The sequence below is a fragment of the Trichosurus vulpecula genome, chromosome X (genome assembly GCF_011100635.1).
Source record: "Trichosurus vulpecula isolate mTriVul1 chromosome X, mTriVul1.pri, whole genome shotgun sequence".
NCBI classification, from domain to species: Eukaryota; Metazoa; Chordata; class Mammalia; order Diprotodontia; family Phalangeridae; genus Trichosurus; species Trichosurus vulpecula.
In genome coordinates, this window is record NC_050582.1 from 32,270,290 (window position 1) to 32,342,378 (window position 72,089).

General features: G+C 39.7%; 1 protein-coding gene across 1 annotated transcript; it reads right to left on the reverse strand.

Moving 5' to 3' along the window:
* Nucleotides 1-1,433: 1,433 nt before the first annotated feature.
* Nucleotides 1,434-32,959, reverse strand: LOC118832576 (ribonucleoprotein RB97D-like). Its single transcript, XM_036739868.1, has 4 exons — nucleotides 32,808-32,959; nucleotides 17,152-17,220; nucleotides 16,566-16,767; nucleotides 1,434-3,942 (listed from the first exon to the last, which is right to left on the reverse strand). Exon 4 carries the CDS (start codon nucleotides 3,837-3,839, stop codon nucleotides 2,331-2,333), a length of 1,509 nt encoding a protein of 502 aa, XP_036595763.1. The 5' UTR covers nucleotides 3,840-3,942; nucleotides 16,566-16,767; nucleotides 17,152-17,220; nucleotides 32,808-32,959; the 3' UTR covers nucleotides 1,434-2,330.
* Between the last annotated feature and the right edge of the window lie 39,130 nt (nucleotides 32,960-72,089).

Sequence of the window (72,089 nt, forward strand, 5' to 3'; positions counted from 1 at the left end):
GACTATAAATAGGACCTGGCCTAACTCTCACAGATCTTACACTTGAGTGGTAGAGATTATCTTAGAGATTTTATGGTCTAAAAAATGTTAATTAACATTGTACAGACATCTATCCCTGAGAAATGCGAGGAAGTGTGCTATCATTTAAAAACGAGTTGAGATCGTATGCATACTCTGTACAAGAGAAAATTCACATTTCTTTATTCATGTATTCACACACACATACATGAATATACAAATAGAATATATTAAGTGCATGAGAGAAATCCAAAGTGCTAGGAAGCATCTGAGGCAGGAGAGATCATTTCTGCAGGGCACATAGGAAGTTTTCTGTGGCATGGCTATCACCCAAAGGTAATAGGTGACAGAAGTGTATTGTCTAAGAATGTATTTTTAAAGGAAGCCAAATCTTAAATGTATCATAGAGATAAATGGTGCTTGTCAATTAGTTGGAAACCCCACTTGTCGTAAGTTCATCCATTGTAGGGAGAATAGGATCTGACTTCTGCCTGCTTATGGAGGCACAGAAGGTGAGAGGGTGAGAAGGGAAGAGTGTAGTCCAATGGAAATTGACTTTGGAGATGGGGAACCTAGGTTTAGATCCTGCCATTGGGTGAGTCCCTTCATCTCTCTTGGCCTCAGTTTCTACCTCTGTAAAATGAATCATGATCCTGTGAAATGTAGTAAGATTGGGGGAAAGTGTGCTTAGAAGAGAAAAGGTGATAGAAAAGAGATAGACCATGGGTCACAAGTGGAGATGAGGCCTGAGTGTCACCTCCATGTGTCAGTGGGAGATGGCTAACGGTCTGTGATATTTTTAGAGGTGCTGGCAGACTGGAATAGGCTTTGGAATGTGTCCTGAGTCCCTTGGTTAGATCATTGGATCATAGATTTAGAGTTGGGAGGGACTTTTAAGGTCATCTAGTCAAACAGGTTAGAAAACTGCTTCATACACTCTACGCTCCAGCCAAAGTGGTCCTCTTGCTGTTCCTTGTCCACTTGGCTGTTACATGGTGTTTGATCCCCCTCTCTGTGTCTCTGCCCAGGCTGTCATCAATGCCAGGTATGCACTCCCTCCTCACAAGATTCACCAAAAGGGTCACCTTCTACGTAAAGCCTGTTTGTGTCTTCTCCCCAATTGCTTGTTCTCTAATCTCCATCTTTGCCCTCCCAGTTATTTTGTATTTACTTTATTTACAGTTGCTCCACACTGATAGAATGTAAGCTCCTTGAAGGAAGCACCTATTGTTATTTTTGTTGTTGTCTTTTCTGTGTCCCCAGAATCTATCACAGTACCTGGAATAGAGTTCAGTGGTTAGTGTATTCAGATATTTTCTCAAAGTAATAGTAAGTCTTTGTTTAGTCTTCAAAGAATTCCAATGATGAAGGTATGAAGAAAACTATTTTGAATGAATAAGTGGAGGCAGGGAGATCAGAGGAAAAATTTATTGGAAAAAATCCAAGCAAGGGTTAATAAGAAACTAAAGTTGGGGCATGGTAGTGGGACTAGAACAGGAGAAAACAATGTATGTGAGAAATATCATAGAGGTAAATAGGACTTGACAATTAATTAAGGTGTGGTGTGAGAGGAAAGAATTCAGAATGATTGTGAAGTTTAGAGCCAGAATGTGTGGAGAAATGTGGTCATTGGCAAGAACGAGGAAGCCCAGAGAAGGGGTTGGCTTGGACAGGGAGATATGATGAATTTCATTTTCGATATGTTAAATCTGCAGCTCTGGAGGCCAATCTGGATGAAGCTGTAAAGGGTGTTTGGAGATGCAGGGTCGAGTTGAACTGTGTGATACAAAACAGGATATCATAGTCGGGTATCAGAATTGCAGAGCATCAAGAACCTTACTGCTCTTGACTGTTTACCTTGTTTCGATCCACTGCCTTGTGTGTGTCCTCCAATTCTGAGTATTATCTGGTGTAAGGCCCTAAACTCAACATTTTCATCCAACTTTGAGGCATTTCCCAGGCTCTAAGTAGATCTCCCATCTCCACAGTGTTTCTTTGGCTCCCTTGGGTCAGGCCTTTCTTGTTTCCACACTCCCTCAGCACCCATACTCACAATCTCCAGAAGACAACTAATTCAATTCTGTGATCTCTTGTTTGTTTTGTGATGCTTTCAGGATATCTCTTCTTTTTCTTTTGAAGACTACAACAGAGAAATTTATTAAGGGGGCAGTCTATCTTAATGGGGAGGGGCAAGAGCAGGTGACTTCAGAGAACACCAGATCAGCAAAGGGTCAAAAGAAATAGGAGGGGCCCCAAAAGGTGGATTCGGAAGGCACTGCTAATCCCTCCAGCTAGTTAACAAAAAAATCTTCCTAGTTGCCCCCAGAGCCAGTGGCCCCACCTCTGTGGGCACCTCTGGAAGATCCTCCCCCATTTTTCCAACCACCCCAACGCCTCTCCATAGGGTCAAAGGCTGCTTGGTACTGCCTGTGGCTGCTGCTGGTCTGGCTCTCGCTCCCTCCACTGTGGATGCCATTTCCATCACGGCCACTCTGATCACGGTTGCCTTGGCTTAGGATATGATGGCGGGGGCCACTCTCCTGGCCAAGGCTCAGGTTTGGCCTTGGACTGGGGCCAGGGAGACCTGGCTTTGGGCTTGGGCTGGGGCTAAGGAGACCCGAGTTTGGGTTTGGGTTTGGGCTTGGGCCAGGGCCAGATATGGGGATAAAACCTCGGTTAAGGCTTTGGCCCTGTTTGGGGTCAAGGCCTGAATTGGGGTTAGGCTCAGGTTTGGGGCCAGGCTCAGGTTTGGGGCCATAACCTGTGTTAACATCAGGGCTGATATCGGCACCTAGACCTGGGCTGAGGCTACACACAAACTTGGAGGTGAGCACTGGGTTGGATGCAGGGTCAGTGCCAGGCTTGGCTTCAGGGGCCAAGGACTCCCCAGCAGGTTTGGGGTTGGGTTCCCCTACAGGTATAGGGTCAGGGCTCCCCACAGGTTTGAGATTTGGGCCCTCCATAGGTATAGGATCAGGGTTGGCACCCCAATCTAATTTGGGACTGGGGATGCAGCCAGGTTTGGGGCTAAGGATCCAGGCTGGTTTGAGGCAGGGCACCCAGGCAAGTGTGGGGATGAAACTTCCATCAAATTTGGCATCAGAGTCTCCATCAGGTTTGAGGTCAGCATCCTCTGAAGGCTTGGCGTCAGGGTCCCCTGCATAAGCTTGGTTGGAAGGTCTCTGGTTACAGCTGCTCCCTGCGTCGAGGCTCCGCAAGTCCTGGTCCTTCTTGGGAAAAGCTTTCTTGATCTCCACTCGGTGGCCTTGGATAGGCTGGAACCTGACCACGGCGGCCTTGTCTGCAGTGTCATGGTCAACGAAGTGGACAAAGCCAAAGCCCCGCCTTTTGCCTGACTGCTTGTTGATGATGATCTCAGCCCTCTCCACAGGTCCAAACTGTGAGAAGTGTCTCACCAGGTCGCTCTCGTCCACATCATCTTTGAGGCCACCCACGAAGATCTTCTTCACTCGGGCATGGGCCCCTGGCTTATTAGAGTCCTCCCAGGGCACTGCTCGCTTCAACTCTACTTGGCTGCCATCCACTGAATGGGGTGAGGCGGCCATGGCTCTATCAGCCTCATTCATGCTGGAGAAAGAGACGAAGCCAAAACAGCGGGAACGACCGGTTTTGGGGTTTATCACCACTACACAGTCTGTGAGACTGCCGAAGGCCTCAAAATGTTTCCGGAGGCCAAACTTGTCAGTGTTCGGGTTGAGCCTCCCAACGAACAGCTTACGAAGCTGTGCATTCTCCAGCACCGAAGAACTTGGGCTGCAGTCTGGTTCCATGGGGGCCTGTGAATCTGGAGGAGTAGCCATCCTTGAGGATAGCAGAAGTCTCCACGGAGAAGGAGGGGCCGCGAGAAAGGGAGCAAGTGGACCCAGGAATGCCGCAGGAACGAGAGAATCCAGGAGATCTCTTCTAAAGAGTAATGAGGCATATTTGTAAACTCTTTTTAAAGGATAGTTAATTTTCAATTTTATTATCTTGTTAGAAAAAAATAAAATGTTTTCTGACTTTGAATGGCTTCTCTTATTTTCTGTGATAGTGTCCCAAAAGTCTAAGTGGAGTTTTAAGCTTTAATAGTTTAAATATCTATTAATTTATAGTTTAAATGTCTACTAAACCTTAAAACTACACTCAGACTTTTGGGACACTCTACATTAGGATATTTTAAGATTATTAAATCTGAAGAGGAATGTTGGGGTCCTTTGCCAGGATACTTCTTTGCAGAAGAGTTAGGCATGTTAGACAATGCTAAGTCCTTTTGGTTAACAAGTCTCCAGGACAGCCACATGACTTAACTAGAGATACCCAAGGCAACAGGCTGGAGGGGGCAGAGAAAGGAGAGAGGTAACAGTGGAAAGGTAATAGGGAAACATCTCGTCTTACACTGAGGTGGCATCTGATACCTCCAAACTAGAACATTTCATCTGAACTCTCTGAACTGGGACTGGATTGATATTTCCAAAGAGGGATTAGGAAAGTCAGTCAAGGGGTACAGCTAGGGATGCCTTAAGGGAGCCTCAGGTAGGGTGGTCTTTAGGGCCCTGGCAGGAGGAAGGAAGAGAGTGTTCCAAGGACTTGTCATGGTTACACAAAGCTCTTGTTGGGATTCCCAGGTCCATCATCACTTCATATGTCTGACCTCAAAATCAGGGAGACTTTAATGAGAAAGGAAACTGGAAGAGCCATACATGGGAATTTTAGAGAAAGAATAGTACAAAAGGGAAGGGGGGGGTGTACCATGCATCAGGAAGGGACATGACTGGGGCAGCTAGGTGGCGCAGTGAGTAGAGCACTGGCCCTGGAGTCAGGAGGACCTGAGTTCAAATCCGGCCTAAGACACTTGACACATGTACTAGCTGTGTGACCTTGGGCAACTCACTTAACCCCAATTGCACTGCCAAAAATCAAAGACAAAAAAAAGGAAGGGACATGACTGGTGAACAGTCACTTTATTGGATGGAGAAAGGCTAGGTCTTAAAGATCAGGTTCCTATTATTAAAAAAAAACCCAAAGAAAGAGATAAACTTTAGCTTGCGCCATTTGTGTGTGTGTGTGTGTGTGTGTGTGTGTGTGTGTGTGTGTGTAGCCCATGACTGACTGAATTCTGTAGGAAACAATTAGCTTTATTAAAAAATTATTCTGAATTAGGCCAAATAACTGCTTTGTTATATTCTCCCCAACTTATCCTTGAACTTCTTCCCTAATTTTATTATGTAAACCAAAATAGGAAGACAAAAAATGCTTTGGACCCAGAAGTATTTTGAAATTTTGAAACAACTATTCTGTTTAAGGAATTCATTGAGGTGGAGGATGAGGTGGGAATCATCTGTCCTGTTGTAGTCAGTGCTTGAGAAATTGGAGCACCTGTTTCTGAAGAAATCAGATAAATGTTAGGCCATCGGGCCATCAGATGATAGTTTTTGTTCCAGGCCCAGTTGGCCCAGACTTGGAACAGGAGGTAATATACTACACATATGCTTCCCATTCTTTCAAGCCTTCATATACTTGGTTTTTCTCCCTGACTCTATGACAGAGTCAGAATACATTGTACTTTTAATGAAAGTGCAGAAAATGGATGTATCTTGCCACTGATTCTATGCAGCAAACTCTTATTGAAATCAAGGAGTGCGGCCATATTTCTTCATGAACAAAATTTGGCATGTAGACATGTAACCTGTCACATGCCCTATTTCCATCCAAAGAGGGTGTTTGCCAAAGAACTAAAAACCATATGGAAATGTACATGTGTCTTGATCTTCTCCCAACACTTTATGAAGGAGAATAATTTTTACCCTTTCATAGTCACTTCTTTCAACCAATGCAGCCAAAATCTGGGCTAACTAAAACTCAGAGTTCCCACATTTAAGTGCCAGATTGGCATTGTGGATTAAACAAAGGCAAAATGTCATGAGCATAAATAAGAAAGAATTAATTAGGTACCGGGATTTCTAAAGATGGCCTCCAACAGCAAGAATTAGTAACACACTTGTTTGATATTTAAATCTGTTGGAAAATTTAGTTGCTTGATTTGAGGAAGTAAAGTCTCAGGCACTGGGAGTTACATCAATTTCACATAAACATTTGAATTATGATTCATTTATCTAAACCAAATCCAGACGTGAAATCTCTTAAAATAGTTACTTAATGTGCAGAAAGTATGGTTCCTGGAGTGCAGAAATGATTGCCATTAATGATTTACACAGTACAGTGAGCTTCGTTCTTAAACTTGCTAGTCTGAAGACTGCACTTGTATAAATCTTCCTAGGGAAGCCACAGAGGAATATAATTTGTATCTGTTTGCCATAGGTGTGAAATGAGTCTCCCTAATTGTGTTCTCTTCTTGACCTGGATGAAAGTTGCCCCAAGGGTGTCATGAACATGGGAGAGGAATAGGTAGAAAAGTTTTCTTCCTGTGCAGGGAGGAGTTAAGCAGAAAATTATAGCTCTTGTAGAGAGAGTCAGCTTTGGTTCAGATGAAGCAAGCAGAGACATAGCTAGGAATTTTTTTTTTCACCTGGGGTGAAAACAGTTTGGGAAGATAGTCTGATGGTAAAGTAGCTAGTCTGATTGGCAGTTGCATTTGTGCTGGGAGACAGAGTGGTCCATCCTTGGGAGCCATGGGGTTGGAGCATAGCGGAAAGGGATGGAGGGCCCTGAGCCCTTTTCCAACAGTAATGCCTGGGCAAGTAGAGACTGTGATGTCAGGTTTCGGAATGTTGCTAGCCACCAGGAAGAAGCATGCCCCCTGAAGAAGTATGTCCCCTAGATGTTGGCACTCTGGGGTCAAAGTTCTCTTTACCTTGTGAGAGTTCTGTTACAAGATAAGTACTTACATGGGTAACTGCTCAAATAGAAACTGCTCACTTGGGGAGGGGAGTGGCAGGAATTGTTTCAGTTCCTTCAGGCCACTAGGGAGAGCATTTACCAGATTACATCTACTAGGGTGCTGAATAAATGTCCTTGTAGCCTCTAAAAATATCTCCTATTTCTTCTTTCTTGTTCTTATTCTTTTCCTTCTCTTCCTCCTCCTCCTCTCTCCTTTCCTCCTTTTTCTTCCTCCCTCCTCCTCTTATTTGTGCTTTTCTACCCAGTATCCTGAATGCCAGGTACCCACTGGGTTATGTAAGTTACGCATACTATGGAATGGGATGTATGTGACATCTTGAGCATTTCTCTTCTGCCTTGAACCCAATCCCCTCCCCTTAGAGTCAGCCACTGCTTGCTCCTGATTCTCTGGTGGATAGAATCACAGCAATGTGTAGAAGACATCTAGATGGATCAGCTAGCGCCACATCTCTCTTACATAAATGTCACATAAACATGTCCTCTTCTCTCTACTCACACAGCTACCATGCTAGTTAATGACTTCATCGCCTCCTGCCTGAACTGTCACAGCTATCCTTTAATTGGTCTCCCTCCTTCACATCTCTCCTCTGCTCCAATTCATTTTTCACTGAACTGCAGGTGGGATTTTCCTAAAGCATACAACTGACCATGTCATACCCCCTCCCCCCATAATCAATAAACTCTAATGGCTCCCGAACTCCAGGATCACATATAAAGTCCTCTCTTTGACATTTAAGCCCTTTACAACCTAGTCTTATACTTTTCTGCCTCCTGTGTCCACTGGGACCCAGCTACACAGGCCTTCCTTTACCCAATGTTCCATCTCCTGACTCTGGGCCTTTTCACGGGCTATCTCCCATTATTGGAATGTGGGGTAGCTACTCTCCTCCTGACTTCCATAGCTCAGTCCCATCTTCTGCAGAAGACCTTTCCCTGTCCACTCTGCCACCCCACTCCTCTTCCTTGATACTTTCCCTCGAAGGTTATTTTCCGTGTGTACTGTATTTATCCTATTTATGTATACATATTTTTTTGTATGTTGCCATTCTCCTCCTGACCTTGGTCCTCTTTCCCAGACTTCTAAATATACTATCTCTTTCTAGAATTTCCCCCAGTGCCTAGGGCCTCTTTAATGCGGAATATACACTCACTTCTTCTGCTTTCATAAACTGAAATGTTCATCTGTTCCTGAAGCATCCTCCATTTTGTGTATGTGTAGGGGCAGGTTGGGACTCATCCCCCTCCTGACCCTATCCCTGGCTTCTAGACTTCAAAACCCTGGCCCTGTGCCAGGCACCTCCCCTTCTCCTTCATTCCTTCCTTTGATTGCCAGCTTTTGTCTGTGTGCTGTTTTTCTCTATGAGAGTATAAGTTTTTGGGGGGCAGGTTATGCCTTTATTTTTGTTTATTTTTCTATCACTAGCATTTAGAACAGTGCCTGACACACAGTAAAAGCTTAATACTTTTTGTTGACTAACTACATGTTTTTATAGATAGAGGCATAGGCCTGTCACCAGTGGGAGTGGTATTCTCCAGTCATTAAGATGGTGACTTGGCTCTACCTGGCTCGCTTACCTTTGCCATGTAGAGACGAGTTGATATTTTCACAGTTATAGAAACTGAGATAGAGGACACTAGGCTAATTGTCTCAGAGACATAGTTAGTGACTTAATTGGTATGTATTAGGAAAACTCACTGCCCTTGGAGTTAGTTGCTTAGCCTGTTGGTCAAGTCTGCATTTCTCAAAGGTAATATTCTTCATCATGTTAAGGTCATGCCTCTGGGTTTCAGAAATCCACTCAAATAATTAGCAAGGCTGAGGCATAAAATACAATTGCACCATTGAGCGCTTGACCTGCGTTACCTAGTTTGTGTGATCATAAGCTTTTTACAAGTTGTTTTACTGAACACAGCCCCTATTGTTTACATACTGAAATGAAAGTATCATTTTTCATGGCGGACCAAAAAGATATTAGGTGTGTGTGGCATTAGGTGTGTATACATGCATACATGTGCTTTTCTTTCTCTGCCCACTTTCCAGTGATAGTATTATTTGATCCTTATGTTATAATGATTACTCTTGGGGCAGTGATCAACACTGTTGATTTTTAGACTTTGATGCTTCAGAAACTCAGTGCTTTTGTCATTCCAAATGAATTCCAAGTCAAGCTGTGATTTTTACCATATAGAATCCCCTGTTACTGGTGAATGAAATATCATTTGCTTTTGTGGTTGAAAAAGCTGGCCTAATAATGGACACGTACAAGCTAGAATGAGTATGACTTTACTTTCCTAAATGTGGTCAATTCAAATGATATTGTGTTTTAATAAAAAATTCTTGTCATTCCAAGGAATCCTCTCTTCAAAATATAAGAAAGTATGCCCTAATCCAGGGGTGGGGAGCGTGCAGCCTCGAGGCCACACGTGGCCCTCTAGGTCCTCAAATGTGGCCTTTGACTGGGGCCACACTTGAGGACCTTGAGGGCCACGTGTGGCCTCGAGGCTGCACATTCCCCACCCCTGCAATCCATTATGCTTTCTTTTAAGTTCTATTGCTCGGTGGATAGAATGCTCATTGGGCCTGAAGTTAAGAAGACCTGATTTCAAATCTGGCGTCAGACACTTAACAGTTCTGTGACTCTGGGTGAGTCACTTAACCTCTTTTTGTCTTAGTTTCCTCATTTGTAAAATGAGGATGATAATGATAGCACCTATCTCCCAGGATTGTTGTGAGGATCAAGTGAGATAATAATTGTAAACCACTAAGCACAGCGCCTGGCACATAGTAAGCGCTATATAAATGTTAGCTATTATTTTTATTATTGATTTACTAGCAGTTTCATTATAGAAGAATGCTGGCCTTTGCTAGCTATGTAATGATTCTAAGCTAGTATTTCTATTACTGGCAACGTAACTTTAAAATTTAGCATTGGGACAGAAAAAGTAGTTAATGTGGCTGGTTTGCATCAGATACATACTGAAGGATGTTGTGCCAGAAGCAAGATGATTTAAAAGGCACTTGTGGATTGGTTTTCAAGATCTCAAAGATGGGAAGATTCCCTTAAAATGGAAAAGATATCAGACAGCATTTTTGACAGTGGAGAAGACGTCAGCAACTACCAACTTTATGAGACTACCTTTTCACTTGTATATATGTTTTATGAGAATTGTCTCTGCATGCATGAATGATATCTTTAATACAATCAGGAGATGGGAATAGGCAGGGTTCTGCAGAAATTTTTTTTAACAGCAGACAACTTATTTTGCAGTCACATACTTGACTGAATAGTGTAAAGAATACAAAATATTAGAAGATATGTCCTATTGTTTGTTGCCTTTAAAAAACATTTGAGTCAATAGAACAAAATTCCAACTTTGACATGTCTTTTTAACTGCAATTTCTCTCGTGTATACATATGTTAAAATTATATAAGACTCAATAGTACAAGCCATTGCAAAGAAAAATTTGTTCAGTGATGTGCTGAACATTGATATCAAACAAGGGGTAAAGGCACTGTCTTGAAGGTTTTTTTTTAAAAATACAAATTCCAAATGAAAAAGATTCCTTCTTGATATTGGGGCTCTCCAAATGATTCTATTTATTAACCACCTTGTACATTGCGCTCTAGAATACCACAAACATTTCTCAGTGAAATCTACAGTAATTCACAATAAAGTAGTCTAACAAAAGATCTAGAAAATCAAGGGAAATGATGAAAAGAAATAGGGACAAAGAGGGAATAGCACTTCCAGGTCTCAAACTATATCATAAAGCAGCAATCATCAAAACTATCAGATATTGGGGCAGCTAGGTGGCGCAGTGAGTAGAGCACCGGCCCTGGAGTCAGGAGGACCTAAGTTCAAATCTGGCCTCAGACACTTGACACATTTACTAGCTGTGTGACCTTGGGCAAGTCACTTAACCTCAATTGCCCTGCCAAAACAAACAAAGAAAATTATCAGATACTAGCTAAAGAGTAGAGAGTGAAATTGATGAAGCAGACCAGACAAGTGAGAATCAGAAACAAAAGAAACATAACAATCCAGTGTTAGATAAAGTGGAAGACAAAAATTACCTAGGAAAGAACTCCCTATTTGATAAAAAAAAAACTCCTGAGGAAAACTGGAAAGCAGTCTGGCAGAAAATTAGGATTAGACCAACATCTTACAACATCTTCTATAATACATTTTAAATGGATACACAGCCTTAATATTAAAGAACAGGCTATGAAAAAATTAGAAGAGAAACAGATCATATGCCTCTCACAGTTATGGATAGGAGATGTATTCTTAACTGAACTAGAAATGGGGCAATTGTAAAGGATAGAATAGATTACTTTGATTACATGAAATTGAAAAGCTTTTGTACAAACATTATTAATGCATCTAGGATATGAATGAAAGTGGTTATATATATGTATGTATATATGTATATGTATATATGTAATCATCAGCCATTCTCCAATAAATAAGCGGTCAAAGAGTATGAACAGTTTTCAAAAGAAGAAATGCAAAGTATTCTCGACCCCTTGAAAGAATGCTCTAAATCGTTAATAATATGGGAAATGCAAATAAATCAAATCTGAGGTTCTGCCTAATACTCTGCAAATTGGCAAAGATGACAAAAATGGTAATAGTCAATGTTGGAAGGGTTGTGGGATGATAGACACACTAACACATCATGGGTGGAGCTGTGAATTGGTATAATATGTTGGAAAGCAATTTGGAATTATGCAAATAAAGTGACTAAAATGCCCATACCCTTTGATCTAGAGACTTATTACTAGCCTTATACACTAAGAAAATCATTGATAAAAGGAAAGTCTCATAGATATAAAAATATTTATGGCCACATTTTTTATGATAGCAAAAAATTAAAAACAAAATATATGCACATAGATTGGGGAGTGGCTAAACAAATTGAGGTAAATGAAAGCAGTGGAATATTACTATACAATAAGAAATGACATGTATGATGAATACAGAGAAGCGTGGAAAGATCTATATGAACTGATGCAGAGTGAAGTAAGCAGAGTAAAGAAAGCAATATACATGGTAACCATAGCAATGGAAATGGAAAGAATAACTACACATGCAAAAATAAAAAAAAATGAATGTAGCTAAATTATAAAGATTAAGCATTATTCAAAAGAAGAGTGCCTACCCTCCCATAGCCTTTCCATTATTTGTAATATTTGCTTTAATTTTCATTTCCCAGAAAGCAGAAAGATGTGAAACAATTTTTACAGCAAGTGTTTCTGATAAAAGCCTTATTTCTCAAATATATAGAAAACTGAGTCAAATTTTTTAAGAATATGTCATTTCCCAATTGATAAATGGTCAAAGGATATGAAGAGGCAGGTTTGAGAACAAGAAATCAAAACTATCTATAGTCATATGAAAAAAATGCTGTAAACAACTATTGATTAGAGAAATGTAAATTAAAACAACTCTGAGGCACCACCTCACACCTATCAGAAATGACCAATGCTGGAGCAGATGAGGGAAAAATAAGTACACTAATGAATTGTTGGTAGAGTTGTCAACTGGTCCTACCATTCTGGAGAACAATTTGGAAGTAGATCCAAAAGGCTGTAAATCTGTACATACTCTTTGACCCAGTAACACCACTACTAGGTCTGTATCTTGAAGAGATGAAAGAAAAAGGAAAAGGAACTATATGTCCAAAATATTTATAACATCTCTTTTTGTGGTGGCAAAGAATTAGAAGTTGAGGGGATGTTCATCAATTGGGGAATGGCTGAACAAATTGTGGTGTGTAGTTGTAATGGAGTACTACTGTGCTATGAGAAATGACGAGGGGAGTGATTTCAGAAAAAGATGGTAAGACCTATGTGAACTGATGCAAAGTGAAGTGAGAAGAACTGGGAGATCATTGTGCACAGTAGCAGTAATGTTGTAATGATAATCAGCAGAGACTTGGTTACTCTGATCAATACAGTGATCCAAGACAGTTCCAAAGAACTCATGATGAAAAAATGCTATCCACCTCTACAGAGAAAACTGATGAACTCTGAGTGCAAATTGAAGTATAATTTTCTCACTTTATATTTCTTGATTTTTTGGAAATATGGCTAATAAGGAAATATGTTTTGCATGATTTCACATGTATAATTGACATCCTATTGCTTGCCTTCTCAGTGGGTTGTGGGAGGGTGTAAGAGAAAGGAGAATTTGGAATTCAAAATTTAAAAAGAATGTTTAAAGTAAATACATTTTTTAAAAAGATAAAAGGTCTAACCATGCATACTGGCAAAACAAAGTGGATGAAAAATGAATGTTGCCCAGACACGCATGAGCAGCTATTGAACAAGTCCATCTGTATGTCTATCTTAGAGAAATGTATCTGAAAAAAGGGTATGTGAGAGTGTGTATGAGTACTACCTTGTAGAGAATGATACAAGCTAGGGTCCTTTAATGGAAATCACTTATTTTTATTCCTTTCATGATAATCCCTTATGAATTCACAGGATGCTAAAGAAGTAAATTCAATGATGTTGTTAATATGAAGATGAAGCATTCAAATGCACACATCCTCTTTGACAGAAATTTCCCAACCCTTACTTTCCTTCTGGATATCATTTCCTTCAGGCATTCTGAAATTTATTCTGAAAGTATTTACCATTGGATAGGTATTTTTCCTGCTTTTCTCCACTTCTGTTCTTTCCTTTTGCTGGCTTTTTCTCCCTTACTGAAACTCAAATAAAAATTTTAAAACACCAATTGACGGAGAGGCTCTCAAAAATGAAGAATGTTGAAGTCAGTGGGTAGAATGTTAGAGCCAATACAGATCATTCTAGTATGAATTTCTGAGGCTTTGTCTTCATGATATCAAAATGACCAGTTAAAAAGAGAGAAAAATGTAGTCAACTTCGTTATTGGGTATTGAGTAATATTGAGGAGGATCAAGAGGAAGTGGTAAGGACTGTCTTGGCACAAAGCAAATAGCCAGGGTAGGGACACTTGGGTTTTGCTTATGGGTGCTGAATTTAAAGGGTACTTCCAACATTTGTAGATCCTCAGCAGCATACAAATAACAGATCTTAATACCTAGGTAGGAACTGTGTATTATATAAACTTCATATCTCCTTTAATGCATAGCACAGTGTTTGGCCCATAATAGTAAATGTTTATTTAATACATGAATAAATGAATGTCAGGATATCAACTTTTTAGTGTTGCTATATACTATATCTATCTAATATACATATATATGTATGCTATATAAAGACAGTACTATTATCTACAGAGAAAAATTATAGAAACCTCTCCAGTCTGTCATATTCTAATGGTAATTGCTTATGTTATAAATTAAAAGGTTGTTAAGTGAATCATTCTAACAACATAACTCTTTAGGTCTCAATAAATTCCCTGAGGCCAATGCTTTGCACATAGCTTGGCAACATTGGATGAGAAATCTTGTTTCTATAGGTTGGGATTTATAGATGAGCCTAAAAAATGGGAAGATAAAGATTAGTTGCTCATTTATAGAAAGCCAGCTCAGACTGAGTAAAGAGTGAATAGTTCTTGATGATCATTTATCTCCAACTATAAAAAAGTCATTACAAGCTTATCTGGAAGTTGGAGGAAGCTCCTTTGGATAAAAAATCCACATCATTCTAATGAAAAGGGCAAATGTAGTATTTTCTTTCTGATGCATGATAATAGAAAAAATCAAGTAAGAACCTTGAATGTTATTATATTTCTACCCATTTGACTCCTTTGGGGATAACTTGGAAAATGTACTTTGTCCATATCAATAGATATGAATTTCTCAGTGCAAGGGAATGAGTCAAAATTGAGATTACACTTTAAATAGTACCAAGGTGCTCATCATAGATATTTCTCAAGTTTGATAGTTATGTGATCTTGCTCACTTGGTTACTCCCTTCAGTGATACAGACCACAAAGCATTCATGCCTACATACCCTGTATGATTTTGTTGGATGTATGCCCACAGATCCTTCTCCTGAGACCCACCCAACCGGCTGAGCACCTTCGCCTAGTTCTCTTGGCATTGCTTTGAAACCAGCAAGGCAAATGGGTAGTTCGCTGGTTACCACAAACTCTCTCTGTATGACTGTCTCACCTTTTCTGATTGTATATCTCTCTAGTGATATCTTTCATATTGTTTCTCTGGCATAGTTCTTGGTTGGTATTGTGTTGCAGCCTACTGATATATACCATGTGACTCTTTATTGCCTTCTGGGTGACCTTTAACTTTAATTCTTTGGAAACTAGAATTCCCCACCTCCCAACCATACATAAAAAAATATTGTTGTTGAAAAGACAGGTGTGAAAAAAATCTTTGAGCTGTTTTGATTTGCATTTCTCTTATTTTTAGCAATTTGGAGTGGTCTGTCATATGGTTGTTAACAATTTGCAATTCTTCTTTTGAGAAGTCTTTGTTCATATCTTTTGACCACTTATTTGACTTGTGGTCACATTTCAGTTTGTTGTCTATATATATTGGCTGTCAGACTCCTTTCAAAGATTATTTGATAAAAAGATTTCTCATAGTCAGCTACTTCCTTTCTTATCCTCTTTGCATTGATTTTGTTCATATAAAAGCTTTTCAACTTAATGTGATCAAAATTTTCTGTTTTATCTTTTGTAATTGCCCCTGTCCCTTGCTTGGTTAAGAATTTAACCCCTAATCATAGCTGTGAAAAGTAACTGATCTAATTCTCTTCTAATATTTTTATGGTATGACCTTTAATATTTAGGTCATATATCCATTTTGAGTTTATTGTGGCATGCAAGATGTTGGTCTTTGACCCAGAGATTCCACTGCTCAGGATATATCCCAGGTAGGCCAATGACAAAAAGAAAAGTCCCCCCAAAATAAAAAAAAATATTTATAGCAATATTGTTTCATGGTAGCAAAGTACTAGGGACAAAGTTGATGCCTGTTGACTTGGAAATGGAAAATCTAATTGTATATAAATGTAATGCAACAATACTATACTGTAAGAAATGATGAATATGACAGATAGAAGCAGGAGACAACAAATGAACTGAAACAGAACCAGGAAAATAATATATACTATGACTATAACAATGTAAATGGAAAGAACAACCACCACAAAACAACTGAAACTGAGTACAGTAGAATCATAAGCTTGTTTTTCCCTACCTATTTGAGGAAGTATGTGTGTGTGTGTGTGAGCACGCATGTGCATGCATGCCACATGGATGGTATGAGTATGAGAAGCTGCATGTAATAGGATCATAGATTCAGAACTGAAAGGAACCTCAGAGACTATTGATGCCAGCCCCTTCATTCTACAGCAAAGGAAACTGAGACTTTGATTACTTACATAACTTGCCCAGCATCATGCAGCTGGTCAGTGTCTGAGGCAGAATTTGAACCTGTCTTCCTGACTCTAGTAGCAGTGCTCTATTCAAACTACATTGCTGCCTTCCAGTGTAATGGTAGACTTTTTTAATATCTCAATTAGTTTTGATGATCTGCTTTTTGAATTCTTTTTTTTCTTCTTTGTTAGAAAGGATGTATCTTTGGGAGGGAGAGGGGGAGAGATATGTAGGGAAATGTAAGTGATGAAAAAATGATGTCAGTAAACATTTATGAAATAAATATTTTAAAAGATGAGCTTTTGTTTTAGGGAGAAATCTAGAGTTGTTGAAATAAGGAGAAGAATACTCACCAAAGGCAGTCCCTATTGCACTGGACAGTGTTCACTGAAGAGTCCAAATGGAAGAGGGATTCTCTAGAGATAGTGAGGCCCTCCAGATGTTCTTATTGTGGATGTCTTTGTGCCGATTGCACAGAGCTCCTGTATATTGCAGAATCTTCTGATTTATGGGATTTATGCAATCCCGTAAAAAGGTTCGTCTTAACTTTCTGCCCTGGAAAAAAATACAATAGCTGTTATTTATATAGCATTTACTATGTTGTCAGAGGCCTTCAACAAGGATGAAAATGCTATCAAAGTCAGCTACTGCACTGATAGTAAATTACTTAACATGAAAAGGCTACAAGCCAAAACTAAAATGGAGGGAGTGTTGGTGCATGACTTTTTCTTCATAGATGATTATGCACTCAGTGCAGCCTCTGTGGCTGAGATGCAACAAAGTATGGATCAATTCTCTGCTGCTTGTGCTAATTTTGGCCTGATAATCAATACCAAGAAAACAGAGGTTCTCCATCAGCCAGCACTGCTCCACCCATAGGTGGAACCATTGGTTACAACAAATGGAGAAGTTTTGAATGCTATGGATAAGTTCACTTACCTTGGTGGCGTACTTTCCAGGGATGAACACAGTGATAACGAGGTTGACGCACACAGTGTTTGGGAGGCTCTAAAGGAAAGTGTGGGAGAAAAGAGGTATTAGACTGCCTACCAAAACTAAAGGTCTACAAAGCTGTTGTGTAGACCTCATTGTTGTATGCCCGTGAAATCTGGTCAGTATACCAGTGCCATGCCAGGAAAGTGAATCGCTTCCACTTGAAGTGTCTTAAGAAGATTCCGAAGAACACCTGGTAGAATAAGGTGTCAGACACCAAGGTCCTTTCTCAAGCTGAACTGCCAAGCATTCATTCTGTTGTAGAGAGTGCAATTCTGATCAGCTGGCCACATTGTTTGAATGCCAAATGTACTTTTGCCTAAAAGACTATTTTACAAAGAACTCATAGAAAGGCAAGCACTCACATGGAGGTCAGAAGAAACAATATAAGGACACAGTCAAGGTCTTTCTGAAGAACTTTGGAACTGATTATGAGACATGGGAGACAGTAGCATAAGACCATCCAAGATGGTGTGCCCACATCAAAGAAGACACTGTGCCCTATGGGCAAAGCAGAATTGCAGTAGCTCAGAAGAGCTGTAAGATGCACAAATTTAGAGACTTCTCCACTCCAAATGTCCTGTTTCTGCCCAGTCTGTGGTAAGAGCCTTCCGAGCTTGGATTGGTCTTATCAGCCACAGTCAGACACACTGTACGGGGATCCCAACATAGTGATGTCATTTTGGTCCCTTTTGAGAACAGAGGACAACAACCAACAAACCATGTACCAGATACTGTGCTAAGCACTTTGTAAATATTACCTCGGTTTATCTTCACAACAGCCCTTTGAGCTAGGTGCCATTCTTATCCTCATTTTACATTTAAGAAAACTGAGGGAAATAGAGGTAAAGTTATTTGCCCAAGGTCACAAAGCTTGTACGTATCCGAGGTCAGATTTGAACATTCCATCTGCTGCCCAAACGAGTGGATGCGGAATGTCTATAGTCTAGATTATGATATGTAGTTGGACGGACAACTTATAATTTTTGGTCATCGGTACATATATCATGGACACATCCATTAGAAGCAGCTGCTGGCACAGTGGCTAGAAATCTGGGCCCAAAATCAGGGAGACCTGAGTTCAAAATCAGCCTCAGACATTTACGAGCCATATGACTGGAAACTCACTTCACCTCTGTCTAGTTTTCCTCATCTGTAAAACAGATAATGATAGTGTTGTTGTGAGAATCAAATGAGACAGTTGTAAAATGTTTAGCATGGTACCTGGCACATAGTAGGTATTTCATAAATGCTTGTTTCTTTCCTTCCTTCTGTTCATGAACAGATATTGCAGATACACAGTGATCTGGACTCAGAATTATACCAGAAGAGAGAGGGCCTTTGGGAAACTGTCCAGTGCTTTTAATCACCCTAAGGTCACCAGGGACTGTTGTGTAAAATGGGAGGTGTTTCAGAAGAGACAAAAAATCCCTAACTGTGAATTTGTTTTTCCTATATATTCCCAGAGAGGCCCCAGTTGCTTGAGGAATTCTGGATAGTGTTGTGTTTCTTGGATCCCCTCCACTAATCCCACAAATCTCCCAAGACAGGTTTACATCTAACACCGGAGAACATCCACAGGCCACTCGGCATCCACTGAGCATGGGACACAAGTACAGTGAAAAAGATAGTTTCTTGGCTAAGTAGATTTTTTCCTTGGCTTCCACAGTTGGATGTCTTCTGTCTGACCTGTTTTACAAGATTGTATGGACAAAAAGAGATCACACAATTAAAGAAGCTTAGAGTTGGTAGGGATCTAGTGGCCTCTCTAGTCTAACCTATTCCTAACAAAGGATCTACTCTACAATATCCCTGAATATTGAGCACCCAGCCTTTGTTTAATCAACTCCAGTGACAGGGAACTCACTACCTATTGAGGCAACCTGTTCCACTTTTAGACACTTGTAATTGTTATGAAACTATTCTTTACATCAAGCCTAAATCTGCCTCCCTTTAACCTCCCCTCCATTGCTCCTGGTTCTGCCCTCTGGGACCAAGCAGAACAAATTTAATCCTACTTCAATATGATGACTCTTCAAATACTTTGACTATTTTCGTATTAGCCCAAATCTTCTCTTTGTCAGGTTAAACAGAGTCATTTCTTTCCATTTATCCTTATGTAGCATGGTATCTAATTTTCTCACCATCCTGTTCACCCTCATGTGGATGAAACCCAGCTTGTCTTTGTTCTTTTTTTAAATTATTGATCCATTTTGTTTATATTATGCTCATTTCTGAATATGTCCCTCCTCCCTTCCCAATGAAACTTTCCATGTAATGAACATTTTAAAAAGTTACATTTCCACAAAACTAACCAACACATTAACCATTTCTTACAGCACATGTAATAATTCACACTCATAGTTTCCCATCTCGTCAATGAAAGGAGAAAGAGGAATTTTTTCATCTCTTTTCCAGTCAAGCTTGGTCATTATAATCACACAAGCTTGATTTTAATTTTATTATATTCTTTCCAGTCACATTATTGTCATTCTATATATTGTTTTCCTGGTTTTGCTTCCTTCACTCTGCGTCACTTCATCATACAAGTCTTTCCATGTTTATCTGAATTACTCATATTTGTCCTTTCTTATAGCACAATAGTAACATATCATATTTGTGCATCATGTTTTGTTTGGTCACTCCCCAACTGATAAATACCTATGTTGTTTCTAGGCCTGTGCTACTACAGAGTGTTCTTAGAATTTTTTTTGTATTTATGGGACCTTCCTTTCTGTCTTCAACTTCCTCAGGGTGTATTTCCAGTACTTAGTCTCTGGGTCCACGAGTCTGGACATTTTGATAATTTTTCCTCATAATTCCAGATTATTTTCCAGAATTATTAGATCATTCACAGTTCTGTCAACAGTATATAAACCTTCCTATTTTCCCATAGGCCCTCCACTTTGACTGTTTCCATTTTTACCAGTTTGTAGGGCATAAAGTAAAACTTGAAAGATGAAAGGTGAATAAACCATTCAAGTCACCCCATCCCACTTAAAGTTAGTAATAAGATCCTAAGTCCTAATACATTTATCAGAAGAGAATGGAGGAAGGGAATAAATGTTTTCATAGCGCCCACTTTGTGTCAGGCATTGTGCTAAGCGCATATCTCGATTGAATCACTCAAATTGGAGATGCGAACAGGGCCTAGACCTACCAAAGATTTAAGAATTATAGACTAAGTGCAAAAGGTCCTTGGATGAACTGATATGAAATTGACAGAGTGTTTTTTAACATCGACTGAGGAAACATGATTATATCCAGTGAGTCATCTAATGAAAATATCAAGCTAGTTTGGGGTCTAAGTTTGGGTCTAAGAGATTTTGAGGGTCTGGCAACAGAGAGGAAGGAGGGAGGTTATGGACAGCAGGGCTAAGAAGAATTGGAAATCTGGGGGCAACCAAAAAAAGCAAGGAAGAGAAGGTAAGACAGCTGTGGTGGAGAATGGAGAGAATGAAGAGGGCCACGAGCCCCAAAGGCATTGCAGAGCACAAGACTGGCCGATGCCACCAGTTGCACTCCCCTCTTCAAGAACTGAGAGAAGTTCCGTGAAAAGGTCTTCTGTTTCCTCAGCTTCCCCTCCTGATTCCAGTCTATTAACACACTGTTATATACTCTGCTACTTTTGTACCCAAATTTTCCAGTTACTTAATTTTTGCCTCAACCACAAAGAGGCCAGGAGTTAGTACAAGATAAATATAAATGTAAGTTGTGGCACAGAGCCAAACCTCTGCCGAAATGTTAGGAATTTTCCTAGACTGGGTTCATTGTGATTTCACTACTAACTCTTCATTTAACACAAACTCCTTAAAGCAGTAGAGGAGAGAACCATGTGGACCTGAGGGGATTCTAGGCATAAAACAAGCTAATAATTATAACAAGATGTTATATACCTTTCTTTTAATATTAGTTATTTGGTGCAGCCTTTCATATCATTGTTCATAGTTTGCAATTCTCCTTTTAAGAGCTGTTGGTTCATATCATTCATATCATCATCATTTGACCACTTAGTTTTGGGTATCATCTGTGTCTTCTTTAGGAAGTAGTGGCCAGAATTTCAGAACTGAACACAGTGACACAGAGGGATAATTAGTTACCTTGTCCTGGATATCATGCCTTTTTTCTTGCAGAAAATGAAAACATTCTGATTGTTGTCACAGGAATTATTGTCTAGTCATGTTTCCACAATTCTGTACTTGGGATATTAATGTTTTGAACCTATATAAAACTTTACATTTATTCCTATTCAATTTCAACCATTTAGATTCATCCTGTTCTAAACTACAGAGATACTTTTGTACCCTAGCCCTATTACCCAGCATCTTCTCTGTCCTTTCTAGCTTTGTGTCATTTGTAACTTTGATAAGCCTGCAATTCATGCTTCGAATCACTGACAAAATTGTTAAAAAAGCTCAGGGCCAAAGACTGATCTTCTCTGTACTACACTGGAGACTTCCTCACTGGAAGACTTCATTCAGTCTTTCAATCAACAGACATTTAAGTGCTGACCATGTACCAGGCACAGTGCTATGCACCGGAGATCTAAAGAAAGGCAAAAGGTAGTCCCTTCCCTAAAGTAGCACATGATTTAATGTGGGAGCAAACACATAAATAAATAAGTGTGGCTGTTTCTTAGGTAGGCTTGAAAGGCTCTTTTTGTCCAGGAATGGGTTGGATTAAATGGTCCCTGAGGTCCCTTCCAACTTTGAGATTCTCTTACCTTTTCAAATTAATATTGATTTTTTCTCGATTACTTTTTGGATTTGTTCATTCAGTTCTGCACTTGGAATCAATAGAGATGTCAGTTTGAATCTCACCTCTCTTACCTACCAACTGTATGATTATGGACAAGTCACCCCTCTGTGCTTCCCTTATCTATAAAATGGGGGTAATCATAACTGTAGAACAAGTAATTTACCTTCTAGGATTGTTGTGAGATTCAAGTGAGATCATGGATATGAAAGCATTTTGTACACTTTAAAGCACTATATAAACATCTACTGCTATCATTTTTGTTCCACAGAAAGTTCTAAATTTACTTAATGGCATTAACAATTAGCCCACATCTTTTCATCTTGTCCATAGGGATGGCACATCAAATAATTTACTGTTATCTAGGTAGACGTCATATGCTAAATTCCCTGATGTACCAGTCTAATTATCTTGTCATCAAAGGAAATGAGCATGAGGAGAAATTTAATTAGTCATGCTGGCTTTTAGTGATCATTGCTTCACTTTCTAAATATTCATAAACTATCACTTTAAAAATATGTTTTGAAATTCGCTGGAAATAAGTCAGATTCACTGACCAACAACTTGCATACTTGACCCTCTTCCTACTTTTTTTTAAAATTGAAGACCTTTGCCTTTCTTTAGTATTGGGACACCTCTTCATTCTACAGTAGCTTTTAGTAGCCAGCTTTTTAGTATCCCAGGATTTCATTCATTTGGGCCTGGTGAGTTGAAATCTTTGGGGGACAGCTAGGTGCTTCCTTCTCATCTCCTCATTTATCTTTAGGTTCAATTCCTTGTTAACTGTTTTTGTTCTGTCCTTCCTAATCCACGCTTCATTCTTCTCAGAGGAAAAACCCAACAACAAAAACAAATTGAATAGCTCTGTCTTCTCACCTGTATCTTCTGTCAGGTATCCCAATGCATCCTGGGCTATCTCCAGGCCACTGGACCCAGATGGCTCTGGAAGATGAAGGGAGGCCGGTGACCTTGCACAGCCCTCCCTCACTCAAATCAAAGTCAACAGCAAGTCATGGCATCGTTCTCTGATGTCATGGTCGTCCTTGAGAACGAAGGACAAACACAACAATCTTTTGTCATCATTCTAGTCACACTTAGTAGCTACTCCTTTCTTTGATTCTCCTCTTGCAGGAATATGGTTTAAAAGACCCTTTTGGTTGTCATTACCATTAATTTACACCCTCAACTCATTCTGTGTTTTACGACTCCCTACTGTGTTCTTATAGGAACCTAGATGACCCAGTGACTGAGCCTAATCACTGGTCCTGAAGTCAAAAAGACCTCAGATCAAACTTGGCCTCAGATACTTATTAGTTGTGTGACCCTGGGCAAGTCACCGAATCTCTGTGCACCTCAGTTTCCTCAATTGTAAAGTGGAATTAATAATAGGACATGCCTTGCAGGGTTGTTGTGAGGATCAGGTGAAATAATGTTTGTAAAGTGCTTAGCATAGTGACTAGCACATAGTAGTTTTCTGCATAAATGCTAGTTATTACTATCATTATTATTACTATCGTTATTATTATTATAACACGCTGCTCTCAGTTACCTGCCCATGTCTTCATCTTCTTTAAGTCATTTACAAATATGAGTCGGTAGATGAATTCGATGCATAGCTCTTTTTTCCTCTACCTACTATATGAAAACACTTTGTTTTCATCCACAACTCATCATTGCCGTTGTCATTGTGCAGTCCATGCAAATTTCTGTTACATCCCCTTTCCAGGTAGAATTTTGAAGAGTGACCATCTACAGCTGCCTTCTCTTGATTTTTCCTCATTCTCTTTCCCAAACCTTAGAAAATAATAGAAATTACTGTTCCCTACAAGTCCATGAAGCCAATATCCAATTATCCTTTGAGGTACCCCAACTCTATAAACCCTTGGGGACAGATGTAGCCTTGAGGCAAAGTACAAAAATTGATACCTCCATTGGAAGGAAGTTATACTCTGATAAATCTTGGCATGCCCTTGGCCACATCCTTTCTGGAAGGCTACATGACCTCCTCTGTTTAATAAGTTCTTATATGCCTTTGGGGCCATGGGTGATTAAAGAAATGTGAGAGAACAGGACTTTGTGGTAGCTGAGGTTAGGAAGGAAGAGGTGTGTTAGACACAGAACTATACAAAATCAGGAAGTTTGCCTCATTTTGACTTTTTCCAGCTGTGTGACTGTGGTTATGAACCGATATATGAAAAGGTCTATTCATACAGCTTATGTGAGCCACCATTCATTTGCTCAAACCTATGCACTTTCCAGTTGGTTTTTTTTTGGCTCAGTTTTGATCGATGGTCTTAGGAACACAAGAAACTACCTGGGTACACCCAAGTTGGCAAACAGTGTCTAGGCATGCTGCTGCTTTCCTGGAATTTTAAAATAGTAGGTGTATGTTCTAGCCCTATAGGTCCTGTTCCTACACTCTACAATTCAGCCAAACTTGCCTTCTTTCTATTCCTCACTCACAACATTCCATCTCCCATCTCTGTGCCTTTGTGCTGATTGGCCCTTATACTTGGAATGCCCTCTCTCCTCAACTCTGCCTCACAGAATCTCTCTCTTCTTTCCAGATACAAGCAAGTACCACCTTTTACACAAAGCCTTTCTTTATCTCCCAAATTGCTGTCTTCCCTCACTAACTTTATTATTTCATGTTTATGTTGTATACATTTATTCTGAACTTATACATGTATATATTGAGAGGCAATTTAACGTAGTGGAAAGAGAGCCAAGGAGACCTGGGTTCACCCCCCACTTCTTATCCGTACTGGCTGTGTGTCCTTGGACAAGAATCTTGACCTCTCAGAACTCTGGGAAATTCTCTTTAAGACTATAGGTTTCAGAGAAGGTACCTATCTGCATTGGTAGAAGGAGTTCTCTCCTCTGGGAGTTCCCTGTGCCAACAAAATCACATGTCCAAACCCTGTGCCCCTTTGTATATGTTATGTCCCCAATAGATGTAACCTCCATAAGATAAGGACTTTTTCATTTTTGTATCTCTTTCCTTAGTGCCTATCATGCATAGAGGGTAACCAATAAATGCTAATCGATTTATTGATTGAGAATGGGGATGGTTGAATGTGCAAGACTGACACAGTGGATGGAAAGTCTAAGCGCTACATCAGTTGGGTGGTACTTTTATGGAAAAGAAGGTGGCATAGAGGAGTTAAAATCTGAGCTAGTGGAAGTGGTACCTGCATTGGTGAGTTCATTGATATATCTTGGGCAGAATTATATGGCTATTCCATGTAATACTGGGTTTATGGGGGGGGAATCTTTCATTTCTCCAGTTGTATTTCTAAAGGAGCTTTTAAAATCAAGAGTCAGAAGCCAACAGAAGAATTGGAAGAAGTTGCTTTTAGGATCCTTCATCTAAAGTCTTTGTGGTCTGGTCCTTAAGTGTACTTGTTTTATATTAAGAGAAATGAAGAGCAGGGGAACACTGACTTGGAGAGAAAATCTTGGAAATATGAATTCTCTAAGAGTATTTTAACATCATGTTTTTAAGAGGTGTCCTTGTCCACACACAGCGTTTGTTGTTTTCTTGACAAAGATACTGGAGTGGTTTGCTATTTCCTTCTTTAGCTCATTTTACAGGTGAGGAAACTGAGGTAAACAGGGTTAAGTGACTTTCCCAGGGTCACACAGCTAGTAAATATCTGAGGCTGGATTTGAACTCAGGTGCTTCTTACTGCAGGGCCACCTAACTGCCCTGTTCACACACAGTAAAACTCACTGTTTCCTTTATTCCCTCAGCAGCTGTTCACCAATGTGTTTTGTGAAAGATAGCTAGTACTAATGACCCCATTTGAAGCACAAGGGACAAAAGAAAATGCTAAGAAAACTGTAAAAAATGTGACTCCTGGAGATCTCACTTAAAGGTGACCTGTTTGCTCCCATGAATATTGTGGAGCTAATTAAAGTCAGCATCTTAAAGAAAGAGCTAGAGAGAGAAGGTAGTCACTTCCTATCATTGCATGTGTCACTGGGGATTACTATTTTATCTATGGCTAAAAGGCAGTTGAAAGGCAACGAAAGAAAAATGCTTTTATCAAATGGCACCAACAAATCAAATCCATGCTAAATCTTGACATGGAGTGGGTAATTCTGCCAAAGCATGTTGAAATGGGTTCATTTGAGACAGTTGGGGAAATCTACCTTAAAAGGAAAAAAAAATGGAAGTATGAGATGTATCTCTTAGTTAACCCAAGGGAGTGTAACCTTTCCACCTGATTACATTTTTAAAACCTTTAGGTTTGAGAAGAGGTGACAGGAAGGTAGAACATTTCAGCATGCTTAAGTTTGTCCAGATAATCCTGTTGCCATCTCAGGAAGTGGCCTCTGTTTTTCACCTGAACCTGTCAGATTTCAGCTGGATCCTGCACTCTGCCATAGAGCCCCCATTACCATGCAGTCAGGAAAATATTAATTAGTGAATTGATTTTAAATCACATGCACCTGGGTAGTGTTGGGAGCCTAATACCTCATTGTAATGAGGCTCCCAGGGGAAGAGCCATCATAAATGCAGCTGAGGAGGATTTTATTTTAAAATTTCTAGCCAGGAAGAAAAAAAAGTTTCAGCAGTCAGAATTTAATTTTTCTGTATAGTAGAAAAGCTTTCTAAAATACAGGCTGAGAGATTTCTTCCAAGTGGAGAAGGTACCTGTCTTAGAGATGCATTTTTCTTTTCTTCTCTTCAGTGTTGGGCTTCGAATCCTAGTTAATACTATTTGTTTGAACCCTTTCTATCTGAAGTTAATACTTCTTGAATGAGAAGGTAGAAGGAATATTGGACTTGCAGAGTTACACTTTCTTTAGTCTCTTAATGCTATACAGTAGTAGGCTTATCCCTTCTTTGCTCATTTTCTCTAAACATAACTTAAAAAGTTATTTTTATTTTCCTTCTCATTTTCCACATACCTCAATTCTCCATTTTCAGAGACTTATGCTGCTCCTCTTTATTCTTTGTTGCTGATATGCTCCTCCTCCCAAAGGTTGTTGTTATATTTTCTGATCTCAGAGATGAATGACTGAATAAATATTTATTTATAAATATTAATTATTTTAAATATTAAAATATTAAATTCTAATTAATTATCTATTATTTATTTAATTTTATTGTGTACTACAAATATATTATTTATATGCAATAATTATTAAATATATTTAATTATTTGAATTTTAAAATTAAAATATTAAATATTCAAAATAAATAAATATTTATTAAGTGCCAAACGCTAAGGAGACAGATACAGATACAAACAGAGACAGATACAAAAGTGAGAGTCCCTGTCATCAAATATCTTATAATCTAATAAAAGGAAAGAAGATATATAGAGGAGTGGTGGTTTGGAAAGTATAACTAGATTTGAGAAGTCACAAGGATGATCAGAAGAGACATAGAAGAATTGATTGACTGCCTCTTCTAATTCCTGTGACTGTACTTTGTTGATTATGGGTTCAGAGCTAAAAATTGGTGGGAGCAAGGAAGAGGTGAGGTAGGAATGAAAAGGAAGATAAGGGGGAAGGAAGAGAGGTTGTATGCACAGAAGCAAGGCAGATAGCAAGAAGTTGGTACGTGTAGAATATGTAGCATGGCTTCAGGCTGGCTAGATATGAGCCATATGAGATACTCATCAGCACAATGTGACCCCCAGGGTGGTGGTTCCAAAGCTCAAAGGGGTTAAATTCTCAATTCATGGTTTCTGAAGGCTAGCAGTCTAAGGGGATAAGCAGCAGGCTGGATGGCAAAACCAAGCAATCTAGAGGGTACAACAGTAGGCCTGGAGGATAGCAAGATGTCTAGGATGGAATGCAAATCCTGGCTGAGGCCAGCTGGACCATGCTGTACACTCACCAGTGAGAGTTCAAGAGCTTGAAAGGGCATGATCTCTAACTGTCATGTGTTCTTGAGCATGTAGCAGACACTAATACATGATTTTCACAGGATGACAGAATTTCAGCAGTAGAAAGTACCTCAGAGGTCACTGGTACTGACCACAAATCTCCCTTGCACCATCCCTGACAAGTGCTAATCTAGCCTTTGATGGAAGATCTCTACCAGGGGCACACTAACTATATCCCGAGGCAGCCTATTCTACCTGGGGCCAGCTCTCATAGTTAGGGAGGTTTTCCATATGTGAAGCTGAGGATCTTCCTCTCTGCACCTGCTACCTATTACACCTACTTCTGTTCTCTGGTACCAAATGGAATAAGTCTGATCACAAGCTTTTGCATCACAGACATTCAAATACTTGAAGACCAACATCTTGTCTCTCCTTAGTCCTCTTTTCACTAGATTAAACATCCCCCAAATCTTTTATTTTTAAATACATTTTTATTTGTGTCTTTTAAAAATATCATATATATATATATATATATATATATATATATATATATATATATATACATATATTCCCCAGTGTATACCTGCCCCCACTCACCTCCAAGAGAGATACTCATTATATGGAATGAAAAAAGGAAAAAAAGTCCAGCAAAATGGCTTCAAAAAATCTGGCATACAGGGTTCCACAGCCATGTTTTCCCACCTTTTCAAAGTAGTAATGTCAAGTGCTTTCTCTTTTGTTTGGTCTGTTTTTTTTTTCATTTACATCACGGCAATGAATTTTTGTCCACCAGTGAAGGAAAACTCTTAATAGGTTGCTTAATGGAGTGCTCACAAATGATATACTAAATCCATAACAGTGATTCTAAGGGTCAGGTTCTGATCTGAACAGCGATCAAATCAGGCACAGACCAATATATAGAACAGCAGGAATGATTGGAGGAATGACCTCATAAAGGTGGTGACAGGACTTTTCTGAAGATCCCGTTGTTTTCTTCCCTTAAGAGGGCTGGCCCCCAGCTGTCTAGCCACAGGCCTGACTGTGAGAGATTATGAGATGATACTTTATAAACTGATATTTCTAGAACCAGGCTTTATTCAGGATCAAAACAAGATTGAAAGAAACCAAGCCCAGCAAACTATATGGGGTAAATCTGTAATTCCTGGAGCGCAAACTACCAAAATACAATCAGTTGCCACTATAAGAGTCTCTCTCTCTCTCTCTCTCTCTCTCTCTCTCTCTTTAGTTGCCATCATAAGAGTCAGTCTCTCTCTCTCTCTCTCTCTCTCTCTCTCTCTCTCTCTTTCCCTCCCTTTCCCTCTCCCTCTCCCTCTCTCTCTCCCTCTCCCTCTCCCTCCCTTCCTTCCCCTCTCTTCCTCTCTCCCTCCCTCCTTCCCATGGTAAATTATTTTCATCTTCAAAATGTTCTCTAATGATCTTTTATACAATGGCAAAACTTGCGTGTGCAAAAGTGACAAATGTCTACAAAGCCAGACTGAACTAGAAAGAGAAATACTAGAGCAAAGTGATACTTTGACCTGATGGTGATTATACCCCTAATCTATGTAATTACTGCTTCAAGTAACTGAATGTATTGAATTGTTCAATCCGTTTTTATTTGGTGTTAGTGTATAGCAGAGGTGACAAACAGGCAGCCTGAAACACCCCTAATTGTAGCCTAAACCAAAATGCAATTGGGAAATACTTAACAAAATCAATAAAATACGATAGAACAAAGACAATATTACATTTTAAAACTAAGTCAATATGTGGCCCACAGGGATGGTTTAGAGGCTCATGTTTCTATTGGCATTTGACACCATTGGTATATAGAATATCCATATGTATCTCCTCCTTGCTATTCATTTTTGTGTCTTTTGATCGCTGTTCAGATCAGAACCTGACCCTTAGAATCACTGTTATGGCTTCAGTACATCATTTGGGAGCACTCCATTAAGCAACCTATTAAGAGTTTTCCTTCATTGGTGGATAAAAATTCATCAACATGCTCACAACACAATACTCCCTACCACCAATTTGACTTTCTAATTTTGTAAGTCTATGAAAATAAAAAGTATTCAATACATTGTATGAAACCAAGATCCAAATAGTATCACAAACAACTATAGTACCGGTGGGTTCCATTCCACAGAATAAGTTCACTGTTCAATCCTTACAAGACCTTTCAAGCTATTTTCATCAATACTCTGCCCTTACTACTATATCTCCTACCTTGAGATTAGCAAATATCCATTTTGTTTGTGTCTGGAGCATAGCATATGACAGTCAATTATTCATCCTTTCCTAAGTCCCTCCAAAGCTCCTACCTCTTTCATTCTTCTCCTACACTTTTAGCCCAACATCTCATTCATTCACAAATTACCGTATAATCATTGCAGTAAATCTGAACCTTGCATCATTGTGACAAACAACAGCAAGAGTGAAGCAATAGCACTACACAATGCCTCAATATAGAGTATATGCGAGAGCTGAAAACAACCCAACTTGTGCTAAATTGCTGAGAAGGACCTTCTAATCGGTCATATCTGTGAGCCTATGTTGAACAGATTGCAAATAAGTCTAGGCATTCATTGTCTATTCCAGGTTTGGTTTCCTAGTAAACATGCCAACATTCAGCATAGTTCACATTTTGGTCTATGGTTCAGGCAAATTCTTCTGGATTGCAAAATCACCAAGGAAGACCAATCTCCTGCTACACTTTAATTTTGGTGCTGATGTCAACAATTTCTTCTTAACACTACACAACCAATGTGATATTATTTCTGTTTTATTTATCTGTGTTGGTGCTTTCCAAGGCAGCACTACATAGCTGCCCTTCTCCTACCTCTGGCTGTTGCCTGATTTGAGGCCCCCCCCCACCTTATGTTAGAACCATTTGTTATCTCTAGTCAAGTAGAGTATCACTTGGGCATAAGGACATAGATTTTAGATGGGAAAAGAAATCAGATGGAACAGTGACAATAATAGTTTAAAGTGACATAGTACTTTGAAGTTTACAAAGCACTATACCTATAATGGCTTTTAGTCCTCGCGACAACCCTACGATATAGGTATTGAAAATTATAACCAAGGTTCAGAGAGGTTGGACATCCTGCCCCAAATCACATAGCCAGCAAGGATTGGAGGTAAGACTGGAAGCCGAGTCTCTTCTGATTCTCAGTCCACAATTCCTCCTACTGCTTGGGGGAATTTTCACTTGTAATTCTGTTATGTCATCCTTTCCATTGCCTTACTACAATGCTATAATACCGTAAGATTACAGTGCCCAAGATCAGGGAGGCAGGCTCTTTGTTCTACTCCTCCACTGCTAAATTCTCATTGATGAAGCTAGTTTCTTAAAGACTGGGACTTCTGCATTTTGAGAAGTCTTTGATCCTTCGATTTAGAACATCCCTACTTTGAAAAATCAATTCATATCAAAAAGAGTTTTGCCTTTTCAGCAAATGTGGAGAGGGGATTATTGTGTCCCATGATCATGTCTTTGAGGATGAAAAATTGTCAGAATGGGGAAATAAGCTGTGAAGGCTGAATAGGAATGGGAAGAAAGTTAGGGAGCCCTCCCACTTCTTTAGGTCAAAATCCAAGTGCAAAGGTTTAAAGACTAGGGCTGTGATAGCTTTTGATCAGCCAGCAGCTTCCTGGAACTGCCTGGGACAGGTGAAATCCATCCTAGAGCAGCCAGAGAAGAAGACAGGTATGGCACTATTGAGGTGGGATGGGATATGCAAAGCTCAAACTAAATTCTCTTTGTCTTGTCTTCACAAGGATTAGTAGTAATACTCTCAAATATTATGACGACGCGTCTCATTAACACAGAAAGTACCAGGACCAGAGGGTCACATCTCAGGACTATTTACCTTTTAGACACTGTCATAATTTTAGCAGCCAAACATGCTGAATGTATCTTTCACATTTCTTTCTGAGTTCCTACAAACAAGTATAGAGTCTCTACGCTGACAGAAATGAATGGCTGGGTCACGACTGTACCTCTGTTACCATGTCTATAGAAACAGAAAATCTCATCCATGCCCACATTTTTTGCCAGTATTTTACCCTCACAAGTCATGGAAACGTATGGACCTGTATAGCCTTTACACAGGCGCCAAGAGTTTCAGAAACTTGAGATCCTTTACCTTAGTAAAAGTCCATCTTTGAAGCTTGGAGCCAATGATTTAAATCTTCATAAATCTCTCTTTGAATAATACAAGAGTGTAAATTCACTAAGGATACAGGATTATAATATTCATTGATCACATCGGGGAGATTTAATACAAAGACAAATATGGAAGTCATTGTTTATCAAAATGAGTTAGGTGACTCAGACAACTACCCATTTGAGGAACTTCAAACAGTAAATCACATAAGTAAGAATGAAGCAGAGAAGACTGAGGAACAAAACTAAAGTTCACAAGAGGGAGAAACACACACACACACACACACACACACACACACACACACAGATAGGATGCCCAACTTTAAGTGAAAGTACATTCAAGGAGATAGGACAAAGAAATGAAAATACCTTTCCAGGATTCTCTTGGTCCACTCTTGCTGAGGTGTTTTGGAGCTCCTAGTTAGTTAGAAAGAGCCGGAGTCTCTGAACCTCTCAGCTCTCAGAAAGAAGAAAAGCGCTCCCAAGAAGAGAGAAGGAAGGGTAGGGATTACTGCTCTCCTAGCTCTTCTCCAAGCCAGAGAGAGAGAGAAAAGACAAAAATAAAAGTAAAAATAAAAACAAAAATATGTAAAATCATTTTCTCTAAGACAAGAAGTAGCAGCAAGAAAGAGAAAAAAATGGAAATAAGAGGCCATATCCACTCTTCTTCTGCCATTACCACTTTGGGAGAAAGTGAGAAGGGAAAGTCAGGAATATAATCTGGGTGCAGATACCCAAAATATTTAGCTATCCAGGGTGGATGAACGTAGAGACCAAGCACAGAGACAAGCATGGCACATAAAAGCACCCCGTAGATTGGGAATACTCACTTTCCCTGTTGATGGCAGTTCATCTAATATTCCATTTCATTCCCATTAAACAGGATTAACTTTTGCCAAGTTATCCTCTCAGAAAGACTTCCAATTAATGAAATAACAAAATCTCTGACCACAATTCCAGTGGTCTAGAATTATTCTCTCCCTGGAGTTGTTACCCCTCCCCCTTCCTTTCACATACAATGAATCAAAAACCTGATAAGTTTATTTTCAAGGTCCTTTGTGCTTGGCAGCTTGCTAAATAAAGGAAAAGCAGATCATCAACCAAATTAACTCATAATTTACTGGTGACTACGCATCAAACAACAAACTCATACACATGTCCTGAGATGTGCATGCTAACAAACTTCACTCTCCCTGCCCCCAACTCAACTACCTTTGCAGCCTCAGTTTCCTCATGTTCCTCTTACTTCTCAGCTTCTTTTAATCTGTTTTATGGCCCTAACTCTTAACTGAAACTGTTCTGTCTTAGCTGTTTTAACTGAATAGTTTAATGGCCCTTTCTTAATTCTCATACTCCTTAACCTCGCTAAAGTTTTTTACACTGTTTACCATACATTATTCCTGGGTACGTTTTTTTTTTTTGACTCCCAAGACATAGCTGTCTCCTGGTTCTCTTCCATATCAGTCTAAGTGTAAGGGTGTATGTGGGAAGGGTGGTATCAATAGATTAAATTACTCAAATTACCCCATCTCATTTAAAGTGTCAAGATGTACCCAAGTGAGAACACTTCTCTATTGAATCAATCAATTGGCCCCCTCTAACCTTCAGCAGAGAAGGACTTTGTAAGCTTTCAAGGATGAGGAGGAGTTTGAATCTTTGTATTAGCAAGGCAATAAACACAACATAGATGATAATTGTCAATACGCCTATGTATCGCAAAATATAAGAGACTCTCCACGTAGAAGGTAGAAGAAGTAAACCATTTATTCAGACACCAGAGAACCAGATCCCAAAACCAATAAGCCCAATCCATCACAGCAGCAAAGAATTCAATACACACTATGATAGCATGGAGCCTCGCCATCCCAAAACCATCCACCCTCTTGCTAGGGCCTTCCCACAAATACACTCACAACATACCATATGTCTGCTCTTTCCATCAGCTTTAACTGCTCTCTTTCAGCATTTCTTGTGACACACTTTCCTTTTCCTCCCACCACATGTGACTTAGGCAATTAAGGGGTGGGAAAGATCTTCAAATCCAAATTGTTATTATAATCTTCCATCTTCCCATAGGCATTCTAGTGGTGTGCCAAGAATACTTACTACTAGTATCTGCAACAGACTGGGAGAGATGAGGAAAGCACATTTAAGACATTTACAAAGAGTCTAGTGGAAAATCTATACCATACCCAAAGAAACACCTTAATGACTTTAGCAAAAACACTTCCAAGAGCCATGAGTTACCCACTTGAACCTACTTTCCCCTGGACTGTGGATGCATTCGTGGGATTGTGTGTCACACACTTTTTTTGGAGAGGGGAGGGATATTTATACCAACTATTCTTATTATACCACCTTAGTAAATAATTCTTTCTAAAAGCTAATTGATTATCAACTGACAATCATGAGGTAAAGCAAACTGATGGGGACTCATGAATCATATATTTTAGAAAAGACAGCTACAACCCTTCAAGGTTTCCACTGGAACCCTAAAAGTGTGGTGTATCCTTCCTATGGAAAACTAGGTTGTCAGTACAAATGGGAATCAGGATAGTAGCTCTAGGGCATGTGCAACATTAGTATCTGTTGCAACCTCATCATTCATCTCTTCCAACCATGTATGAGTACCCCAAAAGCTCTGTTCTAAGTCCTATTCTCTTTCCTTTCACTCCCTTGGTGAGTTCAGTCATCTTCTAGAGACTCCTAAATCTATATGTTTTCCCATAATTTCTTTCCTCAGCTCTTATCTTCTGTTGTCATTTCCTTATGGAAGTTTCCATTTGGGTATCCCAAAGGCATCTCAAACTCAATATGACCAAATTGGAACTTTATGTCTTTCCCTCTGAATTTGTCTCTACTATGGACTTTGCTATTCGAAACACAGTACGATCTCTTAACCAGTTGATATGTATTTATTTAGGGCCTACTTACCATGAATTCTCAAATTGTTACGCTATTTTGTTTTTTTACTTTTCTAGGTTTCTCTTGACTCCTCTGTTTGTAACACAAAGTGTCTGCTCAGGTCTGGTCTTTTCATCAATAGTGCTTAAGAATCCTCTGTTCCATCACAAGTCCATCATTTTCTCTGTCAAATTCTTGCACTCAGTCTTGCATGGCAACTTATTCTTTATCATTAAGCATTGATATTTTCACCTTTTAGAATATTGCATTCTAAAATTTTCTCTCTTTAATACTAGTTGCTGCCAAATATTGTTTCATCCTGAATGTACTTCTTTGGCACTCATATTCTTTCTTTTTGGTATCTTGAAATATTTTTTCTTCGATCTTGTAGCTCTGGATTCTGGCTATGATATTCCTAGGAGTTTAATTTTTAGGGTTTCTTTAAGGAGGTGACTTGTGAATTCTTTCTATATTTATCTTGGTTTCTGATTCTAGTAAATCTGGGCAGTTTTTTTTTGCAAGGAGGAAGGCAAGGCAATTGGGGTTAAGTGACTTGCCCAAGGTCACACAGCTAGTAAGTGTGTCAAGTGTCTGAGGTTGGATTTGAACTCGGGTCCTCCTGACTCCAGGGCCAGTGCTCTACTCATTGTGCCCCCTAGATGCCCCAAATCTACACAGCTTTAATTTAGTTCTTCTTAAACTATGCCATCTAGGCTTTTTTATTGCCACATTTCTCAGGGTGTCTGAGAATATATAACTTATCTGTTCTTGATCGATTTTCTAGGTTAGTTGTTGTTGACAGAAGATGCCTTATATTTTCTTCTAATTTTTGTGTTTTTAATTTTATTCCTATATTTCTTCTTGTCTCATGTAGTCACTGAATTCTATTTGGTCTTTTCTAATTTTTGTGGAGTCTGCTATATGAGTAAGAGTTTTCACCTTCTACTCTAAACTATTTATTCTCCTTCCAGTTCTTTCTCTATACCTCTTATTTCACTTCTAATTCCATTTTTAAAATATTTTGCTTTATTTCATCCATATACTTTTGCAGTCCTTGTGGTCAAGCCATTTTATTTTCCTCTCAGGCTGTGCTTCTTGTTATTTTGAATTTACTTTCTTATTTTCGGTTTGCTTCTTGGGCATCTCTTGACTCATAACAATTTCATAGTTTTCACTGTATTCTTCTATTTATTTATATCAGCAACCTCAGTTCCCAATTTGGGTTTTTATACCAAGACTAGTCTCTGCAACGTTGCATACTCTCTGATGAGTATTTGTTCCTGACCTTGATTTCCTCAGCTCTTGATACTGGTTTCCACCTTCTATCATATGTTTATGTTCAGAATGCTGGAGGCTTCAGCAGCCCTGTTCTGAGTTCTCCAGTAGGCTGTCCACACTTAGGGCCTTTCTGTGCATTTACATTCTCTTTTCCGCACTCCTGGCTCTCCATTGTCTAATCGCTGTGGCTTCTATCTTTTTGTACATCCCAGGCTTGATGAAGGAGCATTCTAATGTTTCTCTTTGGATTTCTTATTATTCCATCTGGTTCTTTTTTGGCATCATTGTCTAAATATTTGTGGAATAGGTGGGCTCCTCTGTGAGCTTGAAGCTGCCATCCTAACTAAAAGTTCCACTTTGAGATTTTGTAAAAATGTCATCTTTGGGGTGGAGCCAAGATGGCGGCTGGAAAGCAGTGAGCTCCCTGCCGAGTCCCTCCAAAAACCTATAAAAATGGCTCTGAACCAATTCTAGAACTGCAGAACCCACAAAACAGCAGAGGGAAGCAGGGCTCCAGCGCAGGACAGCCTAGATGGTCTCTGGGTGAGGTCTATCCCACACGGAGCTGGGAGCTGGGAGCAGAGCAGAGCCCAGCGTGAGCTGCTCGGACCAACCAGACCAGGAGCCGGGCGGAGCAGGCCCTAGCGCCCTGAATCAGTGAGCTGCAGCAGTTGCCAGACTTCTCAACCCACAAACACCAAAGACAGCGGAGAAGGTTAGTGGGAAAGGCTGCGGGAGTGGAAGGAGTTCACAGTTTGGCCACTGCCCCCAGGGCAGCAGAGGTGGGGCAGCTACAGCTGCTGTTGCTTCTGGCCCCAGGCCCACCTGGTGGGAGGAATTAAGTGGCAGATCAGAGCAGGAGTGCACAGGCTGCTGAAGATCTAAGCCCAGTCCGGGTTGGGGGTTCTTGGGGAAGGAGGAGTGCTGGTGTGGCAGAGCTGGCACCTCCCCCCCAAACGTGGAACATAGAACTCTCTAGTCTACAAGCAGTCATACCCCGCTGAAAAACTGAAGGGTCAAGTTAGTTGGTTGGGAATATGGCCAGGCAGTGAAAATGCACCCAGATTTGGTCTCAGACTTTGGATTCTTTCTTTGGTGACAAAGAAGACCAGAACATACAGACAGAAGAAGTTAACAAAGTCAAAGAGCCTACAACAAAAGCCTCCAAGGAAAACATGAACTGGTCTTGGCCATGGAAGAGCTCAAAAAGGATTTGGTAAAGCAAGTTAGTGAAGCAGAGGAAAAATTGGGAAGAGAAATGAGAAGGATGCGAGAAAACTACGAAAAACAAGTCAATGACTTGCTAAAGGAGACCCAAAAAATACTGAAAAATACACTGAAGAAAACAACACCTTAAAAATAGACTAACTCAAATGGCAAAAGAGCTCCAAAAAGCCATTGAGGAGAAGAATGCCTTGAAAGAATTAGCCAGATGGAAAAGGAGGTCCAATGGACCACTGAAGAAAATACTACCTTAAAAATGAGATTGGAACAAGTGGAAGCTAGTGACTCTATGAGAAATCAAGATATTATCAAACAGAACCAAAGGAATGAAAAAATGGAAGACAATGTAAAATATCTCATTGGAAAAATCACTGACCTGGAAAATAGATCCAGGAGAGATAATTTAAAAATTATTGGACTACCTGAAAGCCATGATCAAAAAAAGAGCCTAGATATCATCTTTCAAGAAATTATCAAGGAGAAATGCCCTGATATTTTAGAGCCCCAGGGCAAAATAGAAATTGAAAGAATCCACCAATCGCCTCCTCAAATAGATCCCCAAAAGAAATCTCCTAGGAATATTGTTGCCAAATTCCAGAGCTCCCAGATCAAGGAGAAAATACTGCAAGTAGCCAGAAAGAAACAATTTGAGTATTGTGGAAACCCAATCAGAATATCCCAAGATCTGGCAGCTTCTACATTAAGAGATCGAAGGGCTTGGAATATGATATTCCGGAGGTCAATGGAGCTAGGATTAAAACCTCGAATCACCTACCCAGCAAAACTGAGTATCATGCTCCAAGGCAAAATATGGATTTTCAATAAAATAGAGGACTTTCAAGCTTTCTCAGTGAAAAGACCAGAGCTGAATAGAAAATTTGACTTTCAAACACAAGAATCAAGAGAAGCATGAAAAGGTAAACAAGAAAGAGAAATCATAAGGGACTTACTAAAGTTGAACTGTTTTGTTTACATTCCTACATAGAAAGATGATGCGTATGATTCATGAGACCTCAATATCATAGTAGCTGAAAGGAACATGCATATATATATATATATATATATATATATATATATATATATAATATATATATGTTTATGTGTATATATATATGTATATATATATAAGTGAATGTGCATGTATGTATATATGTATGTGTATATATATATATAAAGAGAGAGAGAGAGTGGACGCTGGGTGAGTTGAAGATGAAGGGAAGATATCTAAAAGAAATAAAATCAAATTAAGGGATGAGAAAGGAATATATTGAGAGAGAGAGATAGGGAGAGATAGAATGGGGTGGATTATCTCGCATAAAGGGGGCAAGAGGAAGCAGTTCTGTGGGAGGAGGGGAGAGGGCAGGTGAGGGGGGAATGAGTGAATCTTGCTCTCATCAAATTTGGCCTGAGGAGGGAATACCATACATACTCAATTGAGTATCTTACCCCACAGGAAAGAAGAGGGAAGGAGATAAAAAAGGGGGGGATGATGGAGGGGAGGGCAGATGCAGGTGGAGGTAATCAAAAACAAACACTTTGGAAAGTGGACAGGGTCAAGGGAGAAAATTCAATAAAGGGGGATGGGTTGGGAAGGAGCAAAATATAGTTAGTCTTTCACAACATGAATATTGTGGAAGGGTTATACATAATGATACACATGTGGCCTATGTTGAATTGCTTGACTTCATAGGGAGGGTGGGTGGGAAGGGAAGAGGGGAGAGAATTTGGAACTCAAAGTTTTAGAAACAGATGTTCAAAAACAAAAAAAAGTTTTTGCATGCAACTAGAAAATAAGATACACAGGCAATGGGGCGTAGAAATTTATCTTGCCCTACAAGAAAGAAAGGGAAAAGGGGATGGGCGGGGAGTGGGGTGACAGAAGGGAGGACTGACTGGGGAACAGGGCAACCAGAATATACGTCATCTTGGAGTGGGGGGGAGGGTAGAAATGGGGAGAAAATTTGTAATTCAAACTGTTGTGAAAATCAATGCTGAAAACTAAATATGTTAAATAAATAAATTTTAAAAAATAAAAAAAATAAAAATAAATAAATATCATCTTTGTTTTCATTGACATCATTGATAAAAAGATTAAACAGCCCAGGGTCAAAGCCAAATCCCTCGGGGAGTCTGCTAGTGACATCTTTCTCAGTTGATATCAAACTATTGAAGACGATGCTTTGGGTCTCTTCTTTCAACCCATTCTGATTCTACCTAATTTCACTGTCATCTTACCTACATGTATCCATCTTGTCAATAAGAATATCATGCAGGTCTTTGTCAGGTACTTAATGAAATCCTTCCAGATAAGGAAATGAGGTGAGTTGGGCATGACCTGTTCATGTGTTTTGGGGGGCAGCTGTGTATATGGACTGATATAGGGTGCAACTGTGATAGAGAGGGAAAAGCATTTTATTGGAAGGCAGCAAACCTTCATTTGGTTTCTCACTGCACTTACTGGCTATTTGATCTTGAATAAATCACTTAATTTTGCTATGCCTTGATTTCCTTATTTGTATTCCCTACCTCACAGGACTATCGTAAGGATGAAATATTGGTAAGTTGATGGTCGATAAATGCTGTGTGAACACTGGTCATTATTACACTCAGACATCCACCTGGAGAGATAGATTTGTCATCTGTATCAATCTGAAGTTAAACTAATACTAAACAGCAGAAATGATGGGTTTGTTGTTTCCTTCTCATCATCTGACTTTGTGATCCCACCAAGAGTGCCTCTGCCAGATCCCCGAACTGTCTGTAACTGTTAAAGAACTTCACATTCCTTCTCCTTTAATCTCTTCTCTTTTACTTGGAAACAAAATTTTTCCACACAGGGGCTTTAATGAAAATACAGTCTTCAGAAATTCTTCACCATATGTGACTTGGAAACAATGATTTCTCAAGAGAGAAACAACTGCCTAGGAATTGCACAGTAATCTTTACAAACAGATATTAATATAATTATTTTTCATGGAGGTAAGGACTATATTAAACCACAGTAAGGATAGAAGTTACCATTAAGTTCTGGTTAGAAATGTCAGCAGAGGTACCGCTGATTAATTGGTTGGTCATTGATGGTTATTAGCTATGACAGGTGTCCTGTAACATCTGCCCATTTTCCAGATTCCTTTACTTGGGTCATTGCTCAGTATAGATCCCCTGGATACTAGAATGGCAGATAATGTGCTCATATTTTCCGCCTCTGTCTGAATAGCCAGACCACTGGCTCATTCCAGTGAGTTTTTGGCTTCCTTTTTTGCTATTTGTGGTTTTGTGGCAGTGAGTCTTTAACCTGAAAGGTTAATTTATTTTCTCTTTCCTGCTTTCAGACCTAACCAGCATTTCTTTGCCCCTAGTACATCTGCCACCTCAATCTGAGCTCTTCGTGCATCATGTGATCTCACCAGAAGATTGGACAAAATGTTCTTTCCATTGTAGTCTGGGTGACCGCCAGCTTCTACTCTTTGCTCGTCATGCCAATGTATAGAGCATTGCAAGCGGCATCATGGATCCAAATTTTTCTGTCCTGGCCTTCATGGACACCTCATCATTGGTTAGGTTTGGAAGTATGCCATTGCAACTAATCTAGGCTTCTGTTTTTCAGATATTGACACTAAATTACAGTAGGGGAGAAGGCCACGGCCACACAAGGAATCATACAAATAGAAAAATGACAAACAGAAGCTAGTCCTTGTCATCGTTACAATACAGCCTCTTTTCTGTTTAGTGGAACACCGATAGCTGAAGAATGTAACTTAGTCATTTTCTAACCTTGTAAACTTGCAAGTTGTTTCCATACAGCCCAACATGTGGACAATTTTTTGAAAAGATACTTTACAATGTTGAACAAATGGAAATCCTTTGTTTTACACTGATAAATCTGTTCTCAAAATGGTTACTCAATTTTTCTTTCTTTAAGGAAAATCAGGGAAAATTGAATGTTTTTAGATACTACCTTTCACCTCTTCAGGTGAAGTCACTTTTTATTATTATTAAAAGACGCTTCAAATAAATTTTCACTTTGACATGGAAGTTTATTTTTAAAGGGACTGTAGATAATCTGTTGCCTAGCAATCATTTCTCACTCTAACCTTAAAGCTATATAAGCATTTTAAATGTCACAGCAGCCTGTATTTTGAATTAATGTTATGTTTGAACATATCCGTAATGAAAGTGTTGGACATATAAAGATTTCTCATTTCCTCATTGTGTTCTCTACCTGTCATATGTGCTGTGTGGAGTGGGAAACCTGGTGTTTTCATATAATAGGCAGCAAATAGCCTGCCGCATTCCCTCCCTGCTCTCCCTCTTTTCCTCCTCATAAGATATATGTACCAAGGTTTCTGAATGGATGTGTTGTTTGCATTCTCCCCCTCTTTGACTGAAGACCTCTGGGAAGAGGAGGTGTCATGTCCTTCTGACACAGCTCACTTTATTTTTGTTGTTCAGTTGTTTCAGTTGTGTCCAACTCTTTGTGACCTCATTGGTATTTTCTTGGCAAAGATACTAGAGTGGTTTGTCATTTCCTCCTCAAGCTCATTTTATAGACATGGAAACTGAGGCAACCAGGGTGAAGTGACTTGCCCAGGGTCACACAGCTAGTAAGTGTCTGAGGCTGGATTTGAACTCAGGAAGAGGAGTCTTCCTGACTCCAGGGCTGGCACTCTATCCACTGCAGCGCCACTTAGTTGCCCATTGTACTTTCAGAGAGCTCTGATTCTTAGTCGGTTTTTCATTACATCCAGCCTAAATCTTTTCTTCCTTCCAAATCACCTTTTATTTGTTTTGTATATACCTGTAAGTTGTGTCTCTTGATAGAATGTGAATTTTTTGAGGGTGGGGCCTATCTTTGTCTTTGTATCCCCAGCATCTAACACAGTGTCTGGCTTTAAATAGAAACTTAATACATGTGTATTTATGGATTGTGTGATTAATTAAAGTAAGCTGGAGATTCTAAGAGGCTGAAGTGAAGAGAGAATGTATTATGTCAGCAAAAAGCCCAAGGCTTTTTGAAAAAATTCTGAAGTTGGCTTTTGGTTCTTTCCCATCTCCCTCTCTCACCATGTCACTCCTTTGCTCAGTCAACTCTAGTGGTTCCCTATTGCCTATAAATAAAATACAAAATACTCTGTTTGGCTTTTTAAAAAATTATCTTTTAAATTTGAATTTAACAAAATAAACCAACTGAGCATTTCCATATACACATCAGAATACAAAAAGAGGCTTGTATATGAAACTGAACATTTCGTGTAAGACTGTGCTGATTGTACTTCCTCATGAACTTTATTCTGTTTTCTCTGTGAATTTTAAAAACTGTTAAATGGCTCTTTTTGGGAGTCTCTATTATTATCTCTGTTCCTCCTCCATACAATTAAAAACCGAGAAAAGAAAAATTAAAACCCTAAGGCAAATAAGCATTGTCAAGCAAAATAAATCCAAGCATTGGCTATATGCAATCTGTATGTCTCTTTTTGCATCGCACATCTGTTTTATCCTTGGTGTTCTGGATATCTGACTTCTCATTGCTTGATCAGAGCTCTAAATTCTTTCAAAATTGTTTTTCTTATGATGTTGTCATTGTATAAATTGTTCTCCTGGTTCTGCATCACTTCACTCTGCATCAGTTCATATTCTGCAGGATTCTCTGAAGTGATAATTTCTTACCGCACAATACTATTCCATCACATTCATATACCCCGATTTGTTCAGCCATTCTCTAATTGATGCCTCCCCCAATGTGGATTCTTGTTCTTTGCTTTTTATTCCTCTTAATCCTCTCTTAGGGCTCAACAAGTGTGTTTTGCTTTCACTGATTTTCTGTCCAGTATTATTCTCCCTTTTAACCACCCTCTCAATATACTTTTTTTTTTAAATCTCTGCTTATTTCCCTGGTAAGTTTGTATTTCTTCACCAAACTATTTATGTATATAGACATGTGTATATATATGTACATATATATATATGTGTGTGTGTGTGTGTGTGTGTGTGTGTGTGTGTATTTGTACAAACACTCTTCTGTCCTTTTCAGACAAGAGTGAGGGTCATCTCATACCTACTCTCCCCACCCCTTCTTCCATGTTTACATAATCTTTTTACACACCCAAATTATGAGAATTAGTAAGCCATCCCCTTCTTCCTCCTTTACACATCAGTAAATATAATGTAATATGAGGGCAGAATTTATAATTTCAAAAAGAATCATATATATGTCTGAAAGGTTCGGAACCGCAGGATATAAGGAATTCTCTAGATAGGAGGCAGAAGAATCAAAGCATGTATTTAAATTCCAAAATAAGAGACCCTTGAACCAGCATCCCCATTTTGATATTTTGATCAAAAGCTTCCAGGCCCAATAAGTCTGCCTCACAAGAGTAACCAGGAGGCCACAGAGAAGCATGATGGTATAAAGCAAAATCATATACATGCTTCCCCTCTATGGTAAAAAGATTACCCACTGGCCTCAAGTCCTTGTTCAGCACTTCTCAATCCACACGTAGGTCAGCTCTGCTACTGGCAGCTCCTGCGTCAGCTTCGGCTGTAGCTATAGCTCTCTCTGGCTCCAACAGGAGCTGTTTTTAACCGTCCGGCTAGCAGCTTCTGCGGGGGTGTAAGGTACGTGGGGGGGGGGGGGGTGGGTGGGAAGCACAGGTTCTTTCAATCTGCTTAACCAAGGGAAGCAAGGTGAAGGGGTTGACCGGGAAAGTACAGGTTCTTTCGATCTGCTTAATCAAGGGAAGCAAGGTGAAGGGGCCGACAAGCTTACTCCAATCCAACATACAGACAGCATTCAGTTAGTTCAGGGGAAAAAGCCAAACTATTCAAGGTCACTTGTTGACTAAGTGCTGAGGAGTCCATTTTTGGTTACCAACACAGGGTCATCTCATACCTACTCTCCCCACCCCTTCTTCCGTGTTTACATAATCTTTTTACACACCCAAATTATGAGAATTAGTAAGCCATCCCCTTCTTCCTCCTTTACACATCAGTGTGTTCTTCCTTTTAACCTCTCTTTTCTCTCTCCTCAAAAACTCACACCAGACCCACCACCCTCACAACCCCTGTTTTTTTTTTTATTTAAGTCTCTCAGTACCCTTTGTGGATATTGAGGTTCTGAAGGAACCATTGCTTCCCCCCCTCATTAGAATGTTAGTATTGTGTGATACACATCTTCTGATTGCTCCAATGAATTTACTCTCTAGGTATCTCCGGACTCTTGTGTGTGTATTTCAAAGTCCCTTCTCAGCTCTGGTACTTTCATCAGATTTCCTCTTATTTAGAGTAGATGCTGCCGGATCTTCTATGGTCCCAACTGTACTTTCTTGTTATTTGAACTTCTTCTTTGTAGATGTTTGCAGTATTTTTTCTCTGACATGGGAGTTGTGGATTTTGGCTAGGACATTCCTGGAACTTTTCCCTTTGGGTTTTCTTTTCAGAGGAGATTGATGGATTTTCTCTCTTTACTTGGCCCTCTGGTTCTAAACTATCTGGGAAATTTTCGTTTGTGATGTCTTGAAATACAGGGTGTTCCAAAAGTCTTGGTGCAGCATTATGCTGACTGAAGCTTTAAACTCTACAGTGTCAAGGCTTTTGCTTTAGATCATGTTTTTAGGGAGTCCAAAGATTCTTAAGTTATCTCTTCTTGACTTTTTTTAAAAGTCAGTTATTTTTTATATCAAGATACCTTACATTTTCTTCTATTTTTTCAGTCTTTTGATTTTGTTTTAATATTTTTTGCTACAGTGGGTAGAACATAGGGCCTGGAGTCAGGAAGACCTGGGTTCAAATTTGGCCTCAGTCACTTACTAGCTGTGTGACCCTGAACAAGTCACTTCACCCTGTTTGCCTCAGTTTCCTCATCTGTAAAATGAGCTGGAGAATGAAATGGCAAGCTACTCCAGTATCCCTGCTAAGAAAACCCCAAATGGGGTCACTAAGAGGCAGATACAACTGAAACAACTGAACAACAATGACAGTATTTTTTGCTATTTCGTGGAGTCCCTGACTTGAGTAAAGTCTATTGCTTTCTGATTTGTTATTTGATCTCCATCCATTTTTTCCCCTCCACAGTTTCTTACTTCATTCCTTGTTTCATTTCTTCTAGGTATTCATGTGGTACTTGTGGAAAATCTTTTTTTTTTCTCTTGAGTCTCTACTTGCGGTTATTACGGCATTCCTTTCTCTTTCTAGTTTGAGTTTGGGGGCATCATGGGATCTATAATAACTTTCTGGTGGTTAGGGTTTCTTTTGGTTTACTCATCTCAATAGCCTTAGTTCTTACATTGGGGCTTTGTGTCAGGGTCAGTCTTTGCTCCATGCTGTGTTTCTGCGTGCTGTGATAAGTTCTGTTTAGTCTCCCTGATTCCCATACTGACCCTTTCCTCCCAGGGTTAGGCAACCCTGGATCTTTGACTCTCAGAGTGCTGGATCTCCAGGTCTTTCCGTGGTATCTCAAGACAGAGTGCTAGGGACATTGGAGCTCTGGGGTGTCCTGGGTCTGAGCACTATTGGCCCTCATAGGCTGTTGCTACTCCTGGTGGATTTCCAACCAGGCTTGACCTTTCAAAAATAGCCTTCCATTCTCTCTGACTCCAGATACATATCCTTGAAGGCTTTAGGTATCTTTGGCTTGGGGAGGATGCAAACTTGTTTGCCTCCATAGCCACTGGCTTTTCTGGTGGCCCCTGTCCCATTGCTCATGGGCTTCTAGGTGACTTTGTGTGCAGTTCTGGGGTAGAAGAAGTCACTGTAGTTTCTTATTGTATTTCTTTTTTAAATGAATTTTATTTTGATAATTACCAATTGATATTTTCTCCCTTCCACCCACTCTTGTTCCCACTTAACCATTGGGGAAAAAAAGAAAAACAAAACTCATATGACACATATGCATACTCAAACAAAACAAATTTCCCCATTGGCCATGTCCAAAAACTATGTCTTTCTGTGCACTGAGTCCCTGGTTATTATTTTCTATCATTAATCCTCTGGAATCATGACTGATCATTCCATTGATTGTAATTCTTAAGTCTTTCAAAGTTGTTTGCTTTTAAAGTGTTTTTAATTGTATAAATTAATCTCCTTGTTTCACTTACTTCCAGTTCTTTGCTGCTATGAAAAAAACCTGCTATAATTGTTTTCACGCATATGGGTTCTTTCCTTTTGCTTTGACCTCTCTGGGGTATAGACGTAGCAATGTCTCTGTACCACAGGCATGTACATTTCAGTAACTATTTGGACATAGTTCCAAGTTGCTTTCCAGAATAGCTGGACTAGTTCACAGCTCCATCACAGGTGTTTTCCCGCAGTTCCTCCAACAATTGTTTTCTTTTTTTCTTTTGGTCCTTTTTGTCAGTCTGATGGGTATAAGGTGGAACCTTGGACTTACTTTATGTTTCATTTCTCTAATTATTACTGATTCGGAGCAGGTTTTTGTATGGCTATAATAGCTTGGATTCTTTCCAATGAAAACTGCCTATTCATACATATCCTTTGACCATTTGTCAGTTGGGGAATTGTTCTTACATGTGTAAATTTGAATCAGTTCCTCATACTTTAAGGAAAGAAGACTCCTATCAGTGAAACTGGCTACAAGATTTTTTCCAGGTTATTTATTTTCCTTCTAATTTCAGCTGCTTTAGTTTTATTTCTGTAAAAACATTTTTTTGTCATCAAAATTACTCATTTTACCTTCTGTGATCATCTTTATCCCTTGTTTGGTCATAAACTCATCCCCTATGCACAGATCTGAAAGAATTTCTTCCCTGCTCCTCTAAGTTGTTTATGATAGTACCCTTAATGACCATGAGGTAAACATATCTTGGTATATGGTGTGAGACACTAACCTTGCCTAATTTTTTCTCATATTGCTTTCCAGTTTTCCTGATAGTTTTTGTTGAATAGTGATTTGTCTGTGGGTTTATTCAACACTAGGCTCTTAGTCTCATCTGCTTCTGTGCATTTTGCTCTAATAGTTTGAGATCTGGTGTTGTTAGGTTCCTCTGCCACTTTTTCATTATTTTCCTTGAGATTTTTTTTTTTGATGAGAGAGATGCAAATTTTTTTTAAAATTTATTTAATATATTTAGTTTTCAGCATTGATTTTCACAAAAGTTTGAATTACAAATTTTTTCCCCATTTCTACCCTCCCCCCACTCCAAGATGGCATATATTCTGGTTGCCCCATTCCTGAGTCAGCCCTCCCATCTGTTACCCCACTCCTCTCCCATCCCCCTTTCCCTTCTTCTCTTGTAGGGCAAGATAAATTTCTACACCCCGTTGCCTGTATATCTTATTTCCTAGTTGCATGAAAAAAGTTTTTTTTTGTTATTGTTGTTTTTGGACGTCTGTTTTTAAAACTTTGACTTCCAAATTCTCTCCCCTCTTCCCTCCCCACCCACCCTCCCTAAGAAGGCAAGCAATTCAACATAGGCCACATGCATATCATTATGTAAAACCCTTCCACAATACTCATGTTGTGAAAGATTAACTATGTTTTGCTCCTTCCTAACCTATCCCCCTTTATTGAATTTTCTCCCTTGACCCTGTCCCTTTTCGAAAACGTTTGTTTTTTATTACCTCCTCACCCCATCTGCCCTCCCTTCTATCATGCCCCCTATTTTATCTTCTTCCTCCTTCTTTCCTGTGGGGTAAGATACCCAATTGAGTGTATATGGTATTCCCTCCTCAGGTCAAATCTGATGAGAGCAAGATTTACTCATTCCCCCTCACCTGCCCCCTCTTCCCTTCCTACAGAACCACTTTTCTTGCCACTTTTATGCGAGATAATTTACCCCATTCTATCTCTCCCTTTCTCCCTCTCTCAATATATTCCTGTCTTATCCCTTAAATTGATTTTATTTTTTTAGATATCATCCCTTCATATTCAACTCACGCTGTGCCCTTTGTGTATGTGTGTGTGTGTGTGTTTGTGTATATATATATATAATATATATATACCTATATACACACACACATAAACACACATATGTATATATATGTACACGCACACACACATATATATGCATATTCCTTTCAGCTACTATGATTTTGAGGTCTCATGAATCATACACATCATCTTTCTATGTAGGAATGTAAACAAAACAGTTCAACTTTAGTAAGTCCCTTATGATTTCTCTTTCTAGTTTACCTTTTCATGCTTCTCTTGATTCTTGTGTTCAAAAGTCAAATTTTCTATTCAGCTCTGGTCTTTTCACTGAGAAAGCTTGAAAGTCCTCTATTTTATTGAAAATCCATATTTTGCCTTGGAGCATGATACTCAGTTTTCCTGGGTAGGTGATTCTTGGCTTTAATCCTAGCTCCATTGACCTCCGGAATATCGTATTCCAAGCCCTTCGGTCCCTTAATGTAGAAGCTGCCAGATCCTGTGTTATCCTGATTGTTTTTCCACAACATTCAAATTGTTTCTTTCTGGCTGCTTGCAGTATTTTCTCCTTGACCTGGGAGCTCTGGAATTTGGTGACAATGTTCCTAGGAGTTTTCTTTTTGGGATCTACTTGAGGAGGCGATCTGTGGATTCTTTCAATTTCTATTTTACCCTCTGGCTCTAGAATATCAGGGCAGTTCTCCTCGATAATTTCTTGAAAGATGATATCTAGGCTCCTTTTTTGATCATGGCTTTCAGGTAGTCCAATAATTTTTAAATTATCTCTCCTGGATCTAGGTCAGTGGTTTTTCCAGTGAGATATTTGACATTGTCTTCCATTTTTTCATTCCTTTGGTTCTGTTTGATAATATCTTGATTTCTCATAAAGTCACTAGCTTCCACTTGCTCCAATCTCATTTTTAAGGTAGTATTTTCTTTAGTGGTCTTTTGGACCTCCTTTTCCATTTGGCTAATTCTGCCTTTCAAGGCATTCTTCTCCTCATTGGCTTTTTGGAGCTCTTTTGACATTTGAGTTAGTCTATTTTTTCTTGTTGTTTTCTTCAATATCTTTTTGGGTCTCCTTTAGCAAGTCATTGACTTGTTTTTCATGGTTTTCTTGCATCGTTCTCATTTCTCATGCCAATTTTTCCTCTACTTCCCTAACTTGCTTTTCCAACTCCTTTTCGAGCTCTTCCATGGCCTGGGACCAGTTCATGTTTTTCTTGGAGGCTTTTGGTGTAGGCTGTTGGACTTTGTTGATTTCTTCAGGCTGTATGTTTTGGTCTTTTGTCACCAAAGAAGGATTCTAAAGTCTGAGACTGAATCTGTGTCCAGCCAACTTACTTGACCCTTGAGTTTTTCCTCGGGGTATGACTGCTTGTAGAGCAAAGAGTACTTTGTTCCAAGCTTGAGGGGATGCACCGTTGATTTCAGAGCTATTTCTATACAGCCAGTTCTGCCATCCCAGCACTCCTCCTTCCTCAAGAACCACCAACCCGGACCTGACGCAAATCTTCAGCAGGCTGTGTACTCCTGCTCTGATTTGCCACTTAATTCCTCCCACCACATGGGCCTGGGGCCGGAAGTAACTGCAGCTGTAGTTCTGTAGCTGCACCTCCCCCGCTGCCCCTGCAGCTTTTCCCACTAAGCTTCTCTGTTGTCTTTGGTGTTTGTGGGTTGAGAAGTCTGGTAACTGCCATAGCTCACTGATTCAGGGTGCTACGGCCTGTTCTGCCCGGCTCCTGGTCTGGTTGGTCCTGCTGTCTCCCACGCTGAGCTCTGCTTCCTTCCACTCTGTACGCGATAGACCTCATCCAGCGACCATCCAGGCTGTCCTGGGCCGGATCCCTGTTTCCCTCTGCTGTTTTGTGGGTTCTGCAGTTCTAGAATTTGTTCAGAGCCGTTTTTATAGGTTTTTGGAGGGACGTGGTGGGGAGCTCACGCAAGTCCCTGCTTTCCAGCCGCCATCTTGGCTCCACCCCCAGAAGTCCAAGATTTTTTATCTATTGTTTCTCCTGATGAACTTGTATTATTTTTTCTAGCTCTGGAAAGCAATCTGTTGGGAGTTTGCTAGGCCATTGAAGAAGTAAAATAATATAGGTTTAGTCATTCTTATTAAATTGGCTTAGCCTACTCATTAGCAGGCCCTTTTCTTGCTCTTCATCCTTCTTCACCTGTCTGCAGCCTTCAACATTGTCAGTCACCCTCTTCTCTTTTCTTCTCTTCTCTCTAGGGTTTTTGAACAGTGCTTTCTCCTGGTTCTCCTCTTGCCTCTGTAGGATACTTGAGGTGGACCAAGCAGCGGTTGTTGTTATTTATGCAGAACCCTACGGTTCCCTATGCCCTTGGACATATTCAAGTGCACTGTGGAAGTTGTCTTTGGTTATTCCTTCCCTGTCCCTTAGGTAGGCCCAGCCAGTGAGAATTTAACTAATTTCTTTAAAGACAAAATTGAACCCAATTCTAGTTCATACTCTATCATTATGCTCCTCTGTATTTTTTCTAGGCCTGAAATTCTTGTGTGAGCCTATGATTCATGAGCCTCTGAAAACCTTTCCATTAAGTTTTCCCCTCAGTGCATATGCAGATTTTTTTCTATATTTTATTAAATCTGTTTTTCCTCTGCAGTCTCTTAATTTGTCATATATGGTTTTTAAATGTGCATTTATATTTGAGCAAAGTACCCAGAATGCATTTAGTGCATAGATACAATATTATGACTCGTTTTCTTTTTTTGCCCCCTTGTTAAAGCTATTTTTCTTGTTGGAATTCGTGGCCAGAGTGTGGGCAGCTAAGGAAAGGGGGAAAATAACACCCTGCTGCTTATTAAGAAGAACATGCTGAAGACATTTCCAAAAAAATTATATTTGATTTAAAACAAATCTGAAAATAAACTATATTTCTACAATATACAATTGAATTACAATTCCATATTGACCTGACCCACCTCCTACATGCCAAACACTCTTCTCGGCACAGACTCCCAAGACTGTACCTAGCAACAGAAGTCAGAGTCTAGGCAACTTAGTAGCTATTATCACAAATGTATTCAAGATGTTTCTGTACACTCACATTTCAACTCAGGAAGGAAAAATAAAGCTAAGGAGAAGGAAGCACTGTTTGTCACTTGTACATGGCTCTAGCCATACCAGAATCACTGCATTAGGTCATTTTGGTTTTGGATACCAGGCTTTACGATGGTCATTAGCAAGCACTAGTGTATCTGGAGGAAGGTGAAGAGGATGTTAAGGGGGCTCAAAAGTGCCATGAGGAAGGAAATCCCAGTATAGGAACTGGGGGGATGTAAGATCCTGGATGGAATGAAAGCTCCTTGAGGGCAATGACTACTTCATTTTTGTTTTTGCCTCATCAGTGCTTAACACAGTATCTGGAACATAGTAGGCCTTTTATAAGTGCATGTTGATTGATTGGTTTAGAGGAGAGAAGAGTGGGGTGGGGAGGGATGGTGGTGGAGAGAAATATATTCTCTCAAATCCTGAAAAGGCTATCACGTGAAAGAAGATTTAGATTTGAGCTCATGGGTTTTAGAACTGGAAGGGATCCCTTTCATCTCCCTCCTTGTTTTATAAGTGAAGAAATAGGAGCTCAGAGAAGTTAAAGGATGGGCCACACAGCTAGTAAGCAATGGAACTGGGATTCAAAGCTAGGTTTTTTTTTCCTCCAAATCTGTTGTTCTTTCTATTATATCATTCTGCTTCCCTACCTCCCCCCTTTCTATGTCTCTAGAAGGCAGAATTAGCATTAGTGGGTATAAGTTACAGGGAGACTGAGTTCAGCTCAATATAAGGAACAACCTCCTAACTATAAAGTTGTATGAAAACACCTTGGTTTTCTTTTTGAGGCTGAGTTCTCCATCACTGGAGGTGTTTCAATAGAGGCTTGTTAAGATCATAGGGAAACTTTCTATATGCAACTCAAGGTTGGATTAAAATGGTCTCTGGGGTCCTCACCTGGAGGTTCCCTATACCAATGAAATCACAGGTCTAGTTTCCCACCCCCTCTTCCTTTGCAAACACACACACAAAGATTGATATCCAGTAACTGTGGTCAATCATCCTTTTCCTGCCCCACCATATTTGAGTTTATTCCTCTTAGTATTTTAGTTTCCACATTTATTCACAGTATCTCCAATTGGATCCAGCCTGGACTGACTGGGAATCTCCTCTACATCTGTGTTACATGTCATCCCACCTTTAGTAAAGATCTCCACTAAGGGCTAATGCACTCACTTTTGGGTCAGTCCATTCCACTTGCAGATCACTCTAAATATACAGGAGTTTTCCCCTTGACATCAAGGCTAAATTTGCCCCTTTCCAGCTCCTTATCGTTGCTCTTACCTCTATCTTCCAGGGCTAAACTGAACATATCTATTCCATCTACCAAGTAGTGACCATTCAAACACTTGCAGAAAGCTCTTGTGTCTACCCCTTTTAGAAGACTCTAAGCCTTCTTTTCTCCAGACTAAACATCTCCAACTCCCTCAACTAAGCCTCCTATTGTCTGATCTCAAGGCCCTTTCAAATTCGGGTTGCCCTCCTCTCTAGCTTAGAGGCTAAAAATGATCATGGAGGTATTGTGCTCCCAAGTTCTAGTCTATTCTGCAGAAGAAAGTTAGAGGGGCCTATCACATTCACTCTACTAGAAATCGTCCCCTCAGTCTTGGCTGCTTTTAGCATTTATTGTTTTCCCCAAAGACCATTGTGGACACAATGTTGGGGAGAAATGGAGCCTGACTTTGTGAGCTTCTTGAAAGGCCAAAACCTGGAGAGGGAGAGGAAGAGAGAGGTCATAGAACCTGTTGGGGATGGAGTTGGTGGATGAGATGGTATTTCCTCATACTAAGGGGAAACGGTAAATGAGGAGCCATCTCTGCTTCCTATATATACAACTGAACTGCTCTCTCTGAATCACATTTACTCACTTAATGCTCACATACTCAAATGGAGTTATCTCGCTAATTCAGAAGTCCCCTCTAATGGTCTAGGTCCCAACCTCTCAGAGCCTCACCATTCTGTACTATTTATGTGTCCATAGTGTCTCATCAATTTGCTGCACTGAGTCAATCCAAGGTACTGAAGTCCTGCTTCACTTTCTCCAAAGATTAAAAGGAGAGCACTTTTTCTACCTGTTTGCTCTCATCGTGTCTTTCTTCCCTTTCTGTCATGTTTCTCTAATGACATCTGCCCATATAAAATTATGTAATGTTGAACTATAATGAGGGAATTGTACCTGATTTGGCTGTTTTGATTATGATTTGATTGTGTCCTTTTGCTATGGTAGTTGTTACAGTATTTACAAACACCTCCTAGCTGCCAGGGATAAAGAAGAGAATGCATGGTGAAGATAAAGTCCAGAGTTCCTTTCGGTCAGTCCTCCAAATGCATGAGCTCCGGGCTCTTATCCCTGAAGGACCCAAAGTTAAAATGAGTCTCAAATGAGGCTGTGAGGAAACAGGCTTTGAATGAAAATGAAGACCTGGTCTGACACATCCAGTATGGGATGTGCTTCAGGTGCAGTTTGACAGATTTTGATGAGGTTGTAGGTCATTTACTAGTTGGAGACACAACAAGCTTACTAAAATTTGGGAAGGCTTTAAAATAAGTTTTATTGATGCCTTTTTTATATCACATATGTTTCTGGAGATTACCAAACACTTCCCACTCCCCCTTCCTGGAAAGGAGAGCAAGGAGAGAGACATTTATCTATTTCTCTCTATGCATCTCTGTGTCTTAGTTTCTCTGTCTCTGTCTCATTCTCTCTGTCTCTTTGTCTCTGTTCATCTTTGTCTTTTTGTCTCTGTCTGTCTCTTTCTCTCTATGCTTCTTGGCCTTTAAAGAATCTCACAAAGTCAGGATCCATCCCCTTCCTCCTCTTAACAAACATGGTCTGTGAGGCAGTTTGTGAAGAAGCTGAGGAGTAAATGACCACAAATGCAGTGAGGAACAGACAAGGCTTTCTGGAAATTGTATTCGAGGAGAGATAGCAGTCATCAATCAGGAGAGTGGGTCCTCAGGGCAGAAATTCCTCCATGGCATTCATGGTATCTGGTGTGGGTCCCAAAGCAGCAGGTCAGGCTGGTAGTAGGGGAGAATGTGGTGGGAAGAGGAGGGAGCCTCATGGTGCTCATATACTGTTCTTCTGTGTCAATAAATCTTCCCATGTTTTTCTGACTTTCTAGGATTCATCATTTTGTAATGTACAATATCATATTCCATTGCCTACACAGGTTTTGGTGTTTGTTTTTAGCCGTTCTCTAATTAGTGGACACTGACTTTGTTTCCACTTCTTTGCTAGCACAGAAAGAATTGTGGTCTGAATGTTTTGGTAAATGTTGGATCTTTTGTTCTGCCTCTGACCTTAATGGGGATCTGTGTCTAGTAGTGGAACCACTAGATCAAAGGCTATATAAAAAGTTTAGTCATTTTTTGCATAATTCCAAATTGTGTTTCTGAATGATCAAACCAGTTCACAGCTCCACTGTTACCTTTCCTGACCTCCCATGGCCTTGCCAATATTGACTACTCTTACTTTTTGCCACCTTTTTGTCGAGGGTTTTAAAGAAATCAAAACTGATTGTCAAATGCCTCTACTCCCAGCTGAGGCTGGTAGATCTTTTCAGCTCAAGAGTTATGAGCTGCAGTGGTCTATGTTCATCAGACTTTTCACATACCAGCTATTCTGCTTGGTTTCGACTTGATAATCATCGTATCATATTCTTTCCCCCTCCCCCAGCCATAAACTCGTTACCAGGAAACTCATCATTATGGCGATTGCATCAGGTTTCTGACTCACACTTCATCCTGCTTCCACCTGATTGGAGGGTAGACCAAAAAAAGAAAAAAGAAAAAACTCCTCCCAAAGCCTCCCTTTGGAGAGGGCTCAATTCCCAGTCAACTCTTCATTTCATGCCAGCTGCTCTGCTTGATTTTGACTCTACCATCTTCATATACTCTTAATACTCCCTCCCTTTTTCAGCTTCCTTGTGTGTATTGTCTTCCCCTGTCAGATTGTAAGACCCTTGAGGACAGGGACTGTCTTTCTTTCTCTTGTTTGTACCCCCAGTACTTAGCATAATGCCTGGTACATAGTAGGTACTTAATAAATGTTTATTATATTTTAATAAATATTTATTATATATTATTATATATAGTAAGTCTCACATCACTCTCTTCTCTTCCCACCACAATCATATTATGTTATGTTGTATTGTATTGTGTTCCCAGTAAGTCTGTCATCAATACATTGAGCTCCTGGAAGCAAAGGGCCACTAGACTGCCTAAGGTAGGGAATAACTGGACCTGACTAGAAATGGAGATCAAAGTTCTGATGCTGATGAGTAGTGGGATCAGGTCCGTGAATGACTCATACTTTTAGCATGGATGAGATGAGGAGACCTCGTCTTTAAAAAAATAATTAAAGTAGTCCTGTGAATAATGTTTAGCTAGTCAAATAGCAACATGTATTGTTGGCCATTTTCTCTTAGATGGTGCTACAAAAGGTTCATTCATTTTTACCATGCCAAAATATAAGAATGCACTATCTAGGACAAAATGGAAGCTAATGGAAGGTACTATATTTAGATGGGCATTGCTCTTACATTTAATAGCACAAGACTAGGCCAGATAGAGTTACTGGGATCACTATCCATTTATCTCTTTAAAGAGATAAATATTTATCATATTTCCCCCCAAACCTATCTGTTCTACAGACTTGTCAATTTCTAATTCTGCTTGCCCGGATTCACAACCTTGAGGTCATCCTTGACACTTCCTGTTAGTTGGGGTAGTGTTTTCTCTTTCTCTGTGCCCTCATTGCTTAGCACGATGACTACCACATAGTAAGACAGGAAGAATGCTTCTTGATTGATTGATTTCAGACATGGGGACCACTTGTACAAAAGCAATGAGCAGAAAATGAAATAGCATGTACAGGGAATCCAGGACATATAAAAATACAGTGATTGATGGGGGAATGACAACAGTGTAAGTCAGGTAATACACTTGGAGGTAGCACTTGAGTTAAACTAGGAAGAGAGCTAGGGTTTTATGAGGGAGGTAAGGAATAGAGAGAATTCCAAGCGTAGGGGATGCCTTATGTCAAAGAAACAAAAGTAGGGGTTGTAATGCCTTGCGTGGGGAATGGTAAGTAGGCCTCTGTGGCCAGAGCCTGGCATGTGTCAGGGCAAGTAATGTGTAATAAGCCTAGAAAGGTAGCCTGGGGTCACATTGTGACAAACTTTAAATGACAGGTGGGAGTGTATATTTTATCCTAAGAAAAATGGAACTATTTCAGCAGAGGTATGATGTGATCAAGCCCGTGCTTTAGAAATCTCACTGGTAACCATATAGAGAGTGAGAGAGAAAGGGGAGAAATTGGATACAGGGAGACTCTTCATTAGGACGCTATTGGAATAGTTCAGGTTAATAAAGGCTTCAACTACTATGTTTGTAGTGTAAGCAGAGAGATGAAGATGGTTATGAGAGAAGTGGAGGTGATGGAATTGACAAGACTTGGCAACTAATTAGACATTGGGATGAGGGTGAAGAATTGAGGATAACACATTGCAAAACATGGTGAATGGAAGAATGGGGTGTCCTTGATAGAAATGGGGAGCCAGTTCCTCCTTACTTTTTCCTCTTAGGATCTCTGGCTTTCTTTGAAGAATATCTCTAGTGCTACCTCCCACAAGGGACCTTTCCTAAACTTATTCAGTTATTAGTACTTTCTTCCGCTTGAAATTACATTGCATTAATAGTATGCAATTTGTACTTACTTATTTTTTTATGTGTTACATCTATTCCTCCCCCAGTAAAATATAAGTTCCTTGAGGGTAGGGACTATATCATTTTTGCCTTTGTATTCCCAAGGCTTGACCAGTGATTTGCATACAGTGGGTGTTTTTGTTTATTTGTTTGTTTATTTATTTGAATGTATATCACAAGATGCTTTGGAATGAACTTTAAAAATGCCATAGAATCTTTGACTTTGAAATCACATTAATTGTTATTAATCAATTTTCTGAAAGATAGCCTGGCACAATTTATAAAGAGCTGGTCTTGATGCCAGAAAGACCTGGGTTCAAGTTTAGCCTCTGACACATACTGACTGTGTGGCTCTGGGAAGGTCACTTAAACTCTCAGTATTCTAGGCAACTATCTAAGACTATATGTAATAGAGAAAATGCCAACCTGCCTTGGTTAAGGGAGGTTCTTTGCCTGGAAGTTTCTCATAAAATGAAATCATAGGTCTTTACTCAAAGACTAAGTTTTGCTTTTTATTTTGTGGGCATCTCCTACTCAATCAGGTTCACAGTCTTGAAATATTCTTAACTTCTCCCTCCTCACCCCTCATGTCTAATCAGTTACTAGGTCTTACTGCTTCTTTCTCTTACAACCATTCCTTTCTATCCATTCACAGGTCCAGCCCCTCCTAGTTCAGATTGCTGGTATTATAACAGACTCCTAACTTCTCAATGATCCCAATCTTTATCTTCACCTCTCCATCTTCCATAGGGCCCCCAAAACTGTTTTACTAAGGCACAGGTCTAACCATCTCATTCCTCTACCTCAAATAGTCGGTAGCTCTCTATTGCCTTTAAGATAAAAGATAAATGAATCAGCATTGCAGGCACCTAAAGCCTTCTGTAAGGTGACTCTACCTTGCATTCACAGATTTATTTCATTTCATTCCTCTTACTTTTTTCGTTCCACATCCCAAGCAGAATGGTTACTAACTTGCTGGAACTTGGCATTTCTCCTACATTGCATATGCATCTATTTGCACAGTCCCCAAGTGTATTCTTTCCTTATCCCTTCCTCAAGCCTTATCTTCCTTCAAGGTCTATTCACAGGCCACTCCATGAAGTCTCAAGTTGTTAATACCTCTCCCACCTTAAATAACTTTGCATTTACTTGTCTGTGTACATGTATTACTCCTCCTCAGTAAAATATAAACTTTTGAGGGGCAAGAATCCCTTGCACCTGTCAGAGTGCCTTTGTGTGATAGGAGCTTAATAAATGTTTTTTGAAAAAATAAATGGGTGAATAAATAAGTCTTATCCATTCATCCTCATTCATCTTTATGGAACCTCTTTATAATTTAGAATTTAAATGCATTTTTTAAAAAAATAAAAGTTTAGGCAACCTATTCAAAAGGTGATAGAATTAGGAATCCACGGCCCTTTAAGTCAGAAATACCAGTTTCTGGGCATTTCTAAAATAGTTGATTTTCATGCTGGGCCACTTTGTTTATCCTTTGCAACCATGAATCTCAGAAGTTTGAACTTTTAATGACCTGTCAGTGACTCAACTATAACACGTCAAGATAAACGGTCATGGTGGTTTGAAGGTACACTTCTGAGGGAAAACATAATGGTAGGATTCCTTGGAGAGAAAAACAACCAAAATGAACAGGTCATCTTAGTGAAATCCTGAAGATTTAACCTCCGACAGATTGTTGCATCCATATGAGTCTCTGAGAGAATGCAGATGTCAAGTTTTGACAGTATTTCTCTCCTCGGCTGTAATTACTACATTCCAAATGCAACAGGCAGCTGTCTAGGGATGGAACAGCTGTGGAATCGCTTGAATGATGTCAGCAGAGCCTTCATTTGGGGCCTAGTTGGAGTCCTGGTGCATATTTGGAGGATGTGCAAACTTCCTGAAGTAGCATTCTTTGACCAAGCCTGCAATGAGGACACAACCAGGCATCCTGCTAATTCTCTAGGGGTGCATTTAAAGACTCCTGCACGGGAGTCCATAATGCTGTTTGGCACAGTGCCTGGCACAGAGAGGGTACTTAATATGTGCTTGTTGATTGATTGATCGATTGACTGACTGCTGGAGCACAGTGGCTCAGAAGGAATGAGAATTAGGCCTTCAGGTTTTGTCATCTGTCAAAGTATTTAACTAAATGATTGCTAAGGCTATTTCCAGCCCTAAGTCCTATCATCCTCTAAGTGGCTATTCAACTTCTGATTCCACAAATTTAGCAATAGGGCACTCATCCCCTTACGAGGCAGCCAATTCCATTGTTAGACAGATATTAGTGGTATTTTGACAAAATCTACCACCCTTTTGGATCTACTCATTTGGTCCTAGGTCTGCCTTCTGGGGTTAGTCAACAAGCATTTAAGTGCCTACTGTGTTCTAGGTGCTGGGGATAAAAAGACAAGAATGAGACAGTACCTACTCTCAAGTATATTACATTCTATTTGGAACAAGCAACCACCAGACAGATTTGAAACTCCCTGATCAGACTGCTTTCTGATTCTTGAAAACCATCTGTCTATGTGCATGTAACGCATCTCATCCTTTAAGATTTATAGAATGTCTATTTCAAGTCAAATATGAAGGACTTTTGGGATTTTCCACTATCTTCCCACCAAAGTTTGTTTTTCTTACCCTTTTCTGTACTATCAAAGTCTTTAATGGAAATTAGAGTTTGTTTTTCTGAAATAAACACACAGCAAAATTCACTGCTAGAATCAGGTTGTTCTAGCACAGGGTGGGAGTTGGGGATGGTGTCAGGAAGAACATTGTTCCTTCAATGTTTTGTTCAGAAAGTTTCCCTTGGTTATTTATTGAGGGTAATTTTTATAAGCCATGTTTTTAAATCTTGTTGCAGTTTCGACTTCAGTTTCTCTCCCCCTTGTTCACTATGCAGTCCCTCAGAACATTTCAGACAATTTCCCACCCTGATAAGTGAGTGATGTTTTCCTGTCTTTTAAAAATAGACACCCAAAATGACCTTTTTTAATTTGCTGGGTGGTAGAGTAAAAGGCTTTCCAAAATAGTAAGTCAGCTTTTCTCTTGATATAAAATTGTTTTCTATTTCCTTTTTTCTATTTTATTTATTTTTCCTAACTGATGAATTCTAAGAGTTAAATTGCAAAGACCAAAGATGAGGAGAGCAAAGAGATACATACTGTCTTTTATAGTGAGCCTACCCAACTAATTCTCAGAATTCATCTTCTATCCTTCTGGAGTCAGTGATGAGATCTAATGAATCCAGTCCATTTAATAGTTTTGTATCTAAGCTGGGTCAGAGTAAAATATTCTCCCTATTAAGTGTCCTTGAGCCTCCCTCTGCATTTTTCTCCTTTTGGCCTTTGTTTCATTTTTATACACAGAGGATATTTGTCACAGCTGCCTTTCTTTCCATTTAAAAATCATTTCTGTTAATATCTTTTGTTTTTACAACATCTACTACCTTTTGCTCTGTGGTGTCCATACCGCTACTTTTCCCCAGAAAGTATAAAAAAAGAACACAAAAAAGGAAAAAAAACTTCAGTGAAATTAATCAATATCTAAAAAAAAGGCTCATGTTATATGCAGTGTTCCACATTCAGGATCCCCTACTTTGGTAAAGAAGCAGATGGAGGTGCCTTCTCATAGCTCTTCTTTGGAGCCAAGTTTGGGTTGTCATCATTTTATAATATTCCATTTCAATTTTTATGTTGTCATTCTTTGCATTTACATTATTGTAGTCATCGTGTATACTGTTTTCCTAATTCAGCTTACTTTACTCTGCGTCAGTTCGTATATACTTTTCCATGCTTCTTTGCTTTCTTGGTGTTTACCATTTCTTACAGTATAGTAATGGGCAGCTAGGTGGCACAGTGGATAGAGCGCTGGGATTGTAGTTGGGAAGACTTCTGTTTCTGAGTTCAAATCTGGCCTCAGATACTTACTAGCTGTGTGATGCTGGGCCAGTCACTTAACCCTCTTTGCCTCAGTTTCTTCATCTGCATAATGAGCTGGAGAAGGAACGACAAACTACTCCAATATCTTTGCCAAGGAAACCCAAATGGGGTCACGGAGAGTTGGACACAACTGAAATGACTGAATAACAGTACAGTAATATTCCATACACTTAAGCATCACCATTTCTTTAGCCATTCTGCATTTGATGGGCATCTACTTATTTACCACAAAAACTGCTGCTGTAAATATTTTAGTGTATGTGAGGCCATTCTTGTTGTTAATGACCTCCTTGGATGCCTTAGCAGTTGAGTCTCTGGGTCAGAGAATACAGGCTTTTTAGTCACTTTCTTTATGCAATTCCAAATCCTGTCCAGAATAAGAATAATTCACCATTCCACTGAATAGTCTATATACAACTCTTCCAACAGTGACCATTCCTATTTATTGTCATCTTTTCCTATTTGTTAGATATGAAGTAAAATGTCAGCATTGTTTTGATTTGCTTTTCTCTTATAGTTGGTAATCTGGAGCATTTTTTTCACATAGTTATTAATAATTTGCAGTTCTTTTGAGGACCATTCAGAACTTTTGGCCACTTATATATTGGAGAATGGTTTTTGATTTTGTATGCTTCTGTTAGCTGTCTTTACTTCTTTATATCTTCCATATCACACTCTTTTCAGAGATGTTCAGTACAAAGGATTTTTTTTCCTAGTTGACCATTTCCTTGCTCATCCTAGATATATTAATCTCTTAATGCAAAAACTTTTAATTTCATGTAATCAAAATTATTTATTTTGTCTTTTATAATAACCTCTATCCTTTGCTTGGTAAAGAATTCAATCCATATCCACAGCTTTAAAAAGTATATCTTCTTTTCTAAAAAATTTATGGCATGATCTTTAATATTCAGGTCACATATCCATTTTGGATTTATTTTGGAACATATTGGTCTAAACCTAATTTTCCCCAGACATTTTTCTGGTTTTTCGAACAGCTCTTGTCAAAGGTGGGTAATTTCCTAAGTAATTTACATTTTGTTTATCAAACTCTGGGTTATTGAGTTCGGTTATTTCTTATTCTTCCTTGTATAGTCTGTTCTATTGATCTCCTTTTCTATTTTTAAACCAGTAGCAAATGGTTCTGATTAAGGCTTTACAATACAGTTTGAGGTCTGGAAATACTATTCCATCTTCATTCCTGCCTTTCTTTTTTCATTATTTCTTCTTCCAAATGAATTTTGATCTTGTTTCATCTGGTTCTCCAAAGTATCCCATTCCTAGTTTGATTAGTGTAGCACTAAATCCGTAAATTAACTTTGTTAGTATAAACACTTTCATTATGTTGACCCAGCCCAACTGTGAGAACTGAATGTTCCTCCAGCTATTTGTTGCTTTTTCTTGCTTCTTTAAGGAACATTTTATAATCATATCTACGTAGGTATTGAGTGTGCTTTGGCAGATTGACTCCCGGATATTTTATGCATATTGTAGTTTTATTGTAAGCATATTGTTACTTTGAAAGAGCCTTCCCTTTCTATTCTTGCTTTCTGGATTTTATTATTACTGTATTGAAAAGCTGTTCATTTTTATGGCTTTATTTTGTAACCTGAAACTTTACTGAAGTTATTAATCTTGTCAATTGGTTTCTTTTCTAATTTCCCAAGATTTTCTAAGTAATCTATCAGCAAAAAGGGATAGTTTTGTCTCTGCTTTTCCTCCCAGTACTAGGCTTCCCAAATCATTCCTCCTTCCTGCATTCTGCAATCCAAGCAAACTGATTTTTTCTCTACAAGTCATTTATGCTCTCTCTCCCATCTCTATGTCTTTGCCCTGGTTGTCCCCCATGGCTGGAATGCATAATCTCCTTACCTCTACCTCACAGAGTCCCTCTCTTCCTTTAACATGCATCTCAAGCATCATCTTCTGCATAAATCCTTTCCTGATTCCTTCAACTGCTAGTGCCATCCCTTTCTAACCAACTTGAATTTCACTACTTTGTATACTGTGTATGTGTCAGCTTCGTATGTATGCTGTGCATGTTTTTATATGTACTTGTCTTCCCTATTAGAATGTAAGCTCATTTGAGTAGTGATTGTTGCATTCTTTGCCCTTGTGTCCTCAGTGTCTAGCACAGTGACTGTCACATGTTGTTGTCATTCAATTGTGTCCAACTCTCCATTTGGGGTTTTCTTAACAAAAATCCTGGAGCAGTTTGCCATGTCCTTCTCCAGCTCATTTTACAGACGAGAAAATTGAGGCAGACAGGGCGAAGTGATGTGCCCAGGGTCACATAGCTAGTGAGTGTCTAAGGATTTGAACTCAGGAAGTTGAGTCTTCCTGACTCCAGGCCCAGCATTCTATTCACTGAGCCACCTGGTTACCAGGCTGTCACATAGTAGGAGTTTAATGAATACTTGGTGTTTGATTGATTGACTGAATGAGGACTTTAAAAGGTTAATCCATAAGGATTTTACCTGGTTCTCATTGTCTTTTCTTTTTGTCCAGTGGACAAAATACTCTTACTCTGGTGCATATATGTATATATATAATTATTTTTTTTTCTTTTTGAGAATTGGTAGGACTAGAGAGAATGTCTATTCCTTCATCTTTGGTCACATCAGATGCCTTTCTGTGTTAATGAACAGTGTGTGTGTGGAGGGGGATGTGTAAGGGCGGTGAATATCTTCTTTGAAAGTCTCCAATCCCTTTCTTTTTATTCTTCTAGTTACAGATTTGGTTCTTTAAAGCATTTACATAATGTTTAAAACCTTAGAGGAGTTTCTACTTAGCATTCTTAAATGCAATTTGAGGGCAGTTTACAAATCTTGGTTTAGGTGTTGATTTTTGATAAGAGCTCATTACAAAGCAGAATCTGCAATGCTGTAGCTGATTAGAAGAGTGGCTGCACAATTATTTGTGGTTAGGGTGCAAATGAAATTAGTCTTTTGCATTTTGAGACTTGCCACATTTGGGTTCCTGATTTCTAGGTGAAATGGTAGTGGCTTGGTCTGTCTCCTTCTTTGCACTCTCACCATCAGCACCCTAGTCTAGGTACTTGTTACCTCTTTCTGGGTTATTGCCCTAGCCTCCTGGCCTTTCATCCTCTTCTCTCTCCCCTCCTTGCTTCAATACATCCTATATAGCATTGCCAGATTCATCTTCCTGAATAATGAGCCTATTTACATCATGCTACTACTCAAAAACATTCAATACCTACCCATTGCCTACCAAATAAGAGTCCAGTTTTCTTACCATGCTCCCTACTGTGTCTTTCCAACATAATCTCACCCTTTAACATCTGCCTCACCCCTTTACCTACTGTCTATGCACTGGCCAAACCAAACATTTTATTTCCTAGGCATATCCTGTTGGTTCTCACCTCTGAGCCTGTTCTCATGCTCTCTGCCCCCTATAGTATGCCTGGTAATGCCATCCCTCACCACTGATGCTTAATGAAAAATCAATCTCTCATGGTGGGTCCACTTTGTTCATGAAACCTTCCCTCATTCGCTGAGCCCCCAGTTCTCTCTCCTTCCTATGAACCATTTAAACTCTTTTTATTACTTCTAGGCACTTCTCATAGTCTAATTTTTATCTAAGCAGTTCCAGTATACATCTCATCTCTCCTACCAAAATATATGCTTCTTGATGACAAGGATTCTATCTCATTTCTATCTTTTTCAGGGTCTAGTCCAGAGCCTTACATGAAGCAGGCAGTCAATAAATCTTGCTTGAATCAATTGGTATTTCTTCAATACTAGCTGACATTTACAGCTTAAAGTTTGCCAAGTACCTCATCTCCATGACCTCCTTTGATCCTCCACGACTCTGGGACTTAGAAGATATGGGTATGGGAGCTCCCTCCACCTCTGTATAACATAACCCATCTATGACATAGATCATCACATGAGGCCTAGAGAAGTTAGATTACTTGTATGTTTCACCTTTCCAGATTTAGTGCTGGAAGGAACATCAGAAGTCATCTAGTTTAGGCCTTCCCCCCATTTTATAGCCAAGGAAACTAAAACCCAGAGAGATGAATTCATCTGTCCAGTTTAAGGTAGTAAATAGTAGAGTTGGGATTGGTGCCTAGGTCCTCTGACTCCAAGGTCAAGCCACACTGATGAGATTCAGATCTAGGCCTCTCCTGATTCCAAGACTGGCACGCTTTCCCTAGTTCTATATCTACTTTGCTTTTAGTGAGAAGCCTAGACAAGCTGGTGCTGGCTATTTGTTTCCTTCAGTATTGCATAGAACTCTTCTATGGATCTTTATGATTTCACACTTTAACATACTTTGACCTCTCCATTGGTGCTGCATGAACTGTCACGTCTTGAATCAAGTGAACCAAATTAGAAAGTCCTAGCTTTAAAATATAATTGTTTTCAATAAGGGCCTTTTGAGTGTTAGAAATATTACTTGAAAAGAGGCAAACGAAGGTTTACTCTAAACGAGCTTTCATTTTAACAGTAATTTCATTAAGGAAAATCTATTATTGCTACAGCCTTGTTTTGAGGTGTGGTAACTTTCATGTGAGAAAGAGAAAACTTTTGGCCAAACACCTTTTTAAAAGTTCGTTTCTGAAATACCACCTATGTTAGAGTCAAACCCAGATATTGGTTTGGAAAACAAACAAAGCAGTGGGTCCTGTGGCTCCTGGTCAGAAGAGAATGGCCACAGAGGTGCCTCCTTGGCCATGGCTCCTTTGGAGGTGGCAATGTTGCAGCTGGTAATGGAGAGAAGCCTTTGTACGTCTCTCCATAAGGCATCCCTTCATAAAAAAATCCTGTAAATAACATTAAGGTTGGAAGAAGGAACTCTCAGGTCCTCAGAAGAGCATGTGACCACACAGGGATTCAAGTGTATGATTCCCACGTTGCAGGTTCAGAATGAATCAGGTGAAGGCTACCCAGAGAAAGGAACAATAGAGATGTCCAGTAGCCCCTGCCTACCCTGCCAATCATCTGCCCTCCCCAGACTAAACACAATTACAGTTTTACATATCCTGACCACTTTATTTCATCCAGAATTTCAGTCATTTTTGTAGTGAATCCTTCATGTTCACAAAGCTATTCTTTTCCCACCACTCCATTAGGCAGGTTAATGGAAAGTGTAATGGAGTGAAGGTAAGGAGGTCTAGGTTCCGACATGAGCTCTGCTATGGACTAGCTGTCTGACCTTGGGAGCTCTCACTCCACCTCTTGGTGATTGTCAGCATACTCAAGTGATCTCATCTAGATTGGCTGCCTGCAGGAGTCGATAGAATACTGGAATCAGGAAACCCTGGATTCAAACTGAGCAGTAGTGTGGCTGTGGGCAAGGCACTTCTCTCAGTTTCTTTTTCCTAGTCTAAAAAATGGGGATCATAGTCCTTGCCATACCTACTTCCTAGAGTTATTGTATGGCACAGATTGAGCTACTGTATGGAAATTGCTTTGCAAATGTAAATGTCTTCCTGTTGTTGCTATCCTTATTCACCATTTAAGGTGAATGGGAAAGCATGCTGGATTCGGAGTTAGAGGGGTTGGTTTTGAATCCCAGCTCTGTCACTTAATATTGGTGTAACTCAGGGTAGATCATTTGGACTTAGCCCCATTAACTGTAAAATGAGGAAGTCAGTTGTGCTAGATGACCTTCAGAGGTCCCTTCAAGCTCTAGATTTATGATCCTTCCGTTCAGCCTCAGCTGTGGAATCAGTGGCCTGTCTCTGCATATGCAGCCTGCATCTCAAGATCCTAATGTGCAAAACAGGGCAATGTCACTGCAAACATTTATTTAGTACTCTATGCAAGGATAGCCCTGTCACACAAAGGCAAACAGGTCGGGGGCTTTCTTGATTCCACATTTGATATGCCCCTTGTCATTTGAATTCTCTGTGGTGTTTGGATTCTCTATGGGAATCTCCCTAGTTCAGTAATGAAATATGGACAGCTTAGGAAAATGCCATCAGCTCATTTTCCTTCCACAAGGTGGCAAAAGTACAACGCCATAACCAGGGGATTGCTCAGTTACAGCATTCATCGATGGAACCAAGATTTAAACAACTGGCTAGCAAAGAAGGCTGCATGAAGGCTCTTCATATAAGGCAAACGTGCTCAGTTCTGGCCTTCTTCCCTTTCCAAATTCAAGGCACTTCTAGTACATCTGTTGAGAGTAATTGGATTGGTGTGGAGAAGGTCACTTTGAAGAACCCCAGTGAAGGTGGTGTGGGATTCCAAGGAGTTCTAGATGAATATAATTTCTAAGAGCTTTGTCTCTAATTGAATAAGATATAAACACCAGAAAAGGGTAGGATTGGTTATAATTTATCCAAGTAAACTGAGTCAACCTATAATTCAAATGAAAGTTTAACCTTTTGGCAAAGCTGGAACTAGGAATTTTTTTTTCACCTGGAGTGAAAATATTTGAGTATTGGAGGCAGTGGAAGGTCTCGACTGCAATGGTGCAGAAATTAGTCCAATACTAGATAGTCTTGGGATAGAAGCTGGATAGTCTTGGGATATGAAGGGAATCATAACATCACAGAATTTGAAAGTCAAAAGTAACCTCAGTGGCCACGTAGTCCAACCTATACATGAAAGGAAACTCCATTATAACATACCCAATATATAGTCACCAAGCAATTGGCTTGAAGGCCTCCAACAAGGGGGAATCCACCACCTGCTGAATTAAAGGCAAGCCCTGAGGGAAGGGCCTGTGGGATAGCAACCTAAGATTAGTAAAGTTATGCTATATAGTGTGGATCAGTGCAACACTGCAAGGAACAGACCTCTGTATGTTAGCACCCTGGAACAAAGCCCAGGTTACCCCACCCTAGCTATGCCTCTGCTTTTTTTAAGGTCCCCTTTCTCCAGCCCACACCCCTCCGAACATTAAGATTACCTCTAGTTCCACATGCATAAAAGGCAGAAGCTTTCATGATACAGTTAAGAAATGTGTGCTTAAAATGGAATGATGCTGATAGCCCATTTTGTGGGAGCTTTTTTTCTAATAAAAGTTTCTGAAAGTCTTTTTTTGCCCTTTGAATTTTCCAAAATGGTTGCACTAAGGATGTTGAAACTGGCTTAGGAATGTTTTCTGAGTCACCACTAATGACTTACTGAATGAAAATGATGATAAATTATGACATTACCTCTTTATAGTGTTTTTTCATTAATTTTTCCACTTAAAGTATGTTACTGCTGCCCCTCAAAAAAGCATAACTGCTTAGTGGGTTTTCGTGGAAAATGTCTTTTGTTTTTCTATTCATAATGCTCTATAAGTACCAGCAAAGCCTTTAATCTGAATTTTCTCTGCAGATGGTTAACTGCGGTGAAAAGTTTTCAGTTATTGCATAGTCTCTTTTTTAGAATTAATTGCTTATGATGTGGGAAGAGGATGACCATCTTACAGATTGTGGGAATTAGAAAGAAACAAAACACTAAAAATGACAAATGAGACTCGAATATAGCTTGCATCAGGGATTCATAAATTAAAAATGAATGGGACAAGCTCAGCTTCACCCCTTCTGTTAAAGAAACCTTTTTTCTTGGTGTCCTGGACCCCTTGGGCAGTCGAGTGAAGCCTACGGACCTCTTTCCAGAGAAATGTTTTGAAATGCATAAAATAAAATATATAGGATTACAAAGGAAATCAATTATATTTAAATAGTTGTATCATTTTTCTTGAAGTTCATGAACCTCAGACTAAGAACTTTTGAGATAGACAAACAATATTATATTTTTTCCAGTATATTCCAAGAATATGCTCCCATGAAGCATATTGAAGGAAAAATCATGAAAATGGGGATAATGGGGATAGCGTATACCTCCCAAGGTTGTCTTGAGGATGAGAAGAGATAATAATTCTATAAATGTTAGCTGTTGTGGTTGTTGCTAATATTATTCCAAGGTTACCAATGGTCCCTTATTGGTTACATCCAATATCCTTTCCTCAGGCCTCACCATTCTGGACCTCTCTGTTCTTTCCGAATACTCTCTCTCCCCGGGTATCACTACTAGTTCTCCTACCTGAATGCCTGCTACTCTTCAGTTTCCTTTGTGGGATCAGGAGCCATGCCCTCCCCATTATGCATCTCTGTCCCACATCTTTCCTGAAGCCTGTGGAGCCCTTCTCAGAAGCATGTCTTTAAATGCATAGAATAAAATATATGGTTGTTGTCCTTTGTTCTCAAAGAGGACCAATATGACATCACTACGCTAGAGTCAAATTTTAATGTGTCTGACTGTGGCTGATCAGACCATTATGAGCTTGGGATGCTCTACCAGAGGTCGGGCACAAACAGGCTGTGTGAACATTTGGGATGGATACTCTAAACTTGGACTCCCCGTGTTTCCTTTGATCTGTTTCAGTTCTGTTTTGCTCATAGAGCACAGCACCTTCTCTGATGTGGGCACTCCACGCTGAGCGGTCCTGTGCCAGAGTCTCCCATGTCATGCAATCAATTCCAAAGTTCCTGAGAGAGACCTTGAGAGTGTCCTTGTATCGCTTTTTCTGACCACCATGTGAACACTTGCCCTGTGTGAGTTCTCCATAAAATAGTCTTTTCGGCAAGTGTACATTTTGCATTTGAACGATGTGGCCAGCTCATTGGAGTTGTGCTCTCTGAAGCAGAGTTTGAATGCTCATCAATTTAGTTCAAATAAGGACCTCAGTGTCTGGTATCTTATCCTGCCAGGTGATTTTTAGAATCTTCCTAAGACAATTCAAATGGAAGTGATTCAGTTTCCTGGTAGACCATCCAGGTTTCACAGGCATACAACAATGAGGTCAGCACAGTGGCTCTGTAGACACTCAGTTTGATAGTCAGTCTAATACCTCTTCTCTCCCACACTTTCCTTTGGAGGCTCCCCAACACTGAGCTAGCTCTGGCAATGCGTGTATCAACCTCACTATGTTCAAGGATGCCTCCATTGTCCGTCTCTATAAAGGTAAGGGATTGTCCTGTGACAATCACAGAGGGGTCTCTCTGTTAGTCATTGCTGGCAATTGCCGAGTCCTCCTTAATGGGCTGATCCTTCACCTGGAAAATAAAACATATAGCACATTAAAGGAAATCAATTTTATCGGAACATAGTTATCAAAGTATTTTAAAAACAAGTTCATGGATCCTAGGTTAAGAAGCCTTGTTCTAAATGATCTCTAAAGCCCCTTTCAGTTCTATGAATCAACAAGTATTTATTAAATGCCTACTATATGGCAGGCATTTTGCTAGGTACTGGTTTTTTACCACTAAGGCAACAAGGGTCAGGGTACCCCCCAGAAATCCCTAAAATAGCTGTAACCTGGATAAGGGCATTAAAGCATGGAGGAACAAAACCACATTGTCACATTGGGATGAAAAACTTAACTGATTTGGACTAGTGCTCAAGGCCTATAATTTCTGGAAGTCCGCTTGTGATATTCCTTCCCACTCTCACCATCACCCCTGTGAAAGGTATTAATGACATGCTGGAGAAAAAGAAAACGCACCAAGGGGAGAAATTGTTCTGAAGTCACATGAAAAGGCTGACTGGCGGGTGTTCTCTGAGTGACAATGTGATTATATGGGGCGTGCAGGGAGGGGAGGTATCTGTTCAGAAGTGAACAGGTTTCTTCCTCCTGCATTCAGTTCCCATAGAAATGCGCCCCCTCTTCCCCTGTAGGGGATGGTCTTTGTGGTAATTTGGTCTGAACATCAAGAAAGCTTTGCTTCCTAGTTGAAAGCTTACGCCTTAACTGTCCCAAATCAGATACCTAAAGGATTGGGCCTTCTCATTCCTCAGGTTGTTAGAGCCTGGAATGGAAGCAGCAGGAGGTTTGCAGGGGCTTTTATTCTCATGTTAAAAGGCAGGTTGTCCTCCTGTTAAAGTCTCTGTTTGCTTCAAATGGGTAGGAAATTAATTGAGTCATTAAAACAACCACTGCTTATTCGAGATCTGGGAGAGTGGGATGGAATGATGGGGGAGAGGGAAGGATAATACACCAAGCAGATTTAGTCAGTTCTCATTGTGCGTGAGGCACAAACTGTTTCTGCAGGACTTGACCTCTGCGCTGTGCTTTTGCTGGATGGGGTGTCATCACCTTGTCTTGTTATGTTATCATTAAACATCTATTCAGTCCTGTCGATAATTTTAAGTTATTCTTGGAAAATAATAAGAAAGGCAGCATTGTGCGGTGCCTGGGGAACTGGTCTTGGAGGAAGGCAGAGGTGGCTTCAAGTCCTGCCTCTCACAAATGCTGGCTGTATGACCCTGGGCAAGTCACATAGCCTCTCTGTGGTCTAGGCAACTCCCTGAGACTATAAATTGCAGAGTACTTACCAACCTGCATTGGCAGAGGAAGTTTCCTCATCTGGGAGTTCCCTTTATCAAGGAATAATAGTCTCTGGATCCTGGCATTAAAAGTCATAAGGCAGCTGAAGGAAAGACAGTACCTCTTTTGAAATCCCTTTTTTGCATGCAGTCATGTGTATAATGGAAAGAACCCTAGATCTAGAACCAGAAAACTTTGGTTTGAGTTCATGTTCTGATACTTGCTAGCTCTCTGACCTTTTAAGTAAGCTTCTTATGTAGTCTTCTGGTCGGCTGAGGATCCAAAAGAGTGATGATTCAGTAGGGGCTGTGCTAGATGTGTGTGTGTGTGTGTGTGTGTGTGTGTGTGTGTGCATAGAAAGGGTTCAAACTGATGATCTCTCAGCTCTCTAATGAGGAGGGCATCTGTGAGCCACTGGGCAAGGGGAGGGACAGCAGCAAGTTATATTCCCCCAATAGCCACCATATTTCTCTGAGCTCATCATGCCTATTTCTTTTGTGCTTATCCTTTTCCTATCTTAGGTAAATGAGCATTGGAACTGATCGGATTATGTGTGACTGTGTGAGTTTTACAAGGTCAGAAGAGCCATGAGTTTTTCTTTTTATTGTAGTTTCTCCTTGTTCATTTATTATTTGGTAATTTGACTTAATTCTCTTTTCTCTTTAATCAGATTAGCTAAAGTAAAAAAATGCTAGTTTTTTTTTCAAAGAATTAACTTTTAGACTCATCATTTCTACTCCTTTTAGTTTCAGATTTAATCAATTTCTCTTCTAATTATCAATATTTCCTCTTTTTTGCTTATTT

Excerpts from the sequence above, each read along its gene's own strand:
- LOC118832576 (XM_036739868.1), bottom strand. The coding sequence starts at position 3,839 with ATGGCTACTCCTCCAGATTCACAGGCCCCCATGGAACCAGACTGCAGC.